Genomic DNA, 72,089 nt, shown 5'->3' on the forward strand with positions numbered 1-72,089 from the left:
CCACATGACCCATCCCAGAGGGCCAAAATACTCTGTTCCTGGACTTTCCTCTTACTTTCTGTCTGATTGCCATCAACCATGGTGAGGGCCGGACTACCCATCTGGCAATTCTGGCATATGCCAGAAGGGCCAATGGGCAGGTGCAGGGCACAGCTGTCCCGGGCCCAGCCTCTCTGACAGAGAGAGGAGGGCCTGGGATGCTCATGCAGCCACCTGCCCGCCTGCCGCCATCTCCGCCGTCCCGCGGTCGTCCCCGCTGTTCTGCCGCTGTCCTCCGACCCTCCAGCAGCTCTGTATTGAAAACTTCCCTCCCAAAATGGCCACCACCACAGAGGAGACAGTTATTCAAGATACTAGAGGAGCCCTCTAGTATCTTGAATAACTGTCATCTCTGTGGCGGCGGCCATTTTGGGAGGGACGTTTTCAATACAGCTGCAGGAGGACAGAGGAGAGCAGAAGAACAGCGGGGAAAGAGGCGGGCAGGCATCGGCATCCCGGGCCCTACGGACAGCGCACATGTATGTATGTATGCATACACACACACACACACACACACATGTTAACTGGTGCTATTCTACTGCCTATTTTGTCAGTCCCGGGTCCCGCAATTTCTGATGGCAGCCCTGGGCAGATGGGCTGGTCCCGTCCCACAGAGTGCCGGGAAGGGCGCGTGCAGTCCAGTGCAACCTCCAGCTCTCTGAATTCGCTGCCAACCCGTCCGAACCGTACGTTACATGGAAATGGGGTCATGCAGTGAGTCCACGCCCTCCTGACTCGTGGCACGCCGATGTGTGTCGTGTCTGCGCGCCCCCTACGGGGCTCCACTGTAATGTGCACATTCACAAATGCCAGGGCCAATTCGGAGCCCCAGTCCGTCCCTTCCTGTGGTGAAACACACAGTCTTATCGATTACTGTAATTAGTTCAACACAGGTGACGGCAATCATAAATTAAGAGCTAAGTCCAGAAACCGAGCACTCTGTCCCTCCTGGAGAGGTCATGTTGGGAGGTATGAGAGTGTAATTAACCCTCGCCATTGCCCATACAAGCAACGCGCACTGTCACGGGGGTCTTACATAAAATGAATGCACTCAGGAGCCTTCAATGTTCAAATCTTTATTAAAAATCAAATAAGGACACAAAATGAAAAAAAAGGTCACACAAAGTTCTAACATATCCATGTACTGTATATTAGCAAAACATAAAATCACTGACATTTGATTTGCTTTTATTTTGTACATTTTATTAAACGTCTGCGGCTTCTATGTCTCTTATTTTGTGTTAGATAATTAACCTATCAATTAATGTAAAGACAGACACAACAGCATACCATAAAGATCATCACAGGAAGTAGATGTGGTTGTATTGTAACAATGTGTTTGCGTGAGGTAAAAATCAAATGTGTCATTTGCTCCCAACTCTTTCTATGCCTTGAATGACATCAATGGCCCCACTCTGCGAAACTGCAAATAATTCCCTGTTCAGGGCTAATCAATGGCTAACACAAAGTGTAACACCAGGGTGCGTTCAATCCCAGTGATGGACGCAGCCATTTTCTTTTAGCCCTTTTACATAAAAAGAAAAATATCAAGCTGTCTAATACAAAATGACTTTAAAGTTACTGCAAATACAGCTTGTCACAGTCGATTCAAGATTTCATTATTGCACCTTTCTAAGCGAGCAAAATACATAAAATAGTAGAACACAGTTAAGTAAAACAACAAATTATTACCACAAAAGAGAGGCACAACTGCAAGTAATAAAGTGACAACCTGAGGTAAAATGCTTATATAAAAAGGAAGTAAAATGCCTGCAGTATATAAAACGTCCGCAAAGTATATAGTTTACAACTGCCAAGAATAATATACCAGCAGTTCTCATACAGAATCCCGACCTCTTCCTTCCCCTCTGACCAAATAAAGGGAGGCAAATCCTAACAGATGACAAGTTCTGGAGCCACCACAAACAATTCACTGCCCAGTGCGGGGGGACATGAGGTAGAAAAAAAAAATCTAATAAGTATATTTACTTTCTAATATAAGAAACTGGAAACCATTGGCCTGAGAAACCTATTTAAAATCAATGTGGGCGTGTACAAAAATAATGCAGCCACCACGAATACAGCTGTATAACAGAATGTACTGTACAAAACAAAATGGCCGCACCATGGGGCAATTCATATAGTAAGTAACTGTGTGCAGATTGCATGGAACATGTGTCTGTTATTGGCACAGGGGGAAGTTCAAAGGTCTGTGCAAACTATGCTGCCTACTGCTTAAGTGGCGTTATACCGCAGTTTGGCCAGGATGTATTAACATACATCGCCGCCACTCACCACGCATCGCATCGATTTTGATCGCATATGTACTAACATATGCGATTACAATCGCAATGCGGTGACGGAGGCCCCCCGCGATATCTGTGAGGTGGTGAGCGGGGGGTCTCCGTCACCTCCTAGGTGTCTCCACACTGCCCGCACGCCGGGAAGCAGCAGCAGGCTGACCCCGGCGTCTCCTCCTTCCCCCTGCAGCCGGAAGAACCTCTGGCTGCGTTGCTGGTGGGAGGAGGAGATTGCCTTCCGGGTCCAGGCTGCCTGGAGGAAGGTATGCTGGGGGGAGGGGGTTCGGCATCTGCGGCGGGGGAAAGGGGGGGCGGGTTGCTGCGGCCAGCGATAAGAAGCCCATAGGCTTCTATGGGGTATTGTCATCCATAGATGGCGATACCCAGGACGGCAAAAACACGGCGGCCGGGTCTTAGTACATTTTAAAATGCGGTAAAACCCACGAAAACAGGGGTTTTACCGCATTTTTCTCTTAGTACATCCCGCCCACCAGTAGGGACAGGCAGGATGCCTCAAACTCATCCATTAGGTCTCTGTCACTAACGCTACAATCAGGCGCAGAATGACTGAATCACTGACCCCCAGTGACTTGCACTAAGCAGTAGGTAGGTTCTTTTTTTTCCCAATCCCAACGCCACCTTGTGCCAAGTCAGTTCATTACGCCATAAAAACTATTTACTTTACACAGGAACAGAGGAGAAGCAGAAAAAAAACAACTGGGGAAGGGGAGAGGGAGGGAGAGATGTATCAAACCTTGGAGAAAGATAAAGTAATTATTCAAACATGAAAATGAGAGTTAGAGCTGATTGGTTGGTACATTAATTCTCTCCTTGTTATCTCTCTGCAAGTTTTGATACATTTCCCAGGGGGAGTTGTATCAAACTTTCAAAATAAGATAAGGAGCCTGTGCCTATGCTGTGGCAAGTGTGGTGCCTGGGACACTGCGCATGTGCGGTCCCGCTGACCGCACATACACAGCACCCTTTTCTGCGGAGGGTTCCACAATGTGTAGCCCATAAGCTGCAATGGGTTACCACCGTCTTCAGATGTCAGTAGCTGGGGGTGTCAATTTCGGGAATGCACCACATTCTAGAAATGTATAAATTAGTATTAGAGATATCTGCTGCGATCCCTCTGTCATACATTCAGGGGACACCTAATATTTGCGAGTAACCCCCAAAATGGGTGTTTGGGGGTAAATAGCTGCAAATTTTGATTGATAAATGGGCCCCTAAGTGACTGTCTAGCTGGGAGATGTTATCTGTCTCCGACACCTTAGCCATCGTTCCTCATTGTGCAATCTCCCTTGCGCTGCAGCTGACTGCCGCCTGGAATAAACTTGTGTGCTGGAACTGAGCAGAAGGCACCGTATTCATCAACCTAACACACAGTATGTAATAATGTTTCCTTATTAAACTCAAAGATCAACAAAAAGTACATAATGTCGCGTATACTCATTCTGACATCATAAGGAAGACGTAACCTGGCTGGTACACGCTGCGTTCACTAATAGTAGCAACGCTCCCGATTTAACAAAAAAAACCCTTTTCAAATAAAGAATTGTAAGTACACAAAGCAAAGCAGATAGATGGTGTCAAGGATCTCCCCGGGCTAGACATAAATGTTATTTATGTAATTGGATGAACCGTCTGGAAGTGAGAGACCCTAACACATTACTACTGAGAGCTGCCACTGATTGCTCTAAATTAAATTCTCTGTGAAAATGACATTAGCAGTTAATAAGGAGAATTCTATCAATCACACAGAAGCTAAATGCAATGCATTACTCTTATTACTATACATGAATACTCGAGACCAGACATAAGCAATGTGCAGGCACGCCAACAGTCCTGGTATGGGCACATAGGAGCAGGACCCTGCAAGTCAGGGGGGAGGTCAAGTCCTTTTGCAGAGGTCATGTAACATGTGCAGAGAGAGTTAGATTTGGGTGGATTATATTGTTTCTGTGCAGGGTAAATACTGGCTGCTTTATTTTTACACTGCAATTTAGATTTCAGTTTGAGCACACCCCACCCACATCTAACTCTCTCTGCACATGTTACATCTGCCCCACCTGCAGTGCACATGGGCCCTCATTCCGAGTTGATCGCTCGCTGCCGATTTTCGCAGCACAGCAGTCAGGTAAAAAAACGGCAAAACTGCGCATGCGTACGGGCCGCAGTGCGCATGCGCGACATACTTTCACACAAAACTATGCAGTTTTACACAAGGTCTAGCGACTTTTTTTCGTCGCTCTGTTGATCGGTGAGTGATTGACAGGAAGTGGGTGTTTATGGGTGGTAACTGACCGTTTTCCGGGAGTGTGCTAAAAAACGCAGGTGTGTCAGCTGAAAAGGCAGGCGTGCCTGGGGAAATGGGGGAGTGGCTGACCGAACGCAGGGCGTGTTTGTGACGTCAAAGCAGGAACTAAACAGACTGAAGTGATCGCAAGGAAGGAGTAGGTCTGAAGCCACTCTGAAACTGCTTGAAAAAAAATCAGCACTGTTCTGCTATCCTTTCGTTCGCACTTCTGCTAAGCTAAGATACACTCCCTGAGGGCGGCGGCTTAGCGTTTGCACTGCTGCTAAAAGCAGCTAGCGAGCGATCAACTCGGAATGAGGGCCATGGTTTTGCCCAACTGCTAACTTCTTTGGTTTGCTAACAAACCTGAATAAGGCCCAATGCTATTTTGTCCTGTAAGATCAGGGTATTTGGAGAAGGATAGATGCATGGTATCACAGGAAACAGACAAATGTAAGTGGTTATGTTTATATATGCAACCCTGGAAGTTTTAAGCATCATCTTAAATAAAATAAAATATATTACATTACAAAGTAGTGGCAGACATAGCAAATGCCCAGAAATTCCAATTGCAATGGGATTGTGCACTTGTACAATAGAATGTATCAAACAAAAGCATACTGTAAACATAATAAAAAATATTCCTGTCACCTGTACACAGCGGGCAGCCGGGCTCTGGGCTGAATCAGGACAGTGCTGCCTATAGACTTTCTCATGATGAGTAACATCCCTTAGGAATGAGGATCAGTGTGCCTCATGCCTCAGTGATGCCACTTGCACTTATTGAAGTGTTAGATTGCATCATACTTGCAATGCCACCAAGAGAAATGGTGGGCACTGGTAAGAGGGCATGGCCAAGCCACGTTTTGAAATCCTTATGAATATTGGGTCACCTTTAAAATGGCTGCTTCCACTGTGAGCTGTTGACGGAGACGCTATTGAATAATTGGTTTAAATACTACATATGCTGCACCCTATAGTAACCACTCAAGCACATTGGTATAATAGTCTTCTGTCTACTCAATTCTGATTGATTGATTGATTGATTGATTGATTGATTGATTGCTATAGACTATTTGCCATTTGCCCTACGGCCTACGCTGTTACACAGTACTACTCTTGACATCATTAGGTAAGAATAATACTTCAATGTCAAAGTAAAATGAAATACATGTTGTGTGTTGATGTTATTAATGATTATTTCTGTCTCCATATTGCATCAGACGGATGTTACTATCTCTTTCATTAATGATATTAATAAGAATAAGACAGTATGAGAACTTATTTGACTTGCTAATCACATAACTATTGATTATTTGCATTTTCGATGAAATTGATAAAATTGCTTTTCAGAGTCTATTAGCACAGATCTCATTGTAATCATTTATTCTCCAGTCTGCAACGCTACATCCCTGCATCATAGACACTTCTCTGTGCCCCCGTATAACTGTATCGCTCATCATACTCCTTGTACAACTGGGAGTTTGATTCTCATCCACATTAGTTGCGTGCTAGACGTTAGACTTGTGCTGAGGAATCCCTAGGAAACTCCAACTGGAACATAAAATGAATGCGTAGAATTCCAAACTGTGAACTCAGAATTCCATTGACTCTAAAGAGTCTATAGGACATGATAGCCCTTCTTCTTGCTCTGGATATGGTTCTAGGTCTAGAGGAATTCCTTGGTTCTTCAAGATCATATGGGCATTCATAAACTTTTGGAGGTATTTAGATGTGTAAAGCCAGTGATGTTTCAATACGTCTTCCATCTCATAGAACTTGGACTGCCTGGCATTCATCTTACGGAAACGCCTGAATAACTTGTTGCCAGATTCATTGCCCTCACTAGCCCAAGCCCCAATAGAACCATCACGTTCAATGATCTCTGGTACATGGGCTAGAGTCTTGTGGAAGTAATTGGTTATTTTGCCCTCATACTTATACTTAAACTTGGTGGAGAGCAGCTCTGCAAAGCGCTGAGAGTGGTAACTGTATTGGCACAGCAGCTCTGGGCATTCTTTGGCTGGGCAAGAAGAGCGCCACACCGGTTTCATTTTGAGATACAAGTCCATAAGCTCTTTGAGAGCCACTTTCCTTTCTTCGCAATGTATCAGTTCACAGACCGCCTCCGCTGTTTCCTTGGTCATGAGTTTCCGAGCAAAGTTTCCATTCATTCTCATAATGGGCTTAAGGTTCATTTTTTTACGTAGGTGCTTATCTAGTGTCACTTGCCATTTCTTTCTCTCTTCTTTGGTGGCATCTGGATTTTTGTAGACCTCACCAATTTCTAGCTGGAATATCCTGAAGAACTCTGCGGCATTTCCAATGTCACAGTGCAAAGCATCAATGGACGGGACAGTTTCAATGAATGCCTTTGCAGAAACTCCTTTCACTCTGTCACGAAGCTCATCAGCAGACTCATGGTAGGGATTAGCTCTCCAAGTCTCGTAGCGCTGTAAATTCTCGCTGTGGCTTCTAGTGATGGAATGGAACACCAGGTTCTGAGAAGCTTCAAGGCGGGTGGCGTCACAGAGAGTGCAGATATAGACAGAGCCTGAGGCCTCAAGACCTTCTACTTCCCGCACCAGCTTTTCATCGTACCCTGTACCACGGAATATAAATTTGAAATTTCTGAGTATTCCTCCAATCTCCAGCATGAGGTCACTGGACTTCATGGCCTCTCTTTCTGCGATCAGGGGGCTAAGGATGGCCGTCAGTGTTTCATGGTCTGATTCATCAGCGAGCATTAGGCACAGAGGTTTACAACAAAGTTCAGAGTTTGGTTTGGTCTCTTCAAAAATCCGAACAGTTCCATTGTTGTTGGGGACGCCAATAGTCATGATGGTAAATGAGAAGCGGACTGCCTTCTCAGGCACTGCTGGACCACAACCATGTTTCTCACTAACATCTCCCATTCCATCACAAGATTCTTTAACCACCACAGTAAAAGGACCAGTCAAGTATTCTTCTAAGTCTAGAGATTTCAAGCCTTCAAGGATGTTCTCTTCCATATCTTTCAAAGCTGAAACCAAAGCTGCATCATATCTAAACCTTTTGGAGATAGTATCCACAGGATATTCATCCACAGAGCGATTCAGTCCTGAAAGGCCATCAATTATCCCAACATCTGTGTTGGAAGAAACGTTCTTCAAAGGTGGTTTCCATTCAAAAGGATGATACCCTGGCAGCAGGGCTTTCTCAGCATTTCTCAGGGCATGGAGCGGCTGAAAGATCTGGCGCCTAGTTGTGGCTTTGACTGTCCTGTACATTTTGTGGTACTGGCTGCAGCTCAGAAAGGTGTTTACTCGTATCGCAAGGCAAACGGCAGATGGGAGACCTGCTCCTCTTCCTTCCATGATGGCCTCTAACTCATCTGCCTGACGGTGCTCATTTCCTGCTCTTAGAGCCAGCAGAAAGAGGGTCAAGCATACTGATTTAACATCGCCGCCTTCTTCTTTGTCACAAAAAGCTTTCACTTGCATCTTTAGATCTCTGAGCCGGTGCTTTTGGGCTCTCCTTGTCAGAGAGAGCAGATGCTGTCTGGGTCGTCCACCTTTGTTGATATGTGCATAGGCCTCTTTGCCCTTGATCTCTTTGTGTTTGGAGATATGCTGAGAGTATTTTCCTAGGGAGATTTCCTCATCACATCCAGTGACACTGCATTTTAACATTAAAGAATTAAGAATATTGAGAAAGGACTTCACAGGAGTTGTCAGATCAGTGGGAAAGCAGGTGTACCTACAGGCCGGACAGTAGCAGCCCATGACCTTTATATATTTAAGAATGCAAATCCTGCAGAATAGGTGTTTGCAAACTGTTTGCACCGGATCAGATAGTATGTGTTCGCACACCCGGCAAGTGACTGACTTGATAAAGTCAGAGGGATAGTCAACAATAAGTAGACTGGTATCTAGGTGGATTTTCTTGCAGCTAACCTTTATCTGGTTTATGGTGTTGTTCCTCTTCCAGAGAGAGGAGTTGTTTCCACTTTTGTTCTTTTTTCCATGCTCAACATTCAGTTTTCGTTTTTTGGCTTGGTGAGAGTTTTGTTGGAACGCTCCCTTCCGCTTACCCCAGTTCTTGGAGGTATTACAAATATCACACGTAGCGGAATGAGGCATCCACTCCACCGCTTTGTTGCGGGGGAAGTAAACCTCACTGGAGTTGTTGCTAAATTTCCGATGCATGATGCTCCAGCAGTTGTGGCAAAAGCGAGTTGGGTGAGTTGTGTCCAAGTCGCCCCTCACATCAATCTTAAAAACCTTTGAGATGAGGTCGGGCCAGGAGGTGGCTTTCTTCTCCTTTCGCCTCAAGACTTCTTGAGTGTCATTGTCCACAGGTCCATGGACGGGATAGCTTCTGCCCTGTTGGCCCATTTTGAAGGAGACCCCACAAATACGGCATAGGTGTTGCAAGATGGCTGTGTGGGCATCTTCTCCCATTCTTTTCAGTTCTGCCTCATTGTTGTCAATGAGGCTTGCCTCCTGACCCTGGTCCTCTGCATGTGAAGATGATGAAGACTCCGGGCTGCTGCCTTGTGGATTAACATCAAAGTATGGCGATTTCTCCTGCAAACTGGTGCATGACACCCCGCTGTCATCAGACTGCTCTTGGGATGGTGTCCTCTCCAACGATTTCACTCGGAACAGCTTAAACTTCCATTCTGAGAACTTAGCATAGGAAGGTTGTGTTTCATTTGACACCAGGTTTAGGGTTGTGTTGACCACAGGCGACTCCATGTCCAAGAACGCTAAAAGAATAGAGAACAAAAATAAATTAATATTAAATGTATCTACAGATCACGTATAAATCACAATCATTATACCATTATGGCCTGCCAGGCTTCTTTCCCAATGTAAGGGCTCATTTTTTTATATTATTGTACCTTTCTGTGGATAAATCATATCAATGATTGACAGTCTTGAAAATTGGTCTACAGGTCATTTTGAAAAGCAGACATTGTCTGTATCATTAACCAGCTGAAAAATACTTAGCTTGTGCCCACCAGTGCTACTGACTAACCTGGGAGGAGGCTGCAGAAGAATGATGGCGTTGTCGCGTCAAATACGTGATGACATCACTGAGCAGTGGCACTCTACACTAAAGAAAATAAATTGCTGTAATGCAGGGGGTGGGGGGACTGTAAGTCCCTTACCTCCCCCATACGGACACCTGCAAAACTGTAAGCACCCTTGTTGGAAAGAGCAAAGGGGGTCATTCCGAGTAGTTCGCTCGTTGCCGATTTTCGCTACGGAGCGAATAAGGCAAAAATGCGCATGCGCATGGTACGCAGTGCGCATGCGCTAAGTATTTTTGCTCAAAACTTAGTAGATTTACTCACGTCCGAACGAAGATTTTTCATCGTTGAAGTGATCGTAGTGTGATTGACAGGAAGTGGGTGTTTCTGGGCGGAAACTGGCCGTTTTCTGGGAGTGTGCGGAAAAACGCAGGCGTGTCAGGGAAAAACGCGGGAGTGTCTGGAGAAACAGGGGAGTGGTTGGCCGGACGCTGGGCGTGTGTGTGACGTCAAACCAGGAACGAAACGGCCTGAGCTGATCGCTATTTGTGAGTAGGTCTGGAGCTACTCAGAAACTGCTAAGAAATTTCTATTCGCTATTTTGCAAATCTTTCGTTCGCTATTCTGCTAAGCTAAGATTCACTCCCAGAGGGCGGCGGCTTAGCGTGTGCAATGCTGCTAAAAGCAGCTAACGAGCGAACAACTCGGAATGAGGGCCAAAGTTCCTTCTTTCAAGCTAGCTGTCCCATCCCACTGTAAGTTATTGTCTGTCAATCACATGTGATCCACAGTAAGCTTTATTATGAAAACCTGCAACTTTTTTATTTTATTTTTTTGCTATTTTGGTGGATTAATTCCCAAAGCAAGAGCTATTTTCATTGTGACGATAATAAAAAAAATAAAAAAATAAAATTTCTGGGCCCATTTGGTGTAGCTTATGTTTGCCATGACAGCAGAAAATTCTAAGTTCAAATAAAAAAAAAAGGTATAATTTTTGTAGTTAGCGCACAAACAAATTAGGGATAGTGCCTCACACACAAACCGCACGTATCAATATTTCTGTTATACTGTAGATAGTTTGAAATCATCAGTAGAAAGCAATCAATGGTTTAGCCTCTGATGATCAAGTTCTGCATATGTGCCGACTGTGGCCATTGGGCCGACGCCACCAATATTTTCCTAACATCATGTGCTAACATCGATGGTGCAGCATCAATGCTGTTATCAATGGAAAAATGTACTTGTCATAGACCATGCATGGTGTGAAGAACCATCGATGTTCGACAGACGATCCTAGTATACTGTGCATGAACTTGAACTTCAAACACTTTTTAACTATTTAAGATAATTGCACATCCCTAATCAGAGGCTCTGGAATTAGCACCGATAATTGGCACGGAGACAGGCTGGATTGATTAGTGGCTGCTCCTCCCTGCAGCGGCTGGAGGGTGGGGGGGTGTTTTTTATTTCTACTTCGGGTATCTATTATCTAGCAATAGCTATCAGTATATACAGTTCAGCTACTCTACAACCAGGGTGCTCACAGCAGAAATGCCCCATTAAACAGCGTCCTAGAGCAGTGGTTCTCAAACTGCGTGCCGCAATACCCGCGGCATCTAATGACCTAATGGCAAAATAATGACGCACAATTAAATACAATACAATAAATAAAATTCATACACTAAAATGATAATACATAATGTTCAAAGCAGCGATGCCACAATCATTTTAGCTACAGTATACGGCCCAACTGTAGTAGCGCCGGCGTTCTTCCGGCTGGTAGATTTACAACAGTAATTAGTTTTAAGGCAAAACTGGGTTGGTTTTATCTTGAAACTAATCGCCATTTTAAACCTAGCGGCTAGCGGCTATCTCGCTGAAATTGCACAAGTGCCAGCAAATAGCTAGCTGTTACGTTTTGGACCAATATTTCTAAAACCAACCTTATTCAGTTACAATATATAGTAATAATAACATCACATCAAACGCATCAGTGTTACAATCATTCATCTATTATTTATCAAACACACTAAACAGCACAACACATATAACTGTCTATGACAACAATAAAATAATAATCCATGATAATTATTAGTTTAGTAAAGCACAGAGGGAGAGTTTTAAAACCAGTAATTAATAAAAAATGCTATTTTTCTCCCGGCAAGGTCTATGTTAGTGTAATGCGATTGGGCTGGTAGAGCTAGTATTATATAAGAGAAAATCGTAGTCTTCCACGGTGTATACTGACATACGTGCTTATGCTTTTATTGTGTAAGTCAGACATGTCAAACTCGTGGCCCTCCAGCTGTTGTGAAACTACAAGTCCCAGCAGGCTTTGCCAGCATACCTTCCACTGATCAGCTGGTGAAGCATGCTGGGACTTGTAGTTTCCCTACAGCTGGATGACCATGAGTTTGACATGCCTGGTGTAAAGCATAGGTCTGCAAACTCGGTCCTCAGGACCCCACACAATGCATGTTTTGCAGGTCTCCTCACAGAATCGCAAGTGAAATAATTAGCTCCACCTGTGGACCTTTTAAAATGTGTCAGTGAGTAATGAATACACCTGTGCACTTGCTGGGTTACCTGCAAAACATGTACTGTGTGTGGTCCTGAGGACCGAGTTTGAGAACCACTGGTGTAAGGCAGAGGTTCCCAAACGCGGTCCTCGAGGCACCAACGGTCCAGGATTTAAATGTATCCATGCTTGGCCACAGGTGACTTAATTAGCACCTCAGTCAATTTGATTTAACCATCTGTGCTGAGCCCAGGATATACCTAAATCCTGGACTGTTGTGGTGCCTTGAGGACCGAGTTTGAGAACCACTGGTATAAGGGATTGGTCAGATACTATAAATCATGTTCCCCCAGCACAGGGGGTGCGGAGGTTAGGCACGTATCTGGTGATACAATAATATTGCAATGATAATGCAAACTATCAGCAGAACAGACTGATATAATCAGATCAATATGCGTGCCTTAGCCGCCAGCAGGCGCAGTGTCGCTCTGCGTCCATCTAATTCGCCAATATTACTATAGTTACATATGATATCTATAATAGCTGCACAGTATAACTGCCTAATGCATCAATACTCGGGTAATGAGGAGGAATGCGCAGGAGATGCAGCTCAGACATTAGCAATCATTAATGGGCGACCTATGTATGTAGGGGATCCATTCAATTTGCCGGCTGACAGGATCTTGGCGCTCAGAATACCGACGCCAGAATCCCAACAGCTGACAATGCCGCCAGCCGGAATCCTGGCAAAACTGGACTATGCCCACTCTAGTGTAGGAATAGATCCTGTGGCAAGCGCAGCGAGCCACTGAGCCCATAGCGTGGCGAGCCCAGCGGGCCCACAAGGGGACTCTTTGCGCTCGCCCTGCTGCCGGCATTCTGGCGGGCGGGATGCCGTTGTCGGAATATGGACAGCCGGCATCCCGCCCGCCGGTAAATCATATGTGCTCCGTAAAAAATCTGTGTTAAAATGCAGATTCTGCCTGTTACGTGGAAGCAGTAGTTTACTGCACAGGGAAAATGCTGTGTTATTGAATAGCTGTGTTATTGAATAGCTTGCAGACTCTGTGCTGGAAATTAATAAGTAACAAGCAGGTAAATCTGGGCACACATCTGAGCAACTTGACAGCCTGTTAGCCATCACGCTGCCAGAGCGGCCGATTCAGGTAAGTATACACACTTACCGATCGGTAGCGCGATGGTAGCTAGATGACGGTAGCTCGATGTCTCCTTCTAATGTTACAGCTTGGTGGTCAATTGAATTTGCGTGCCCAGCTTTAATTTCTGTCCCCATAGTAAGCGTATGACCGCCCATACTCACAGTCAACATAGTAAGTCTGTGAATGACGTCATTCGCAGACATATTATTCTCCCGAATGGCCGATATATTGCACGGCGTGTACCCAGCTTTACTTTACACCTTGGTAAAACCACGCCGCACTTCAGGTGAGGTAGATGTAACATGCAGAGAGAGTCGTGTCCAAATACTGTATAAATTGCAGTGTAATAATAAATGTGTCCGGCTTGTGCAGGCTACATGCCAAAGCAGCCAGTATTTACTCTGCATGCAAAACACATTAATGTATTTGTCCCTGTTGTATTGCATGGTTTGTTCCAGATACAAAGTTACAGTACTTGCTTTCTTTTGGTTTGCTCACAAGTCGGAATCAGCTTCTAAAGCCGCATTATACAATTATCTGCCAGATCCGGGTATTATCGGTGGATCGGGACGATAATTGAATATTTTTATGCCCGCGACAGATCAGCGATGATCAGACAGCCGGACGTGATAAATCTTTCATCATGCCCAACTGATCCGATAATAAGTCGGCCGCATCTGGCAGTGAACGGGGAACTGTCTCCTCCCCAGGGGAGGAAAGCCAATATTGCGGCCATACACGGTGATGATAAATAGGCCCCAGTGTATGGCCACGATATCTGATGGGTTCCAGCGGTCTGACACTTTATCTGACAGTGTATGGCCAGCATTAGTGTGCAGTACTGCAGAATACACTGACACTGTAGCAACGGAAAGTAATAATATTGGCATTTATTTAGTATTTATTACACACTGCCTCCAATGTAACGGGAAGTTAGATCCTCTAAATTCAGTATTGTGCGGTATTAACAGAAAACTCCCGGAAAAACAACACAAAGATTCACAACACTTTCGTACTATATCACAATAACAAGGAATCCACTATTAAGGGCTCCATACATCAATCAGGCGAATTCACAGTTCCTCAATGGCAGATCGGATTTGCCGATTGTCCATCTACGATTCTCCAATGATCTGAAATATCCAACATGTCAGACATCCCAGAATCATCGATTCCGAAAAATTTGGGGTCAGAATCAGCAAATCAAGGATTTCCAACATGTTGGTTTTTCCCGATCGTCAGACTCAGAGACTCCAGAGGGAAGGCAGCAGCGCAGTCCAAAGTTCATATAGTGGAGCATCACCTACTGGCCCCCCATATGCTGCCAAACATTCCCGGCCAGGACTCACTGGCAGCCGGTGTGGCTCCCCTCATTGAATTTGGACTCTGCCGCAGCCTCAGCTCTGGAGCCGCCACTTGACACAATCATCGGTAAATGCAGGTTTGCGGTAGATTGCTGATGTGTGGACTCCTCTAGCTACTAGTTCAGATGTCATGAGACCTGGAAATTTACGACTAAACTGTGCGATTCTGGGGGAGATGTACCAAGCCATGGCGAGAGATAAAGTAGAGGGAGATAAAGTGCCAGCCAATCAGCTCCTAAGTGCCATGTTACAGTCTGTGTTTGAAAAATGACAGTTAGGCGCTGATTGGTTGATCGTTTATCTCTCGCCACTTTATCACTCTCAAAGGCATAGTTTGTTGAAATCCCAACACCACCTAAACTTTGGGGATTTGGGTTCAGGCACAGATCACATTCGGTGATCCCCGTGCACCGAGTCCCTAGCCGGGTCTTCCGTTAAATTCGGAACTCTGATTTACAGACCGAATATTGGGCTTTGGATTACATGTACAGTAAGTCCCTGGTAAGTGCCTGCCTCATGACCTCACATGCCATGTCACTCAGGACAGGAGTGTACGATGAAGAGGCCAAAATTGACGAAATAACTGGAAATAAATGTTATTGATGTTAATAATACTATAGGAACAAAATCAGGCCCACGTTACATGGTTTTAGCTATTTTGTATGTATTGTTACCAATTTTAATATTTATTTTAAGGAGACCCAGATCTAAAAAACCAAACCCAAAACACTGGAGAGAGGTTTTGCAAAACCAAAACATGATTTACAGTAGAACCAAAACACAGCGGTCTGCGCACAACTCGAAATTCTATATATAATTGGATCAATCTGTAACGTTTGGATTTACTAAAGCAGTTCACAATTACAGTGTTGGTAGAAGAAAAAAACACATACAAAAAAAATAATAACAAAGTAACAGAAATCCTGAAAAGTGAAGCCAAGATATTGCAGCATGAAACAAAACATCGAAATATAAAAAATAAATAAATAAATAATAATAACTATTATTATAATAATCAGTTAATTAATGAGAATCTTAATCCTTTAAAAAAACACCCTGCAGTAAATCTTTATCACTGCACCAGAATATGCTGCGCTATGGGGGTCATTCCGACCCGATCGCTCGCTGCAGTTTGTCGCAGCGATCGGGTCGGAACTGCGCATGCGCCGGCGCATGGCAGCTTTCGTTACCTAGCGATCGCCTCTGAGACAGAGGCGGTCGCTGGGCGGGAGGGGGCTGAACAGTGGCGGTAAGCCGCCATTTAGGGGGAGCGGTCCGGCCAACGCAGGCGTGGCCGGACCGTTGGGGGGGGGGGCCGCGGTGGCTGTGTGACGTGTCACGCAGCCGCTGCAGCCAGCGGCAACGACAAATAACTCCCAGCCAGCCCCAGGAGCTGCGCTGGCTGGGTGTTGCTCCTCAGATACAAAGGCATCGCCACTGTGCGATGCGTTTGTATTTGTGCGGGGGAGGGGGGGGCGGACTGACATGTGGGGCGGAATAGCCCTGTGCTGGGCGTCCCCCCGCATGTCAGTGTGAATGATCGTAGCTGTGCTAAATTTAGCACAGCTACGATCAACTCGGAATGACCCCCTATATAAGAAACTGCTAATAAATAAATGATGAAATACATGAAGTGCCGGCCACATGTGACCGATACCGCTATGCCCACATAGCACCCTGTGGCAGGGGGGCCCAGCCGGACATGTCACCAGAATCACATTCTCCCATGTGACAGCAGATTACCCCTGGACAGGACTGAACATATGGCGCAGGCCCTGTGAGAGGCTAGGGAACGGGTAATGGGTCTCACAGGACACATGGAGATTATATGCCCTGGCTCAGGAGAATAAAGCTGCTGGAACACCCTGCACACACAGAGATGACTGATGCCCAGATATCTGGAGATACTCTACCTGCTGCCAGCCTGTCCCCGCTCACACACAAGTGTCACCCAGACTCCCAGCTGTGATAATGAGCGTCAGATTTCTCTGCCTGGCATGGAAAGCCGGGCATCTCTCTATATCAGTTATGCCAGTGCTCTTGTCACTTGCTCTGGGCCCGGCAGCCAATAGGAGAGGAGGCCAGCTGACCCCCTTTGCCAGCTGTAGCCAGGCCCTGCCCTCCTGGGTGCACCTGGGATCCCCTGTTTTGCAGGATCACTGTGGTGCAGCCGCAGAGCGTTACAGAGCGTGGCTTCTGCTGTGGCTGGAGAGAGGCACAGCTGTGTTATTCTGTGCCACTTCAAAGCACAACAGCGTGTTTTTTGTTTTTGTGGGTCAAACGTACTGTCAGCGGGCCCTGACTCGTCACACAAACAAGGGAAAACTTCTACACAGGAATAGTGCTTAATGTCATAATGTCAGCAGCAAATGAGCGCCCGGCCGCTACCGGTGAGTGTGGTTTAAAGGGACACGAGAAGTTTGCTTAGTTGATGGATTAAGGGGGTCATTCCGAGTTGATCGCTAGCTGCTTTCGTTCGCAGCGCAGCGTTCAGGCAAAAAATTGGCACTACTGCGCATGCGTATGCGGCGCAATGCGCACGCACGTCGTACTATTACAACGAACAATGTAGTTTCACACACGGTCTAGCGAAGCTTTTCAGTCGCACTGCTGGCCGCAGAGTGATTGACAGGGAGAGGGCGTTTCTGGGTGGCAACTGACCGTTTTCAGGGAGTGTTCGGAAAACGCAGGCGTGCCAGGAAAAAACGCAGGTGTGGCTGGGCGAACGCAGGGCGTGTTCGTGACGTCAAAACAGGAACTGAACAGTCTGAAGTGATCGCAAGCGCTGTGTAGGTCTAAAGTTACTCTGAAACTGCACACAATTATTTTGTAGCCGCTCTGCGATCCTTTCGTTCGCACATCTGCTAAGCTAAAATACACTCCCAGTGGGCGGCGGCATAGCGTTTGCACGGCTGCTAAAAACTGCTAGCGAGCGATCAACTCGGAATGACCCCCTAAGTTGCTTGTGCAGCGCGAGTAACATGCTCATCAGCATAGTGCGTTTTGTGTGAATACGCCCTGCGCATACCCAGAGCCGAGGATAGACGCCTCCTGCGTGTATTTGCGAGATCCGAGTGCTGCGACTGCGGATGTAGCCTCGGATCACCATCAGTCACCATCGCAATGTTTTTAGGCACCAGTCAGACGTCGTATACGGACACGCCTTCAAAACTGGGTCGCCCCTGCTCCACCCCCCAAACACTGCCGCGTGTCAGTCATCCTGCGGCTGAATGGGGACTGCGTGCGATATTACAAGACCCTGTCTGTACATGCGCAGACCCCATACCATTGTATTTGTAGGTTTACTAATCTGAATTAGGCCCTCAGCTCTTGAAGTTGATATGTGGAAGTAGAAAAGCATCTGACTGACTTTGACAATGGGCCAAATTGTGAAGGCTAGACAGCTGGGTCAGAGCATCTCCTGGGGGCAGCACGGACGGTGTAATGGTTAGCATTACTGCCTCACAACACTGGGGTCGTAGGTTCAATCCCCACCATGGCCTAACTGTGTGGAGTTTGTATATTCTCCCCATACTTGCGTGGGTTTCCTACGGGTGCTCCTGTTTCCTCCCACACGCTAAATATATTCTGGTAGGTAAATTGGCTCCCAACAAAAATTAACCTTCGCTGTATTCTCTATAAAGCGCTGCGGAATATGTGTGCGCTATATAAATAACTGGTAGTAAATCATCTCCATGACAGCCGGTCTTGGGGGTGTTCCGGGGAAGCAGTGGTTAGCACTAGAGATGAGCGGGTTCGGTTTCTCTGAAACCGAACCCGCACGAACTTCATGTTTTTTTCACGGGTCCGAGCAGACTCGGATCCTCCCGCCTTGCTCGGTTAACCCGAGCGCGCCCGAACGTCATCATGACGCTGTCGGATTCTCGCGAGACTCGGATTCTATATAAGGAGCCGCGCGTCGCCGCCATTTTCACACGTGCATTGAGATTGATAGGGAGAGGACGTGGCTGGCGTCCTCTCCATTAGAAATTAGATTAGAAGAGAGAGAGAGATTGTGCAGAGTCAGACAGAGTTTACCACAGTGACCAGTGCAGTTGTTGTTAGTTAACTTTTATTTATTTTAATTAATATAATATATCCGTTCTCTGCTATATCCGTTCTCTGCCTGAAAAAAAACGATACACAGCAGCAGCCAGTCACACAGTGTGACTCAGTCTGTGTGCACTCAGCTCAGCCCAGTGTGCTGCACATCAATGTATAAAAGGCAAAGCTTATAATAATTGTGGGGGAGACTGGGGAGCACTGCAGGTTGTTATAGCAGGAGCCCCCAGGAGTACATAATATTATATTAATTTAAAATTAAACAGTGCACACTTTTGCTGCAGGAGTGCCACTGCCAGTGTGACTAGTGGTGACCAGTGCCTGACCACCAGTATAGTAGTATATTGTTGTATGTATTGTATACTATCTCTTTATCAACCAGTCTATATTAGCAGCAGACACAGTACAGTGCGGTAGTTCACGGCTGTGGCTACCTCTGTGTCGGCAGTCGGAACTCGGCAGGCAGTCCGTCCATCCATAATTGTATTACAATATATACCACCTAACCGTGGTATTTTTTTTTCTTTCTTTATACCGTCGTCATAGTGTCATACTAGTTGTTACGAGTATACTACTATCTCTTTATCAACCAGTGTACAGTGCGGTAGTTCACGGCTGTGGCTACCTCTGTGTCGGCAGTCGGCAGGCAGTCCGTCCATCCATAATTGTATTATTATTATTATAATATATACCACCTAACCGTGGTTTTTTTTTCATTCTTTATACCGTCATAGTGTCATACTAGTTGTTACGAGTATACTACTATCTCTTTATCAACCAGTGTACAGTGCGGTAGTTCACGGCTGTGGCTACCTCTGTGTCGGCAGTCGGCAGGCAGTCCGTCCATCCATAATTGTATTATTATTATAATATATACCACCTAACTGTGGTATTTTTTTTTCTTTCTTTATACCGTCGTCATAGTGTCATACTAGTTGTTACGAGTATACTACTATCTCTTTATCAACCAGTGTACAGTGCGGTAGTTCACGGCTGTGGCTACCTCTGTGTCGGCAGTCGGCAGGCAGTCCGTCCATCCATAATTGTATTATTATTATAATATATACCACCTAACCGTGGTTTTTTTTTCATTCTTTATACCGTCGTCATAGTGTCATACTAGTTGTTACGAGTATACTACTATCTCTTTATCAACCAGTGTACAGTGCGGTAGTTCACGGCTGTGGCTACCTCTGTGTCGGCAGTCGGCAGGCAGTCCGTCCATCCATAATTGTATTATTATTATAATATATACCACCTAAGCGTGGTTTTTTTTTCATTCTTTATACCGTCGTCATAGTGTCATACTAGTTGTTACGAGTATACTACTATCTCTTTATCAACCAGTGTACAGTGCGGTAGTTCACGGCTGTGGCTACCTCTGTGTCGGCAGTCGGCAGGCAGTCCGTCCATCCATAATTGTATTATTATTATAATATATACCACCTAACCGTGGTTTTTTTTTTCATTCTTTATACCGTCGTCATAGTGTCATACTAGTTGTTACGAGTATACTACTATCTCTTTATCAACCAGTGTACAGTGCGGTAGTTCACGGCTGTGGCTACCTCTGTGTCGGCAGTCGGCAGGCAGTCCGTCCATCCATAATTGTATTATTATTATTATAATATATACCACCTAACCGTGGTTTTTTTTTCATTCTTTATACCGTCGTCATAGTGTCATACTAGTTGTTACGAGTATACTACTATCTCTTTATCAACCAGTGTACAGTGCGGTAGTTCACGGCTGTGGCTACCTCTGTGTCGGCAGTCGGCAGGCAGTCCGTCCATCCATAATTGTATTATTATTATAATATATACCACCTAACCGTGGTTTTTTTTTCATTCTTTATACCGTCGTCATAGTGTCATACTAGTTGTTACGAGTATACTACTATCTCTTTATCAACCAGTGTACAGTGCGGTAGTTCACGGCTGTGGCTACCTCTGTGTCGGAACTCGGCAGGCAGTCCGTCCATCCATAATTGTATTATATACCACCTAACCGTGGTTTTTTTATACCACCTAACCGTGGCAGTCCGTCCATAATTGTATACTAGTATCCAATCCATCCATCTCCATTGTTTACCTGAGGTGCCTTTTAGTTCTGCCTATAAAATATGGAGAACAAAAAAGTTGAGGTTCCAAAATTAGGGAAAGATCAAGATCCACTTCCACCTCGTGCTGAAGCTGCTGCCACTAGTCATGGCCGAGACGATGAAATGCCAGCAACGTCGTCTGCCAAGGCCGATGCCCAATGTCATAGTACAGAGCATGTCAAATCCAAAACACCAAATATCAGAAAAAAAAGGACTCCAAAACCTAAAATAAAATTGTCGGAGGAGAAGCGTAAACTTGCCAATATGCCATTTACCACACGGAGTGGCAAGGAACGGCTGAGGCCCTGGCCTATGTTCATGGCTAGTGGTTCAGCTTCACATGAGGATGGAAGCACTCAGCCTCTCGCTAGAAAAATGAAAAGACTCAAGCTGGCAAAAGCAGCACAGCAAAGAACTGTGCATTCTTCGAAATCCCAAATCCGAATTCCGAGCCCACCCGCTGGCGGTGATGCAGGGCAGTCTGGAGCGACTGCTGATGCTGACATCTGGTCCGGACTGAAGGACCTGACAACCATTACGGACATGTCGTCTACTGTCACTGCATATGATTCTCTCACCATTGATAGAATGGTGGAGGATTATATGAGTGACCGCATCCAAGTAGGCACGTCACACAGTCCGTACTTATACTGGCAGGAAAAAGAGGCAATTTGGAGGCCCTTGCACAAACTGGCTTTATTCTACCTAAGTTGCCCTCCCACAAGTGTGTACTCCGAAAGAGTGTTTAGTGCCGCCGCTCACCTTGTCAGCAATCGGCGTACGAGGTTACATCCAGAAAATGTGGAGAAGATGATGTTCATTAAAATGAATTATAATCAATTCCTCCGCGGAGACATTGACCAGCAGCAATTGCCTCCACAAAGTACACAGGGAGCTGACATGGTGGATTCCAGTGGGGACGAATTGATAATCTGTGAGGAGGGGGATGTACACGGTGATATATCGGAGGATGATGATGAGGTGGACATCTTGCCTCTGTAGAGCCAGTTTGTGCAAGGAGAGATTAATTGCTTCTTTTTTGGTGGGGGTCCAAACCAACCCGTCATTTCAGTCACAGTCGTGTGGCAGACCCTGTCACTGAAATGATGGGTTGGTTAAAGTGTGCATGTCCTGTTTTGTTTATACAACATAAGGGTGGGTGGGAAGGGCCCAAGGACAATTCCATCTTGCACCTCTTTTTTCTTTTATTTTTCTTTGCGTCATGTGCTGTTTGGGGAGGGTTTTTTGGAAGGGACATCCTGCGTGACACTGCAGTGCCACTCCTAGATGGGCCCGGTGTTTGTGTCGGCCACTAGGGTCGCTTATCTTTCTCACACAGTCAGCTACCTCATTGCGCCTCTTTTTTTCTTTGCGTCATGTGCTGTTTGGGGAGGGTTTTTTGGAAGGGACATCCTGCGTGACACTGCAGTGCCACTCCTAGATGGGCCCGGTGTTTGTGTCGGCCACTAGGGTCGCTTATCTTTCTCACACAGTCAGCTACCTCATTGCGCCTCTTTTTTTCTTTGCGTCATGTGCTGTTTGGGGAGGGTTTTTTGGAAGGGACATCCTGCGTGACACTGCAGTGCCACTCCTAGATGGGCCAGGTGTTTGTGTCGGCCACTAGGGTCGCTAATCTTACTCACACAGCTACCTCATTGCGCCTCTTTTTTTCTTTGCGTCATGTGCTGTTTGGGGAGGGTTTTTTGGAAGGGACATCCTGCGTGACACTGCAGTGCCACTCCTAGATGGGCCCGGTGTTTGTGTCGGCCACTAGGGTCGCTTATCTTTCTCACACAGTCAGCTACCTCATTGCGCCTCTTTTTTTCTTTGCGTCATGTGCTGTTTGGGGAGGGTTTTTTGGAAGGGACATCCTGCGTGACACTGCAGTGCCACTCCTAGATGGGCCCGGTGTTTGTGTCGGCCACTAGGGTCGCTAATCTTACTCACACAGCTACCTCATTGCGCCTCTTTTTTTCTTTGCGTCATGTGCTGTTTGGGGAGGGTTTTTTGGAAGGGACATCCTGCGTGACACTGCAGTGCCACTCCTAGATGGGCCCGGTGTTTGTGTCGGCCACTAGGGTCGCTTATCTTTCTCACACAGTCAGCTACCTCATTGCGCCTCTTTTTTTCTTTGCGTCATGTGCTGTTTGGGGAGGGCTTTTTGGAAGGGACATCCTGCGTGACACTGCAGTGCCACTCCTAGATGGGCCCGGTGTTTGTGTCGGCCACTAGGGTCGCTGAGCTTAGTCATCCAGCGACCTCGGTGCAAATTTTAGGACTAAAAATAATATTGTGAGGTGTAAGGTGTTCAGAATAGACTGAAAATGAGTGTTAATTATGGTTATTGAGGTTAATAATACTATGGGATCAAAATGACCCCCAAATTCAATGTTTTAAGATGTTTTTTAGGGTTTTTTGAAAAAACCACCCGAATCCAAAACACACCCGAATCCGACAAAAAAAATTCGGTGAGGTTTTGCCAAAACGCGGTCGAACCCAAAACACGGCCGCGGAACCGAACCCAAAACCAAAACACAAAACCCGAAAAATTTCAGGCGCTCATCTCTAGTTAGCACCTGCCAAAAGTGGTCCAAGGAAGGACAACCTCGGAACAAGCGACCATGTCATGGGTACCCAAGGCTCTCTGAAGTCTGCCCCATCTGGTCCTCCTATCACACAGCAGAGATACTGAAGCACAAATTGCTGAAACAGTTAATGCTATCTCTGATTGACAGCTGCGTATGGCCTTTGTAGCCGCAAACCGGTCAGAGTGCCCATGCTGACCCCTCTCCATAACCAAAAAGCACCTACAATGGTCACGTGAAAAATAGAACTGGACCATGGAGCAATGAAAGTTTGATGCTTCATTCACCAAACCAAGATGGCCACCTGTACTATTACTGCACATGTGCGGCACCAACTTGTTACTGTGTATGAGTGACACTTAGCTCCTGACACCCACGACCCCATTACCTGCAATGTCGCTGTTCCAACACCGCTACCCCCTCCCAGATACAGTCACTGGCTGGTGATCTGCTTGGACTCCATTCTGCTACAAGCTCCACTACATGCTCATCTTCTACCAGTGTCACAGTGAGTGTAACAGTGAGTACAGCTGTACTACCACTTGCACAATAAACCACACTGCCTGGTTAAGCCACACTGGACTTGTACGTCAAATAAGTCTCCACTGGTGTGTACATACATTACAACAAGAAGAGGTGGCCTGGTCCGATGAATCCCATTTTCTTTTACATCATGTGGATGACCAGATGTGCGTGGGTCATTTACCTGGGGAAGAGATGCCACCAGGATGCACTAAGGGAAGAAGGCAAGCCGGAGGAGGCAGTGTGATGCTCTAGACAATGTTCTGATCGGAAACATTGGGTCCTGTAATTCATTGAAAGAGAGGGTTAGATTCTGCACAGAACCTGTGGAATAGGATAACACTGTATATCCTAATATGTGATTTTTATACAACCAACATAGATCAATCGGCCCCTATACTACGGGTAATGCCGTACGTTGCTGGTGCTCCCAAGAGTCAATATACTAATAAACATGTTATTTCAATCATTTTTAATTATATATAAGAGTGCCCCTCCTTTCTCTTTGTAGGTTGATTTCCTGTCATTCATGTATGTTACTTTAACATGTACCATTTGCCTAAATCTTACTGATGACCAACTACACCCCTTCATGGCAATATTCCCTGATGACAGTATTCCCTGATGGCAGTATTTCCTGATGGCAGTATTCCCTGATGGCAGTATTACCTGATGGCAATATTCCCTGATGGCAGTATTCCCTGATGGCAGTATTCCCTGATGGCAGTATTTCCCGATGGCAGTATTCCCTGATGACAGTAATCCCTGATGGCAGTATTACCTGATGGCAATATTCCCTGATTGCAGTTTTCTCTGATGACAGTATTCCCTAATGACAGCATTCCCTGATGACAGTATTTCCTGATGGCAGTATTTCCTGATGGCAGTATTCCCTGATGGCAGTATTTCCTGATGGCAGTATTCCCTGATGGCAGTATTTCCTGATGGCAGTATTCCCTGATGGCAATATTCCCTGATTGCAGTTTTCTCTGATGACAGTATTCCCTAATGACAGCATTCCCTGATGACAGTATTCCCTGATGGCAGTATTCCCTGATGGCAGTATTTCCTGATGGCAGTATTCCCTGATGGCAGTATTCCCTGATGGCAATATTCCCTGATGGCAGTATTCCCTGATGGCAGTATTCCCTGATGACAGTATTCCCTAATGGCAGTATTCCCTGATGGCAGTATTCCCTGATGGCAGTATTTCCTGATGACAGTATTCCCTGATTGCAGTTTTCTCTGATGACAGTATTCCCTAATGACAGCATTCCCTGATGACAGTATTTCCTGATGGCAGTATTTCCTGATGGCAGTATTCCCTGATGACAGTGTTTCCTGATGACAGTATTCAATGATGGCAGTATTCCCTGAGAATTCCGTGATGGCGGTATTACCTGATGACAGTATTCCCTGATTGCTGTATTGCTTGATGGCAGTATTCCCTGATGGCAGTGTTCCCTGAGTATTCCCTGATGGCAGTACTACGGGTAAAGCCGTACGTTTGCTGGTGCTCCCAAGAGTCAATATACTAATAAACATGTTATTTCAATCATTTTTAATTATATATAAGAGTGCCCCTCCTTTCTCTTTGTAGGTTGATTTCCTGTCTTTCATGTATGTTACTTTAACATGTACCATTTGCCTAAACCTTACTGATGACCAACTACACCCCTTCATGGCAATATTCTCTGATGACAGTATTCCCTGATGGCAGTATTCCCTGATGGCAGTATTACCTGATGGCAGTATTCCCTGATGGCAGTATTACCTGATGGCAGTATTCCCTGATGGCAGTATTACCTGATGGCAATATTCCCTGATGGCAGTATTTCCTGATGGCAGTATTCCCTGATGGCAGTATTCCCTGATGGCAGTATTCCCTGATGGCAGTATTCCCTGATGGCAGTATTTCCTGATGGCAGTATTTCCTGATGGCAGTATTCCCTGATGGCAGTATTCCCTGATGGCAGTATTCCCTGATGGCAGTATTCCCTGATGGCAGTATTACTTGATGGCAATATTTCCTGATGGCAAAATTCCCTGATGGCAGTATTCCCTGATGAGAGTATTCCCTAATGGCAGTATTCCCTGATGGCAGTCTTCCCTGATGGCAGTATTCCCTGATGGCAGTATTTCCTGATGACAGTATTCCCTAATGGCAGTATTCACTGATGGCAGTATTTCCTGATGGCAGTATTCCCTGATTGCAGTTTTCTCTGATGACAGTATTCCCTAATGACAGCATTCCCTGATGACAGCATTCCCTGATGACAGTATTTCCTGATGGTAGTATTTCCTGATGGCAGTATTCCCTGATAACAGTGTTTCCTGATGACAGTATTCAATGATGGCAGTATTCCCTGAGAATTCCGTGATGGCGGTATTACCTGATGACAGTATTCCCTGATTGCTGTATTCCCTGATGGCAGTGTTCCCTGAGTATTCCCTGATGGCAGTACTACGGGTAATGCCGTACGTTTGCTGGTGCTCCCAAGAGTCAATATACTAATAAACATTTTATTTCAATAATTTTTAATTATATGTAAGAGTGCCCCTCCTTTCTCTTTGTAGGTTGCATTCCTGTCATTCATGTATGTTACTTTGACACGTACCATTTGCCTAAATCTTACTGATGACCAACTAGACCTCTTCTTGGAAATATTCCCTGATGACAGTATTCCCTGATGGCAGTATTCCCTGATGGCAGTATTCCCTGATGGCAGTATTACTTGATGGCAGTATTCCCTGGGCAGTATTCCCTGATGACAGTATTACTTGATGGCAATATTCCCTGATGGCAGTATTCCCTGATGGCAGTATTCCCTGATGGCAATATTTTCTGATGACAGAATTCCCTGATGGCAGTATTCCCAGATGACAGTATTCCCTAATGGCAGTATTTACTGATGACAGTATTCCTTGATGGCAGTCTTCCCTAATGGCAGTATTCCCTGATGGCAGTATTCCCTGATGGCAGTATTCCCTGATGACAGTATTACTTGAAGGCAATATTCCCTGATGGCAGTATTCCCTGATGGCAGTATTTCCTGATGGCAGTATTCCCTGATGACAGTGTTCCCTGATGGCAGTGTTCCCTGATGGCAGTGTTCCCTGATGGCAGTGTTCCCTGATGGCAGTGTTCCCTGATGGCAGTGTTCCCTGATGGCAGTGTTCCCTGATGGCAGTGTTCCCTGATGGCAGTATTCCCTGATGGCAGTATTTCCTGATGACAGTATTCCCTGATGGCAGTATTCCCTGATAGCAGTATTCCATGATGACAGTATTCCCTAATGGCAGTATTCACTGATAGCAGTATTTCTTGATGGCAGTATTCCCTGATTGCAGTATTCTCTGATGACAGTATTCCCTGATGACAGCATTCCCTGATGACAGCATTCCCTGATGACAGCATTCCCTGATGGCAGCATTCCCTGATGGCAGTATTCCCTGATGGCAGTGTTCCCTGATGACAGTGTTCCCTGATGACAGTGTTCCCTGATGACAGTGTTCCCTGATGACAGTGTTCCCTGATGACAGTATTGTCAGGCCCGGGTGTTTTTGTGAATCCGTTAACCCGGAACCAACCACAGGTGTAGGTGCTGGGCTATGAAGAAAGCAGGGAGGACGAAGAAAGTTCCGATTCATATATTTATTCAAAATAATAATTCAGTAAAGGGTTAACTGACAAGTTGTTAATCATCATATTATACTGAAGTATTGCAGGAATAATATGCAAGAGAAAACTCAAAAATAAATAAAAGAAATGTTCATGGAAACATATGCAAAACAAGCTGATGAATAAATGTTGGATTGTCCAAATATAAACAAGCTTTGATGCAGAACTGCAGAATGTGATTAACTGGATAATGCAGACATGAAGAGATAACTGTAAGGATTTGCAATGGAGTTTTGAGAGTTAACTGAGAGACTGTGAAGAATTATCCTTGTTATGACAACATAGCAAATATAAACAAACTTTGATGCTGAACTGTAGAATGTTATTAACTGGATAATGCAGACATGAAGAGATAACTGTAAGGATTTGCAATGGAGTTTTGAGAGTTAACTGAGAGACTGTGAAGAATTATCCTTGTTATGACAACATAGCAAATATAAACAAACTTTGATGCTGAACTGTAGAATGTTATTAACTGGATAATGCAGACATGAAGAGATAACTGTAAGAATTAGCAATGGAGCTTTGAGAGTTAACTGAGAGACTGTGATGAATTATCCTTGTAAAGACAACATAGCAAAAAGTACTGAATTGGGTTACTTGCGGGTTCCGGAGATCACTGTGAAACTGTAGTAGAAGACAAGGTGATGAATGGGTTAAATGCAGAGTTGAACAAACGAACAGCTGAGAGAAATGAGATCCTGCAGACTTTGTAGGATAGGCAGACTGACAAGGTAACCTCATGCAGGACACTGGGAATCCAAGTATTTCCAATAGGTGTGCAATTGACTGATAGCACAATGGAGAGCCGGTAGATCTTTGGCAGTGAAGGCTGCAAACGGACCTCTGGGAACGGAGGCGATATCTGGACCACGGGAATCACACAGGAATGCACGGAGAGAGTTCAGAGCTAGAGCACAGCTTTGATACAACAAAGCACTGGCCCAGAGTAACATAATCCCAGCCTACTTAAAGGCAGCACAAGCACGGGATTGGCTTACACCTGCCCACAGGTGTTTTCACAAGTGCTCTGTATTAGCTATTTGGTCTCCAACATGGCCACCTCCTATACAGCAGACACACCGCAGTGCCTTAGGCCATTTGGTCCCCGCACTCACAGTTCCCAGACTCTGCATCACCTGTGCCATTGATCACGCCGTGTCCCCACACGGGCGCACAGCACCGCAAGCAACCGCATTGGCAATGGATGAACCCCAGAACCCGCAGAGGTGAGAGACCGGTTCGTGACAGTACCCCCTCTTCTACGGGTGGTCTCCGAACACCTTTGAACCTTGTCAGGATTTTTGGAGAAGTATTTCTGTACCAGTCTTGGAGCATGAACATCTTCAGAGAAAACCCAGGATCTCTCCTCCGGACCGTAACCCTTCCAGTCGACCAGAAACTGTAAACGACCATATCGGGAACGTGAGTCCACAATCTCTTTAACTTCAAATTCCTCATTCTGCAAAGAGTGAACTTTAGGAGATTTGGACTGGGTAGTACGGAACTTATTGAGAATCAAAGGCTTCAGTAAAGATGTATGAAAGGCGTTAGGAATTCTCAAAGACGGTGGCAATTTGACTTTGTATGACACAAGGTTGAGTACCTTTACAATGGGAAATGGACCAATAAACCTGAGAGCAAATTTCTTAGAAGGAACTTTGAACTTGAGATTGCGCGTAGAAATCCAAACTTGGTCTCCCACTTAGTAATTCGGTACAGCTTTACGTTTTCTATCTGCAAAAGATTTATAACGAGTGGAAGTTTTGACCAAGGACTTACGTACACAACTCCAGATGCTAGATAGACGTTGAAGCTCTTGATCTGCTGCTGGAACCTCTAGGGCTGGCAAAGGATGAAACTCTGGTGGAGAACTTCTTGGACTCTTATGTTGGGCACATTTAGGACATGCTGCTATAAACTCTTGGACATCGGCTTTGAGACGTGGCCACCAATAAGACTGTTGAATAAATTCGAGAGTCTTTAGAACACCATGATGACGCATGAAGGAAGAGGAGTGAGCCCAGGTAAGCAGCCGTTTTCGGAGACTTGTGGCAACAAAGGTCTTGCCAGGCGGAGGAACTGGAGAGGTTCGAGTCATTAAAAAGGACGTAGGATTCACAATGGCTTGATTCGTGGTAGCATCATTTAATTCAGAAGAAGCAAAGGGCCGGGAAAGGGCATCTGCCTTTTTGTTCTGAGACCCTGGACGATAGGTGAGTTTGAAATCAAATCGTGAGAAGAAAAGCGCCCATCGAGCTTGTCGTGGATTCAAACACTGAGCTGACTGCAGATATAGAAGATTCTTATGATCAGTATAAACTGTAATGCGATGTTGAGCTCCTTCTAGAAGGTATCTCCACTCCTCAAATGCCAACTTGATGGCAAGTAACTCTTGGTCACCGATTGCATAATTACGTTCTGCCGGGAGGAACTTACGGGAGAAATATCCGCAGGGATGGACCTTTTCATCTTCAAAGACTTGTGACAACACAGCTCCTACTGCTTCTGTAGATGCATGCACCTCTAATAGAAAGGGACGATTCAACTCAGGCTGTCGAAGAATGGGGGCTGACACAAAGGCTTGCTTTAAATCAGAGAAGGCTTTGATTGCTTCAGAAGACCAGTTCGTAGGATTTGCTCCCTTGCGAGTTAGGGCTGTGATAGGAGCAGCTAACGTAGAATAATTCTTAATGAATCTCCTATAGAAATTAGCAAAGCCAAGAAATCGCTGAATCCCCTTGAGAGTTGTAGGGGTGGACCAATCCCGGATAGCTCGCGTCTCTGGGATGGATAGCGGATGAATTTGTCCCCTAGGAGGGGTCTTGCCCGGAACCAGGACGACTGGGCAGTCCCATTCACTATGAGGAGGTAGAGAGTCTGCTGCTTGCTTACTGGAAACATCCGCAAGGGATTGATACACCGGAGGTAGATCGGAAAGGCTAATTGACCGAAGAGGTACAATTGCAGCTACACAGTCCTTGGTACAAGATTTACCCCATGAAAGGACTTCCATGGTTTGCCAATTGAGTTGAGGATTATGTTTCTGCAGCCAAGGTAAACCAAGTATCACATCTTGAGAGGCTTTGGGAATCACGTAGAAAGAGAGGTATTCGGAATGGAGCTCACCAACTTTCATCTTGAGACATACGGTTCGATGAGTAATTATACCATCTGGAATTCGACTTCCATCCACTGCTGTAACGGCAACTGCTGCTTCCAGAGGCATGGTTCGAACTTTAGACCGCATGACAAAGGCTGAGGAGATGAAGTTCTCGGCTGCCCCGGAATCTAGGAGAGCTGAAACTTTCACTGTAGAACTTGGAACTTCTAATTGAATAGACAAGGTCGGCTCTTTCCCAGAACGTGATTCTAGAGTAACTCCTAGCTTAACCTCTCTTGAATAAGCTAGGAGGCGAGAGTTTCCCGGTCGGAGTTTGCAGAATTTAACTAAATGTTCGGAGGACCCACAGTACATGCAGAGGTTACCCTGTCGACGACGAAGTCGTTCCTCCTCTGTGAGGCGAGAGCGCCCAATCTGCATAGGTTCTTCAGTCATTACTGGAGACTGTGATGAAGAATCTTGTCGAGGTCTAGGATGATCACGTGCAGTGCCAGATTAAGATCCACATGGGCCTGGAGCTGAAATTTATAAAAGGCCTATTTTAGCCGCCGCAGGGGATGCGAAAACGCAGAGGGAGTGTGACTAGTAACGTGGGGGGTGTGGTTGATGTGAGGGTGTGGTCTGCACAGGGGATGTGTGACTAGCGCCTACATTGAAGAACCTCAACATCCCTCCCTTTTTCGCTTATATCAATAGTGTAATGTCAGAATCTACAAATGAACAAAGGGAAACATCTCTTGTTAACATGACCATAATATGAATAATGGTGCTTAGTGATGACGTAAGTATGAAATCTCTCAACGAAAGGGGTTACAGGTCGCTTAGTGATGTCATGAATGTGAAATCTTTCTATATGTAAAAAAAATAAAAAGACTTTACCTTTTTCATAATAGCTATACTGAAAAGGTATATCAGGAGTGGTGGATAGAGGGGGTGGGGTTGAAGAGAGAGTGTCGCCTGGACAGGGCAGAACAGGGGGAAGACCTAGGTGACCCAGCATATAGTAGTATGTGTGTGTATATAACACACACAGATACATACACAGACATAGGTGGTCATTCGGAGTTGATCGCTCGCTGCCGATTTTCGCAGCATAGCGATCAGGCTAAAATCCGGCTTTTCTGTGCATGCGTATGAGCCGCAGGGCGCATGCGCTAAGTACTTTCACGCAAAACTATGCAATTTTACACAGGGCCGAGCGACGTTTTTCAGTCGCACTGCTGATCGGTGAGTGATTGACAGGAAAGGGGCGTTTCTGGGAGGTAACTGAGCGTTTTCCGCGAGTGTGCTAAAAAACGCAGGCGTGCCTGGGGAAACGGGGGAGTGGCTGGCCGAACGCAGGGCGTGTTTGTGACGTCAAACCAGGAACTAAACAGTCTGCAGTGATAGCAATCTAGGAGTAGGTCTGGAGTTACTCAGAAACTGCAGGGAAAATAAGAATTTACTTACCGATAATTCTATTTCTCATAGTCCGTAGTGGATGCTGGGGACTCCGTCAGGACCATGGGGAATAGCGGGCTCCGCAGGAGACAGGGCACATCTAAAAAAGCTTTTAGGTCACATGGTGCGTACTGGCTCCTCCCCCTATGACCCTCCTCCAAGCCTCAGTTAGGTACTGTGCCCGGACGAGCGTACACAATAAGGAAGGATCTTGAATCCCGGGTAAGACTCATACCAGCCACACCAATCACACCATACAACTTGTGATCTGAACCCAGTTAACAGTATGATAACAAAACGAAGTAGCCTCTAAAAAGATGGCTCACAACAATAATAACCCGATTTTTGTAACAATAACTATGTACAAGTATTGCAGACAATCCGCACTTGGGATGGGCGCCCAGCATCCACTACGGACTATGAGAAATAGAATTATCGGTAAGTAAATTCTTATTTTCTCTAACGTCCTAGTGGATGCTGGGGACTCCGTCAGGACCATGGGGATTATACCAAAGCTCCCAAACGGGCGGGAGAGTGCGGATGACTCTGCAGCACCGAATGAGAAAACTCCAGGTCCTCTGTAGCCAGAGTATCAAATTTGTAAAATTTTACAAACGTGTTCTCCCCTGACCACGTAGCTGCTCGGCAAAGTTGTAATGCCGAGACTCCTCGGGCAGCCGCCCAAGATGAGCCCACCTTCCTTGTGGAGTGGGCCTTTACAGATTTAGGCTGTGGCACGCCTGCCAAAGAATGTGCAAGTTGGATTGTGCTACAGATCCAACGTGCAATCGTCTGTTTAGACGCAGGAGCACCCATCTTGTTGGGTGCATACAATGTAAACAACGAGTCAGTTTTTCTGACTCCAGCTGTCCTTGAAATATATATTTTTAATGCTCTGACAACGTCCAGTAACTTGGAGTCCTCCAAGTCGCTAGTAGCCGCAGGCACCACAATAGGCTGGTTTAAGTGAAATGCCGAAACCACCTTAGGGAGAAATTGAGGACGCGTCCTCAATTCTGCCCTGTCCGAATGGAATATCAGATATGGGCTCTTGTATGACAAAGCTGCCAACTCTGAAACTCTCCTGGCAGAAGCCAGGGCCAACAGCATGGTTACCTTCCATGTAAGGTATTTTAATTCTACCGATTTTAACGGCTCAAACCAATGAGATTTGAGAAAATTTAGAACCACGTTCAAATCCCACGGTGCCACTGGAGGCACTATTGGGGGTTGTATATGTAGTACACCTTTGACAAAAGTTTGTACTTCAGGCACTGACGCCAATTCCTTCTGGAAGAAAATTGATAAGGCCGAAATTTGAACTTTAATAGACCCCAATTTTAGGCCCATAGACAATCCTGCTTGCAGGAAATGTAAGAATCGACCCAATTGAAATTCTTCCGTTGGAGCCTTCTTGGCCTCACACCACGCAACATATTTTCGCCAAATGCGGTGATAATGTTGTACAGTCACTTCCTTCCTAGCCTTAATCAAGGTAGGAATAACTTCCTCTGGAATGCCCTTTTCTTTTAGAATCCGGCGTTCAACCGCCATGCCGTCAAACGCAGACGCGGTAAGTCTTGGAACATACAAGGTCCCTGCTGAAGCAGATCCCTTCTCAGAGGTAGAGGCCACGGATCCTCCGTGAGCATCTCTTGAAGTTCCGGATACCAAGTTCTCCTTGGCCAGTCCGGAGCCACCAGTATCGTTCTTACTCCTCTTTTCCGTATAATTCTCAGCACCTTTGGTATGAGACGCAGAGGAGGGAACACATACACTGATTGGTACACCCACGGTGTTACCAGAGCGTCCACAGCTATTGCCTGAGGGTCTCTTGATCTGGCGCAATACCTGTCCAATTTTTTGTTGAGGCGAGACGCCATCATGTCTACCTTTGGTTTTTCCCAACGGTTCACAATCATGTGGAAAACTTCTGGATGAAGTCCCCACTCTCCCGGGTGAAGGTCGTGTCTGCTGAGGAAATCTGCTTCCCAGTTGTCCACTCCCGGGATGAACACTGCTGACAGTGCTATGACATGATTCTCCGCCCAGCGCAGAATCCTTGCCGCTTCTGCCATTGCACTCCTGCTTCTCGTGCCGCCTTGTCGGTTTACGTGGGCGACTGCCGTGATGTTGTCGGACTGGATCAACACCGGCTGACCCTGAAGCAGCGGTTTTGCCAGACTTAGAGCATTGTAGATCGCTCTTAGCTCCAGTATATTTATGTGAAGAGACGTCTCCAGGCTTGACCACACGCCCTGGAAATTTCTTCCCTTTGTGACTGCTCCCCAACCTCGTAGGCTGGCATCCGTAGTCACCAGGACCCAGTCCTGTATGCCGAATCTGCGGCCCACTAATAGCTGGGCAGTCTGCAGCCACCACAGGAGAGACAACCTTGTTCTTGGTGACAGTGCTATCCGCTGATGCATGTGCAGATGCGATCCGGACCATTTGTCCAGCAGATCCCACTGAAATGTCCGTGCATGGAATCTGCCGAATGGAATCGCTTCGTACGAAGCCACCATCTTTCCCAGGACTCTTGTGCATTGATGTACTGACACCGTTCCTGGTTTTAGGAGGTTCCTGACAAGTTCGGATAACTCCCTTGCTTTTTCCTCCGGGAGAAACACCTTTTTCTGAACCGTGTCCAGAATCATTCCCAGGAACAGCAGACGAGTTGTCGGGGTCAATTGAGATTTTGGAAGATTCAGAATCCACCCGTGTTGCTGGAGCACTACCTGGGTTAGTGCTACACCGACTTCCAGCTGTTCTCTGGACTTTGCCCTTATCATCAGGAGATCGTCCAAGTAAGGGATAATTAATACGCCTTTTCTTCGTAGAAGAACCATCATTTCGGTCATTACCTTGGTAAAGACCCGAGGGGCCGTAGACAAACCAAACGGCATCGTTTGAAACTGATAATGACAGTCTTGTATCACGAACCTGAGATACCCTTGGTGTGAGGGGTAAATTGGGACATGCAGATAAGCATCCTTTATGTCCAGGGACACCATGAAGTCCCCGTCTTCCAGATTCGCTATCACTGCTCTGAGTGACTCCATTTTGAACTTGAATTTCTGTATGTACAGGTTCAAGGATTTCAGATTTAGAATAGGTCTTACCGAACCGTCCGGCTTCGGTACCACAAATAGTGTGGAATAATACCCCTTTCCCTGTTGTAGGAGGGGTACCTTGACTATCACCTGCTGAGAATACAGCTTGTGAATGGCTTCCAAAACCGACGTCCTTTCTGAGGGAGACGTTGGTAAAGCAGACTTTAGGAACCGGCGAGGGGGAAACCTTTCGAACTCCAGCATGTAACCCTGAGATATTATCTGCAGGACCCACGGGTCCACTTGTGAGTGAGCCCATTGATTGCTGAAAATCTTGAGTCGACCCACCACCGTTCCTGGGTCCGCTTGTAAAGCCCCAGCGTCATGCTGATGGCTTTGTAGAAGCCGGGGCGGGCTTCTGTTCCTGGGCAGGGGCTGCGTGCTGCCCTTTCTTACCCTTTCCTCTGCCTCTCGGCAGATAAGACTGTCCTTTTGGTCGCTTTTTATAGGAGCGAAAGGACTGCGGCTGAAAAGACGGTGTCTTTTTCTGTTGTGAAGGGGTCTGAGGTAAAAAGGTGGATTTGCCGGCAGTTGCCGTGGTCACCAGGTCCGAAAGACCGACCCCAAACAATTCCTCTCCTTTATATGGCAATACTTCCATATGCCTCTTGGAATCCGCATCACCTGACCACTGTCGCGTCCATAAACTTCTTCTAGCAGATATGGACATCGCGCTTACTCTTGATGCTAGAGTACAAACATCCCTCTGAGCATCTCGCATATAAAGAAAAGCATCCTTTAATTGCTCTAGAGTCAATAAAATACTGTCCCTATCCAGGGTCTCAAAATTTTCAGTCAGAGAATCCAACCACACTACCCCAGCACTGCACATCCAGGCTGAGGCTATTGCCGGTCGCAGTATAACACCCGTATGTGTGTATATACTCTTCAGTGTAGTTTCCAGCCTCCTATCTGCTGGATCCTTGAGGGCGGCCGTATCAGGAGACGGCAACGCCACTTGCTTTGATAAACGTGTGAGCGCCTTATCCACCTTAGGGGGTGATTCCCAGCGCGCCCTAACCTCTGGTGGGAAAGGGTATAATGCCAACAACTTCTTTGAAATTAGCATTTTTCTATCGGGGGTAACCCACGCTTCATCACACACATCATTCAATTCCTCTGATTCTGGGAAAAATACAGGTAGTTTTTTCACCCCCCACATAATACCCCTTTTTGAGGTACCAGTAGTATCAGAGAGCTGCAAAGCCTCCTTCATTGCCGTGATCATATAACGTGTGGCCCTATTGGAAAATACGTTTACTTCCTCACCGTCGACACTAGATTCATCTGTGTCGGTACCCGTGTCGACTGACTGAGGTAAGGGACGTTTTACAGCCCCTGACGGTGTCTGAGATGCCTGAACCGGTACTAACTGGTTTGCCGGGCGTCTCATTTCGTCAACTGACTTTTGTAATGTGCTGACATTATCACGTAATTCCATAACCAAAGCCATCCATTCCGGTGTCGACTCCCTAGGGGGTGACATTACCATCATCGGCAATTGCTCTGCCTCCACACCAACTTCGTCCTCATACATGTCGACACACACGTACCGACACACACAGCAGCCACACAGTGAATGCTCTATTGAAGACAGGACCCTCCTAGCCCTTTGGGGAGACAGAGGGAGAGTTTGCCAGCACACACCAAAAGCGCTATACAGTATATAACAACCCTAGAAGGTGTTGTTTTTATATATGCGCTCTCAATATATATTTATATCGCCAATTTATGCCCCCCCTCTCTTTGTTACCCTGTTTCTGTAGTGCAGTGCAGGGGAGAGTCGTGGGAGCCTTCCTCACCAGCGGAGCCGTGCAGGAAAATGGCGCCGAGTGCTGAGGAGAATAAGCTCCGCCCCTTTTCCGGCGGGCTTTTCTCCCGGTTTTTCTAATAAACTGGCCTGGGTTAAATACATACATATAGCCTTAATGGCTATATGTGATGTATTTATTTGCCTCTGAGGTACTCTATATTGCTGCCCAGGGCGCCCCCAGCAGCGCCCTGCACCCTCCGTGACCGAGATCCGTGAGCCGTGTAGCAACAATGGCGCACAGCTGCAGTGCTGTGCGCTACCTCTATGAAGACTGAAGTCTTCTGCCGCCTGTTTCCGGACCTCCGTTCTGCCGTTCTTCAGAGTCTGTAAGGGGGATCGGCGGCGCGGCTCCGGGACGAACCCCAGGCTGACCTGTGTTCCGACTCCCTCTGGAGCTCAGTGTCCAGTAGCCTAAGACTTCAATCCTCCTGCAGGCAGGTGAGTTGCAAGTCTCTCCCCTAAGTCCCTCGTTGCAGTGCTCCTGTCGCCAGCAGGAGACACTGATTAGAAACCTAAAAAAAACTTTTCTAACTAGCTCTTTAAGAGAGCCACCTAGATTGCACCCTCTCGGACGGGCACAAAAACCTAACTGAGGCTTGGAGGAGGGTCATAGGGGGAGGAGCCAGTACGCACCATGTGACCTAAAAGCTTTTTTAGATGTGCCCTGTCTCCTGCGGAGCCCGCTATTCCCCATGGTCCTGACGGAGTCCCCAGCATCCACTAGGACGTTAGAGAAATATTTAATAGCAGAACTGCTAATCTTTCGTTCGCAATTCTGCTAAGTGAAGATACACTCCCAGAGGGCGGCGGCCTAGCGTGTGCATTGCTGCTAAAATCAGCTAGCGAGCGAACAACTCGTTATGAGGGCCCTAGATAGATAGATAGATAGATAGATAGATAGATAGATAGGAGATACAAACCCAAATTGCTCATCTCTAATACATAGCTAAGGTAAAATGTATTGGGGGTTCCTGGGCAGTGACTGGGGGATTCACCCTCTTATGGAGATGTTATAGGAATGTCACTGAAGTGGTAGCAGAATCAGATGATTAATTGCTAATATTGGAGGCCGTAGTCTGATAGAGGTCTGCACCTAGCATGGGGCAGGTGCAGGTTTTGAAAGATGCACCAAGAGGAATTACAATGTCTAAAGAAGCTGAAAGTGGACATGTCACAGCTTGCGTATTTACACGCATGGCTTTACACCAGGGAAGGGCTTGTACCAATATTAGCATAAAGTCGCACACGCTACAGCAGCAAAAGATGCACACACGGCCGTACCCGAGTCCAACTTGGAAGCGCTTTGGCTTTTATTGAGGGGGGTTGGCAATACACAAAAAAGGGCCCACAAACAGTATATAAAATACGACAGGCAGCACACTCTGTTTGCTCCCTTTTCCCCCCAAACAAACAGTATTTACTATACACAAGTATTTTCTATATCCAGCCCTTACATGTACTGTGGGGTAGTAAGATCCCGGCAGCCATCCGCTGCCATTGGCTTAAGGTGGATGCCTTTTCTCCTACTCCTTGCGCTGGTGATGCTATGGCTGTGCCGAACTCTCGCACAGATGACACCTGACGCCTCTGCAGCTGCTGACTTACTGCCAGCTACTGGGGGGTGGGGTGGAGACGTGGCAGAAACCTATTAGCAGTAGCGCAGAGCAGCATTTTAGGATAAGCTGCAGTGCGTCATGGGGTGATAGAGGCTGGCCACAGTCACAGCCAGGCAGTGATTACCTGTACGTAGAGCGCAACTCCCGAGACCCACTTGTTTTATAAAATCGAGTTCTCGATCCTAATTTCAGGGTAAAATACACTCTTAAATAAATACATCTATATGTATGAAAAGTTATTTAAAGCAATATGCACTCCTCCCACAGTCTCATCAGTGGGGTGCTACCTATAATGTCAGAAACGGGGGAGGTATTCATGTGACTGGCGGTCAGCAGACCGACGGTCACATGACCTCCACCAAAATCCCACCCCCCTCACTATCCCAATGGTCGGCATGCCGACCAACAGGTGCTTTTTCTACTCGTGGGTGTCCACGACACCCATAGAGTGGGAATAGAACCCGTGGCGACCACCGAGCCCGCAGCGCGGCGAGCCCGTAAAGGGGCTTGCTGCACTCGCCCCTCCCTACCGGGATCCCGGAGTCGGTATGCTGCCGGGATCCCGGCATCAGTATGCTGACCTGCGGGCAGGAGACCATCAGTCAGCCATACCACACAACACAAATGGTATAACCACGTTTTAACACCATGAGAAATCTCCAGTTATGAGAAAACAGCGGACTTTCATATTTATACCACTGAGCTGGTTGTCAATCTCAAGACACATTGGCATCCAACAGGAATATACAAACAAAAACATTGGTCTCAAAGGGTGAAATAAAACACGCTAGACCCCAAAAGGAGAGGGGGAAGGGGGGACTTAATGGCCTCAATAGGAAAACACATTGGCCCCGTACTCACTCCCACCGCGGCCTGTGCTCTATCACACTGACGCACTCCCTGTCCCCGCTGTCTGCCCTCTATCACACTGACACACTCCCCCCCCCCCCCCCCCCGCAGCCTACACTATCACACTGACACACTGCCTCCAACCGCGGCCTGTGCACTATCACACTGACACACTCCCTGCCCCTGCTGCCTGCGCTCTATTACACTCACACACTCCGCCCTTACCGTAGCCTGCACTATATCACACTCATACACTACCTGCCCCCGCTGCCTGCAATCTATCACACTGACACACTGCCTGAGCTCTATCACACTCACACACTCCCTCCCCCCGTGCCCTATCACACTGACACACTCCCTGCCTCCACTGCCCACACAGAGCGTCACACTGACACACTCCATCCCACCTCGGACCGCTCTCTATCACACTGACACACTCCCTCCCCCGCGCGGCCCGCGCTCTATCACACTGACACACTCCCTCCCACGCGGCCCGCTCTCTCACACTGACACACTCTCTGCCCCTGCTGCCTGTGCTCTATTACACTCACACACTCCGCCGTTAACGTGGCCTGCACTTTATCACACTCATACACTACCTGCCCCCCGCTGCCTGCACTCTATCACACTAACACACTGTCTGAGCTCTGTCACACTCACACACTCCCACCCCCTGTGCTCTATCACACTCACACAATCCCTCCCCTCGTGATCTATCACACTGACACACTCCCTCCCACCGCGGCCCACTTTCTATCACACTCCCTCCCACCGCGGCCCGCACTCCATCACACTGACACACTCCCTGCCTCCACTGCCCACACAGAGCGTCACACTGACACACTCCCTCCCACCGCGGCCCGCTTTCTATCACACTCCCTCCCACCATGGCCCGCTCTCCATCACACTGACACACTCCCTGCCTCCACTGCCCACACAGAGCGTCACACTGACACACTCCCTCCCACCGCGGACCGCTCTCTATCACACTGGCACACTCCCTCCCCCCCGCAGCCCGCGCTTTATCACACTGACACACTCCCTCCCACGCGGCCAGCTCTCTCACACTGACACACTCCCTGACCCTGCTGCCTGTGCTCTATTACACTCACACACTCCGCCCTTACCGTGGCCTGCACTATATCACACTCATACACTACGTGCCCCCCGCTGCCTGCACTCTATCACACTAACACACTGCCTGAGCTCTATCACACTCACACACTCCCTCCCCCCGTGCTCTATCACACTCACACACTCCCTGCCTCCACTGCCCACACAGAGCGCCACACTGACACACTCCCTCCCACCGCGGCCCGCTCTCTATCACACTGACACACTCCCTCCCACCGCGGCCTGCTCTCAATCACACTGACACACTCCCGCCCCCCCCCCCCACGGCCTGCGCTCTATCACACTGACACAATCCCACCCACCGTGGCCCACTCTCAATCACACTCCCTCCCCCCTGCGGCCTGCGCTCTATTACACTGACACACTCCCTGCCCACTATCTCACACACTGCCCCCTACCGCGGCCAGCACTCTATCACACTCATACACTCCCTCCCCCAGCAGCACGCTCTTTATCACACTCACACTCTTCTTGCCCCAGCGGCCAGCGCTCTATCACACTCAAACACTCCCTGCCACCATGCAGTGTCACACTCACATACTTTCTCACCCTTGCTCTATATTAAACTCTACCCCCTGCAGACGCTCACACTCACTCACAATCCCCTCTACTCACTCGGTCTTCGGTGCAGTCACTGTCTCACTGGCTGGGCCGGACATGGATGTGCAGCAGCTTCTCTCCCTCTCAACAGCAGCAGCAACAGCGGCAGCCATGTTAGCAGCAGGCAGCCTGGGTCCCGTGTAGCTCCGCCCCCTGGGTCCCGTGTAGCCCCGCCCCCTGCTGAGTTCCTGCATCAATGGATCCCCTGCCCAAGCGGCTTCCTACTAATATGTTGAGCGCTCGGTGAGAAATGGACCAATAGAGGTCCATCTGTACTATTTTTACGTCTACACTGCGGGCAGGAGGGAGCAGTGCTTCAGACTGTCACTGGCATGCTGCTGCTGTAGCAGGAAAAAATAATTCCTGGCTGCAGCAGCAAATCAGATGCTGTGGGCCTAGTTTGATGGGAGGGCCTGGAGCTGCAGCTCCACCCGCCCCATTGTTAATCCGGCCCTGATCACGTGGACTGGATCGCTCTGCCCTGGATTTCTCTAAACATCGCTCCCTGTGACGTAGGTCAAATTTGTTACAGAGAGAAATCAATTCATCCAGTTTAATTGGCACATCCCGGATAGTTAAATCATCCTTGATTCTCTCTGAAAGTCCATTCCAAAACGCGGCGATCAGGGCCTCCTCATTCCAGTTTAACTCTGAAGACAACGTGCGAAACTGAATAATATATTGACTGACAGGACGTAAACCTTGACGTAGACGGAGAATCTCCAAGGATGCTGAGGTGGTCCTGCCTGGTTCGTCAAAGATTCTCCGGAAGGAAGATACGAACTCTTTGTAATTAGAGAGGATAGGATCACCTCTCTCCCATAATGGTGATGCCCACTCCAGAGCCTGACCGGAGAGGAGGGCAATAATATATGCAACTTTAGAACGAGCTGATGGGAAACTGGAGGACAACAGTTCGAACTGGATCTCGCATTGATTCAGGAATCCTCTGCAAAGTTTTGGGGTTCCGTCAAACTTACTCGGAGAGGGTAACTGCAAGCGGGACGTAGGTAGCGTCACAGGAGAAGCTGTAGTGGTAACTGGGACATCCAGGGTTGGAATCTGGACTTGGAACGTTTTAATAGCCGTATGAAGAGTCTCTAAACGGTCTGCCATAGTTTGCATAAACTGCACTATTTGTGTCTGTATAGACTCCTGGTTTTCCAGACGGGAAAGGATATCTGACGTAGCACCGCCTCCTGCGAATTGGTCACTTGACGGATCCATGTGGCCAGTGCTTACTGTCAGGCCCGGGTGTTTTTGTGAATCCGTTAACCCGGAACCAACCACAGGTGTAGGTGCTGGGCTATGAAGAAAGCAGGGAGGACGAAGAAAGTTCCGATTCATATATTTATTCAAAATAATAATTCAGTAAAGGGTTAACTGACAAGTTGTTAATCATCATATTATACTGAAGTATTGCAGGAATAATATGCAAGAGAAAACTCAAAAATAAATAAAAGAAATGTTCATGGAAACATATGCAAAACAAGCTGATGAATAAATGTTGGATTGTCCAAATATAAACAAGCTTTGATGCAGAACTGCAGAATGTGATTAACTGGATAATGCAGACATGAAGAGATAACTGTAAGATTTGCAATGGAGTTTTGAGAGTTAACTGAGAGACTGTGAAGAATTATCCTTGTTATGACAACATAGCAAATATAAACAAACTTTGATGCTGAACTGTAGAATGTTATTAACTGGATAATGCAGACATGAAGAGATAACTGTAAGGATTTGCAATGGAGTTTTGAGAGTTAACTGAGAGACTGTGAAGAATTATCCTTGTTATGACAACATAGCAAATATAAACAAACTTTGATGCTGAACTGTAGAATGTTATTAACTGGATAATGCAGACATGAAGAGATAACTGTAAGAATTAGCAATGGAGCTTTGAGAGTTAACTGAGAGACTGTGATGAATTATCCTTGTAAAGACAACATAGCAAAAAGTACTGAATTGGGTTACTTGCGGGTTCCGGAGATCACTGTGAAACTGTAGTAGAAGACAAGGTGATGAATGGGTTAAATGCAGAGTTGAACAAACGAACAGCTGAGAGAAATGAGATCCTGCAGACTTTGTAGGATAGGCAGACTGACAAGGTAACCTCATGCAGGACACTGGGAATCCAAGTATTTCCAATAGGTGTGCAATTGACTGATAGCACAATGGAGAGCCGGTAGATCTTTGGCAGTGAAGGCTGCAAACGGACCTCTGGGAACGGAGGCGATATCTGGACCACGGGAATCACACAGGAATGCACGGAGAGAGTTCAGAGCTAGAGCACAGCTTTGATACAACAAAGCACTGGCCCAGAGTAACATAATCCCAGCCTACTTAAAGGCAGCACAAGCACGGGATTGGCTTACACCTGCCCACAGGTGTTTTCACAAGTGCTCTGTATTAGCTATTTGGTCTCCAACATGGCCACCTCCTATACAGCAGACACACCGCAGTGCCTTAGGCCATTTGGTCCCCGCACTCACAGTTCCCAGACTCTGCATCACCTGTGCCATTGATCACGCCGTGTCCCCACACGGGCGCACAGCACCGCAAGCAACCGCATTGGCAATGGATGAACCCCAGAACCCGCAGAGGTGAGAGACCGGTTCGTGACAAGTATTCAATGATGGCAGTATTCCCTGAGAATTCCGTGATGGCGGTATTCCCTGATGACAGTATTCCCTGATTGCTGTATTCCTTGATGGCAGTGTTCCCTGAGTATTCCCTGATGGCAGTACTACTGGTAATGCCGTACGTTGCTGGTGCTCCCAAGAGTCAATATACTAATAAACATGTTATTTCAATCATTTTTAATTATATATAAGAGTGCCCCTCCTTTCTCTTTGTAGGTTGATTTCCTGTCATTCATGTATGTTACTTTAACATGTACCATTTGCCTAAACCTTACTGATGACCAACTACACCCCTTCATGGCAATATTCCCTGATGACAGTATTCCCTGATGGCAGTATTTCCTGATGGCAGTATTCCCTGATGGCAGTAATCCCTGATGACAGTATAACTTGATGGCAGTATTCCCTGATGGCAGTGTTCCCTGATGACAGTATTTCCTGATGGCAGTATTCCCTGATGGCAGTATTCCCTGATGGCAGTATTCCCTGATGACAGTATTACTTGATGGCAATATTCCCTGATGGCAGTATTCCCTGATGGCAGTATTTCCTGATGGCAGTATTCCCTGATGGCAGTATTCCCTGATGACAGTATTCCCTAATGGCAGTATTCCCTAATGGCAGTCTTCCCTGATGGCAGTATTCCCTGATGGCAGTATTTCCTGATGACAGTATTCCCTAATGGCAGTGTTCACTGATGACAGTATTTCCTGATAACAGTATTCCCTGATTGCAGTTTTCTCTGATGACAGTATTCCCTGATGACAGCATTCCCTGATGACAGTATTTCCTGATGGCAGTATTTCCTGATGGCAGTATTCCCTGATGACAGTGTTCCCTGATGACACGACAAAAGATTGGTGAAAACAATATATGGCGCTCCTCTAAGATGAATATTATAAACAGATATCACAAATTCATATGAAGAGAGTGCAGCTCAACTGTATACATTCCTGTAAGTCACTTGTATCGTCAGCACGTAGAAAAATCCCCCACACTTCCTCAGGTATTCTCACTCTTGATTGATTCTCCCTCAGGGTTTGGCATGCAATAGAGGAGATACGAACAGGATAGTGCAACAACGTTTAATGTGACAACACAGTATACATAAAACATAAAATCCACAATAAAATCCAATTACATTAAAATTGAGACACACAGGTGACAGAGGAAAAGGCCCAATGGGCAAATGGGGTATGCAATTACCGAATCCTCTGAAAACAATGAGCTCTCAGAGTTCCTTAGATGTACAAGAATACCAGGTGACCTCCCGGGTTTGCAGTCTCCTGGTTCCGATAAGCGCCTCCACCAGATGCCGATAGGTGATTTCCCCGCACCTCACCAACGCGTTTCAGGTCCTAAGCTGGACCCTTTTTCAAGGTAGTGTGCCTCCTCTGTCCAAATCACACTATTTATTATGCAGTCTACCAATGAAATGTCCCATCTTTAGTGTTTGCACCTGTGTGCAGATGATCGCCTCCATGTTGTTGTCCTCGGTTGTCATGGTAGCACGTCCCGTTCCCGTGTCATGTGACCTTAACCCCGGAGTCCATATACATCCTATCGCGGTATTTCATACGATTCCCCGTCAAGTTAATATTTCCCGGTTGCCATAGCAACAGTTCCGTTCGCATGTCATGTGGCGTGAGTCGAGAATGCACACACATCTCGCGTTGTTTACATGGACTTTTTATCTTGTCACTTCCGCCCTCATTTGTTCAGTACGGGGCCTTCACTTCCGCCCTTCTCTCTCATATTTATGTTATCAGGCAACCGTATATTTCTCAAGGAGACTCAAACTGTAATAGTCATTTTTATGAAATCCCAGTGTGTTTACACATATGCATCCTTAATTTGCACAGGTGATGTCACTGCCAAAAAGGAAGAACACACTTGCTCTATTATCTCTTTTAAAAACATTCAAAGAAATACTGATGACAGTATTCAATGATGGCAGTATTCCCTGAGAATTCCGTGATGGCGGTATCCCCTTATGACAGTATTCCCTGATTGCTGTATTGCTTGATGGCAGTATTCCCTGATGGCAGTGTTCCCTGAGTATTCCCTGATGGCAGTACTACGGGTAATGCCGTACGTTTGCTGGTGCTCCCAAGAGTCAATATACTAATAAACATTTTATTTCAATAATTTTTAATTATATGTAAGAGTGCCCCTCCTTTCTCTTTGTAGGTTGCATTCCTGTCATTCATGTATGTTACTTTGACACGTACCATTTGCCTAAATCTTACTGATGACCAACTACACCTCTTCTTGGAAATATTCCCTGATGACAGTATTCCCTGATGGCAGTATTCCCTGATGGCAGTATTCCCTGATGACAGTATCACTTGATGGCAATATTCCCTGATGGCAGTATTCCCTGATGGCAGTATTTCCTGATGGCAGTATTCCCTGATGGCAGTATTCCCTAATGGCAGTATTCCCTGATGGCATTCTTCCCTGATGGCAGTATTCCCTGATGACAGTATTCCCTGATGGCAGTATTTCCTGATGGCAGTATTCCCTGATGGCAGTAATCCCTGATGACAGTATTACTTGATGGCAGTATTCCCTGATGGCAGTATTCCCTGATGGCAGTATTACCTGATGCCAATATTTTCTGATGGCAGTATTCCCTGATGGCAGTATTCCCAGATGACAGTATTACCTAATGGCAGTATTCACTGACGACAGTATTCCCTGATGGCAGTGTTCCCTGATGGCAGTATTCCCTGATCGCAGTATTCCCTGATGGCACTATTTCCTGATGACAGTATTACCTGATGGCAGTATTTCCTGATGGCAGTATTCCCTGATGACAGTATTCCCTAATGGCAGTATTCACTGATGGCAGTATTTCCTGATGACAGTATTCCCTGATTGCAGTATTCTCTGATGACAGTATTCCCTCATGACAGCATTCCCTGATGACAGTATTTCCTGATGGCAGTATTTCCTGATGGCAGTATTCCCTGATGACAGTGTTTCCTGATGGCAGTATTCCCTGATGACAGTGTTCCCTGATGACAGTATTCAATGATGGCAGTATTCCCTGAGAATTCCGTGATGGCAGTATTCCCTGATGACAGTATTCCCTGATTGCTGTATTCCTTGATGGCAGTATTCCCTGATGGCAGTGTTCCCTGAGTATTCCCTGATGGCAGTACTATGGGTAATGCCGTACGTTTTCTGGTGCTCCCAAGAGTCAATATACTAATAAACATTTTATTTCAATAATTTTTAATTATATGTAAGAGTGCCCCTCCTTTCTCTTTGTAGGTTGATTTCCTGTCATTCATGTATGTTACTTTGACACGTACCATTTGCCTAAATCTTACTGATGACCAACTACACCCCTTCTTGGAAATATTCCCTGATGACAGAATTCCCTGATGGCAGTATTTCCAGATGGCAATATTCCCTGATGAAAGTATTCCCTAATGGCAGTATTCCCTGATGGCAGTATTTCCTCGCCAGGGCATGTTGGCATTTGGAGAACCACAATGAAATAAAAACACCCTCACATAACCCTCATTCATCATTTGTTACTCATTTATTCTCAATTTCCATGTACAATCCATGATCCTGAGACTTGAAAAAAAAAAAACATTCAGGCCAGGGTTTCCCATCCTCGGTCCTCAAGGCACACTAACAGTCCAAGTTTTAGTGATATTCATGTTTGAGCACAGGTGGTTATATCAATATAACTGAGGTAATAATTAAGTCAGGGCTCAAGTATGGCTATCCTTAAAACCTGGATTGTTAATGTGCCTTAAGGACATTGGTTGGGAACACTTTATTATTATTATTATTATTATTATCCTTTATATATATGGCGCCACAAGAGTTCCGCAGCGCACAATTACAGAGTACATAAACAAATAATAAATAGGAAACAGCAACTTGCAGTTGATGACAGTATAGGACAAGTACAGGGTAAATACACATAGTTACATCAGCAGATGACACTGGAATAAGTATCAGGTGGCAGAAGACTGCTGGATTTGGTGCATTTGAAGATTATTAAAGTAAGAAAGGATAAGCACATGAGGGAAGAGGGCCCTGCTTGTGAGAGCTTACTTCTAAAGGGGAGGGGTAGACAGACAGGGGTGACACAGATGGTGTACATAGAGAGCGTGGAACAGAGTGTTAGGATGAGATTTGGCTGGGTTTGGTGAAGAAGTGGGTCTTGAGACCCCGTTTGAAGTTTTGTAGAGAGATGGAGAGTCTGAGGGGGAGAGGTAGGGAATTCCAGAGAAGTGGTGCAGCACGTGAGAAATCTTGGAGGTAGGAGTGGGAGGAAGTAATCCGTAGGCAGGAGAGTCGGCGTGCAATAGCAGAGCGAAGAGGACGGGTGGGAGTGTAAAGGGAGATAAGGTCAGAGATGTAGATGGGAGAGGAGTGGGTGAGGGCTTTGTAAGTGATTGTGAGAGGCTTGAAATGGATTCTGAAAGGGAAGGGAAGACAGTGAAGGCCTTGTAAGAGAGGAGAGGTGGACGTAGTGTGTTTGGTGAGGAAAATGAGCCGGGCAGCAGCACTGAGGATAGATTGGAGTGAAGAGAGGTATTTGTCAGGAATGACTAGTGAGTGGATAAGAGTCTTAGTAGTATCCTGGGTATCCTGGGTAGAGAAAGGGTCTGATCCTGGAAATATTTTTTAGATGAAAACGGCAGGTTTGGGAGAGGTGCGGAAATGTATGGTTTGAAGGATAGGGAGGAGTCAAGGATTACTCCAAGACAGCGCACTTGGGGGCTAGAGGAGATAGTCATGCCATCAATAGATAATGAGATTGTAGGAGGTGAGGTTATGCGGGAGGGAGGGAAGATGATCAGCTCAGTCTTAGACATGTTGCGTTTAAGAAAGCGCTGGGACATCCAGGAAGAGGTAGCAGAGAGACAGTTGGAGATACGAGAGAGGAGAGCAGAGGAGAGGTCTGGAGAGGAAAGATAGATTTGGGTGTCATCAGCATAGAGATGATATTGGAAACCAAAAGAACTAATGAGCTTACCTAGTGAGGACGTATAGAGAGAAAAAAGAAGAGGATCAAGGACAGAACCTTGGGGTACACCTACAGTTAGTGGAAGTGAGGGGGAGGTGGAGTCATGAGAGGAGACAGAGAATAAACGGTCGGAGACACTTGACTTTGGACCATATTCAGGTTGGATCACAGTGTACCGAAAATCGCAAATGAGTGATTTTCGGTATACTGCGCATGCGTTGCGGCCAACACAGTCACAGTATGATTAGACCATTTTCAGGGTGGCTGCGTGACGTCACACGCAGCTGCTCTGTTTAAAAATATGGCAGCGGTGCAGGGGGCATCCACAATTGCTGCAACCGCAATGTAAATTGCGGTCACAGCCACTGGGCGGTGTTTAGCTTGCTGGGCGGACATACCCTGTGCTGGGTAGCCCCCAGCATGCGAGTAACAGCAGTTGCAGATTCTGCAGAACAGTAGCAGTTGACAAGGAAAGCTCACAGCAGCGCTGAGCTACAGGTGCTCTGGAACAGTAGCAGGCAACAAGGAAAGCTCACTGCAGTGCTAAGCTACAGGTGCTCTGGAACAGTAGCAGGCAACAAGGAAAGCTCACTGCAGTGCTGAGCTACAGGTGCTCTGGAACAGTAGCAGGTGACAAGGAAAGCTCACAGCAGCGCTGAGCTACAGGTGCTCTGGAACAGTAGCAGGTGTCAAGGAAAGCTCACAGCAGCGCTGAGCTACAGGTGCTCTGGAACAGTAGCAGGTGACAAGGAAAGCTCACTGCAGTGCTGATCTACAGGTGCTCTGGAACAGCAGCAGGCGACAATGAAAGCTCACTGCAGTGCTGATCTACAGGTGCTCTGGAACAGTAGCAGGGGACAGGGAAAGCTCACTGCGGTGCTGATCTACAGGTGCTCTGGAACAGTAGCAGGGGACAGGGAAAGCTCACTGCAGTGCTGAGCTAGTAGCAGGTGACAAGGAAAGCTCACAGCAGCGCTGAGCTACAGGTGCTCTGGAACAGTAGCAGGTGACAAGGAAAGCTCACTGCAGTGCTGATCTACAGGTGCTCTGGAACAGTAGCAGGCAACAAGGAAAGCTCACTGCAGTGCTGATCTACAGGTGCTCTGGAACAGTAGCAGGTGACAAGGAAAGCTCACTGCAGTGCAGATCTACAGGTGCTCTGGAACAGTAGCAGGGGACAGGGAAAGCTCACAGCAGTGCTGATCTACAGGTGCTCTGGAACAGTAGCAGGCAACAAGGAAAGCTCACAGCAGTGCTGATCTACAGGTGCTCTGGAACAGCAGCAGGCGACAATGAAAGCTCACTGCAGTGCTGAGCTACAAGTGCTCTGGAACAGTAGGAGGTGACAGGGAAAGCTCACAGCAGTGCTGATCTACAGGTGCTCTGGAACAGTAGCAGGGGACAAGGAAAGCTCACTGCAGTGCTGATCTACAGGTGCTCTAGAACAGTAGCAGGTGACAAGGAAAGCTCACTGCAGTGCTGATCTACAGGTGCTCTGGAACAGTAGCAGGCAACAAGGAAAGCTCACTGCAGTGCTGAGCTACAGGTGCTCTGGAACAGTAGCAGGTGACAAGGAAAGCTCACAGCAGCGCTGAGCTACAGGTGCTCTGGAACAGTAGCAGGTGTCAAGGAAAGCTCACAGCAGCGCTGAGCTACAGGTGCTCTGGAACAGTAGCAGGTGACAAGGAAAGCTCACTGCAGTGCTGATCTACAGGTGCTCTGGAACAGCAGCAGGCGACAATGAAAGCTCACTGCAGTGCTGATCTACAGGTGCTCTGGAACAGTAGCAGGGGACAGGGAAAGCTCACTGCGGTGCTGATCTACAGGTGCTCTGGAACAGTAGCAGGGGACAGGGAAAGCTCACTGCAGTGCTGAGCTAGTAGCAGGTGACAAGGAAAGCTCACAGCAGCGCTGAGCTACAGGTGCTCTGGAACAGTAGCAGGTGACAAGGAAAGCTCACTGCAGTGCTGATCTACAGGTGCTCTGGAACAGTAGCAGGCAACAAGGAAAGCTCACTGCAGTGCTGATCTACAGGTGCTCTGGAACAGTAGCAGGTGACAAGGAAAGCTCACTGCAGTGCAGATCTACAGGTGCTCTGGAACAGTAGCAGGGGACAGGGAAAGCTCACAGCAGTGCTGATCTACAGGTGCTCTGGAACAGTAGCAGGCAACAAGGAAAGCTCACAGCAGTGCTGATCTACAGGTGCTCTGGAACAGCAGCAGGCGACAATGAAAGCTCACTGCAGTGCTGAGCTACAAGTGCTCTGGAACAGTAGGAGGTGACAGGGAAAGCTCACAGCAGTGCTGATCTACAGGTGCTCTGGAACAGTAGCAGGGGACAAGGAAAGCTCACTGCAGTGCTGATCTACAGGTGCTCTAGAACAGTAGCAGGTGACAAGGAAAGCTCACTGCAGTGCTGATCTACAGGTGCTCTGGAACAGTAGCAGGCAACAAGGAAAGCTCACTGCGGTGCTGATCAACAGGTGCTCTGGAACAGTAGCAGGGGACAAGGAAAGCTCACTGCAGTGCTGAGCTACAGGTGCTCTGGAACAGTAGCAGGGGACAAGGAAAGCTCACAGCAGCGCTGAGCTACAGGTGCTCTGGAACAGTAGCAGGTGACAAGGAAAGCTCACTGCAGTGCTGATCTACAGGTGCTCTGGAACAGTAGCAGGCAACAAGGAAAGCTCACTGCAGTGCTGATCTACAGGTGCTCCGGAACAGTAGCAGGTGACAAGGAAAGCTCACTGCAGTGCAGATCTACAGGTGCTCTGGAACAGTAGCAGGGGACAGGGAAAGCTCACAGCAGTGCTGATCTACAGGTGTTCTGGAACAGTAGCAGGCAACAAGGAAAGCTCACAGCAGTGCTGATCTACAGGTGCTCTGGAACAGCAGCAGGCGACAATGAAAGCTCACTGCAGTGCTGAGCTACAAGTGCTCTGGAACAGTAGGAGGTGACAGGGAAAGTTCACAGCAGTGCTGATCTACAGGTGCTCTGGAACAGTAGCAGGGGACAAGGAAAGCTCACTGCAGTGCTGATCTACAGGTGCTCTAGAACAGTAGCAGGTGACAAGGAAAGCTCACTGCAGTGCTGATCTACAGGTGCTCTGGAACAGTAGCAGGGGACAGGGAAAGCTCACTGCAGTGCTGAGCTAGTAGCAGGTGACAAGGAAAGCTCACAGCAGCGCTGAGCTACAGGTGCTCTGGAACAGTAGCAGGTGACAAGGAAAGCTCACTGCAGTGCTGATCTACAGGTGCTCTGGAACAGTAGCAGGCAACAAGGAAAGCTCACTGCAGTGCTGATCTACAGGTGCTCTGGAACAGTAGCAGGTGACAAGGAAAGCTCACTGCAGTGCAGATCTACAGGTGCTCTGGAACAGTAGCAGGGGACAGGGAAAGCTCACAGCAGTGCTGATCTACAGGTGCTCTGGAACAGTAGCAGGCAACAAGGAAAGCTCACAGCAGTGCTGATCTACAGGTGCTCTGGAACAGCAGCAGGCGACAATGAAAGCTCACTGCAGTGCTGAGCTACAAGTGCTCTGGAACAGTAGGAGGTGACAGGGAAAGCTCACAGCAGTGCTGATCTACAGGTGCTCTGGAACAGTAGCAGGGGACAAGGAAAGCTCACTGCAGTGCTGATCTACAGGTGCTCTAGAACAGTAGCAGGTGACAAGGAAAGCTCACTGCAGTGCTGATCTACAGGTGCTCTGGAACAGTAGCAGGCAACAAGGAAAGCTCACTGCGGTGCTGATCTACAGGTGCTCTGGAACAGTAGCAGGGGACAAGGAAAGCTCACTGCAGTGCTGAGCTACAGGTGCTCTGGAACAGTAGCAGGGGACAAGGAAAGCTCACAGCAGCGCTGAGCTACAGGTGCTCTGGAACAGTAGCAGGTGACAAGGAAAGCTCACTGCAGTGCTGATCTACAGGTGCTCTGGAACAGTAGCAGGCAACAAGGAAAGCTCACTGCAGTGCTGATCTACAGGTGCTCTGGAACAGTAGCAGGTGACAAGGAAAGCTCACTGCAGTGCAGATCTACAGGTGCTCTGGAACAGTAGCAGGGGACAGGGAAAGCTCACAGCAGTGCTGATCTACAGGTGCTCTGGAACAGTAGCAGGCAACAAGGAAAGCTCACAGCAGTGCTGATCTACAGGTGCTCTGGAACAGCAGCAGGCGACAATGAAAGCTCACTGCAGTGCTGAGCTACAAGTGCTCTGGAACAGTAGGAGGTGACAGGGAAAGTTCACAGCAGTGCTGATCTACAGGTGCTCTGGAACAGTAGCAGGGGACAAGGAAAGCTCACTGCAGTGCTGATCTACAGGTGCTCTAGAACAGTAGCAGGTGACAAGGAAAGCTCACTGCAGTGCTGATCTACAGGTGCTCTGGAACAGTAGCAGGCAACAAGGAAAGCTCACTGCGGTGCTGATCTACAGGTGCTCTGGAACAGTAGCAGGTGACAAGGAAAGCTCACTGCAGTGCTGAGCTACAGGTGCTCTGGAACAGTAGCAGGGGACAAGGAAAGCTCACTGCAGTGCTGAGCTACAGGTGCTCTGGAACAGTAGGAGGTGACAGGGAAAGCTCACAGCAGTGCTGATCTACAGGTGCTCTGGAACAGTAGCAGGGGACAAGGAAAGCTCACTGCAGTGCTGAGCTACAGGTGCTCTGGAACAGTAGCAGGGGACAGGGAAAGCTCACAGCAGTGCTGATCTACAGGTGCTCTGGAACAGTAGCAGGGGACAAGGAAAGCTCACTGCAGTGCTGATCTACAGGTGCTCTGGAACAGTAGCAGGTGACAGGGAAAGCTCACAGCAGTGCTGATCTACAGGTGCTCTGGAACAGTAGCAGGGGACAAGGAAAGCTCACTGCAGTGCTGATCTACAGGTGCTCTGGAACAGTAGCAGGTGACAGGGAAAGCTCACTGCAGTGCTGTTCTACAGGTGCTCTGGAACAGTAGCAGGCGACAAGGAAAGCTCACAGCAGCGCTGAGCTACAGGTGCTCTGGAACAGTAGCAGATGACAGGGAAAGCTCACAGCAGTGCTGATCTACAGGTGCTCTGGAACAGTAGCAGGGGACAGGGAAAGCTCACAGCAGTGCTGATCTACAGGTGCTCTGGAACAGTAGTAGGGGACAGGGAAAGCTCACAGCAGTGCTAATCTACAGGTGCTCTGGAACAGTAGCAGGCAACAAGGAAAGCTCACTGCAGTGCTGATCTACAGGTGCTCTGGAACAGTAGCAGGGGACAGGGAAAGCTCACAGCAGTGCTGATCTACAGGTGCTCTGGAACAGTAGCAGGCAACAAGGAAAGCTCACAGCAGTGCTGATCTACAGGTGCTCTGGAACAGCAGCAGGCGACAATGAAAGCTCACTGCAGTGCTGAGCTACAAGTGCTCTGGAACAGTAGGAGGTGACAGGGAAAGCTCACAGCAGTGCTGATCTACAGGTGCTCTGGAACAGTAGCAGGGGACAAGGAAAGCTCACTGCAGTGCTGATCTACAGGTGCTCTAGAACAGTAGCAGGTGACAAGGAAAGCTCACTGCAGTGCTGATCTACAGGTGCTCTGGAACAGTAGCAGGCAACAAGGAAAGCTCACTGCAGTGCTGAGCTACAGGTGCTCTGGAACAGTAGCAGGTGACAAGGAAAGCTCACAGCAGCGCTGAGCTACAGGTGCTCTGGAACAGTAGCAGGTGTCAAGGAAAGCTCACAGCAGCGCTGAGCTACAGGTGCTCTGGAACAGTAGCAGGTGACAAGGAAAGCTCACTGCAGTGCTGATCTACAGGTGCTCTGGAACAGCAGCAGGCGACAATGAAAGCTCACTGCAGTGCTGATCTACAGGTGCTCTGGAACAGTAGCAGGGGACAGGGAAAGCTCACTGCGGTGCTGATCTACAGGTGCTCTGGAACAGTAGCAGGGGACAGGGAAAGCTCACTGCAGTGCTGAGCTAGTAGCAGGTGACAAGGAAAGCTCACAGCAGCGCTGAGCTACAGGTGCTCTGGAACAGTAGCAGGTGACAAGGAAAGCTCACTGCAGTGCTGATCTACAGGTGCTCTGGAACAGTAGCAGGCAACAAGGAAAGCTCACTGCAGTGCTGATCTACAGGTGCTCTGGAACAGTAGCAGGTGACAAGGAAAGCTCACTGCAGTGCAGATCTACAGGTGCTCTGGAACAGTAGCAGGGGACAGGGAAAGCTCACAGCAGTGCTGATCTACAGGTGCTCTGGAACAGTAGCAGGCAACAAGGAAAGCTCACAGCAGTGCTGATCTACAGGTGCTCTGGAACAGCAGCAGGCGACAATGAAAGCTCACTGCAGTGCTGAGCTACAAGTGCTCTGGAACAGTAGGAGGTGACAGGGAAAGCTCACAGCAGTGCTGATCTACAGGTGCTCTGGAACAGTAGCAGGGGACAAGGAAAGCTCACTGCAGTGCTGATCTACAGGTGCTCTAGAACAGTAGCAGGTGACAAGGAAAGCTCACTGCAGTGCTGATCTACAGGTGCTCTGGAACAGTAGCAGGCAACAAGGAAAGCTCACTGCGGTGCTGATCTACAGGTGCTCTGGAACAGTAGCAGGGGACAAGGAAAGCTCACTGCAGTGCTGAGCTACAGGTGCTCTGGAACAGTAGCAGGGGACAAGGAAAGCTCACAGCAGCGCTGAGCTACAGGTGCTCTGGAACAGTAGCAGGTGACAAGGAAAGCTCACTGCAGTGCTGATCTACAGGTGCTCTGGAACAGTAGCAGGCAACAAGGAAAGCTCACTGCAGTGCTGATCTACAGGTGCTCTGGAACAGTAGCAGGTGACAAGGAAAGCTCACTGCAGTGCAGATCTACAGGTGCTCTGGAACAGTAGCAGGGGACAGGGAAAGCTCACAGCAGTGCTGATCTACAGGTGCTCTGGAACAGTAGCAGGCAACAAGGAAAGCTCACAGCAGTGCTGATCTACAGGTGCTCTGGAACAGCAGCAGGCGACAATGAAAGCTCACTGCAGTGCTGAGCTACAAGTGCTCTGGAACAGTAGGAGGTGACAGGGAAAGTTCACAGCAGTGCTGATCTACAGGTGCTCTGGAACAGTAGCAGGGGACAAGGAAAGCTCACTGCAGTGCTGATCTACAGGTGCTCTAGAACAGTAGCAGGTGACAAGGAAAGCTCACTGCAGTGCTGATCTACAGGTGCTCTGGAACAGTAGCAGGCAACAAGGAAAGCTCACTGCGGTGCTGATCTACAGGTGCTCTGGAACAGTAGCAGGTGACAAGGAAAGCTCACTGCAGTGCTGAGCTACAGGTGCTCTGGAACAGTAGCAGGGGACAAGGAAAGCTCACTGCAGTGCTGAGCTACAGGTGCTCTGGAACAGTAGGAGGTGACAGGGAAAGCTCACAGCAGTGCTGATCTACAGGTGCTCTGGAACAGTAGCAGGGGACAAGGAAAGCTCACTGCAGTGCTGATCTACAGGTGCTCTGGAACAGTAGGAGGTGACAGGGAAAGCTCACAGCAGTGCTGATCTACAGGTGCTCTGGAACAGTAGCAGGGGACAAGGAAAGCTCACTGCAGTGCTGATCTACAGGTGCTCTGGAACAGTAGCAGGGGACAGGGAAAGCACACTGCGGTGCTGATCTACAGGTGCTCTGGAACAGTAGCAGGGGACAGGGAAAGCTCACTGCAGTGCTGAGCTAGTAGCAGGTGACAAGGAAAGCTCACAGCAGCGCTGAGCTACAGGTGCTCTGGAACAGTAGCAGGTGACAAGGAAAGCTCACTGCAGTGCTGATCTACAGGTGCTCTGGAACAGTAGCAGGCAACAAGGAAAGCTCACTGCAGTGCTGATCTACAGGTGCTCTGGAACAGTAGCAGGTGACAAGGAAAGCTCACTGCAGTGCAGATCTACAGGTGCTCTGGAACAGTAGCAGGGGACAGGGAAAGCTCACAGCAGTGCTGATCTACAGGTGCTCTGGAACAGTAGCAGGCAACAAGGAAAGCTCACAGCAGTGCTGATCTACAGGTGCTCTGGAACAGCAGCAGGCGACAATGAAAGCTCACTGCAGTGCTGAGCTACAAGTGCTCTGGAACAGTAGGAGGTGACAGGGAAAGCTCACAGCAGTGCTGATCTACAGGTGCTCTGGAACAGTAGCAGGGGACAAGGAAAGCTCACTGCAGTGCTGATGTACAGGTGCTCTAGAACAGTAGCAGGTGACAAGGAAAGCTCACTGCAGTGCTGATCTACAGGTGCTCTGGAACAGTAGCAGGCAACAAGGAAAGCTCACTGCAGTGCTGAGCTACAGGTGCTCTGGAACAGTAGCAGGTGACAAGGAAAGCTCACAGCAGCGCTGAGCTACAGGTGCTCTGGAACAGTAGCAGGTGTCAAGGAAAGCTCACAGCAGCGCTGAGCTACAGGTGCTCTGGAACAGTAGCAGGTGACAAGGAAAGCTCACTGCAGTGCTGATCTACAGGTGCTCTGGAACAGCAGCAGGCGACAATGAAAGCTCACTGCAGTGCTGATCTACAGGTGCTCTGGAACAGTAGCAGGGGACAGGGAAAGCTCACTGCGGTGCTGATCTACAGGTGCTCTGGAACAGTAGCAGGGGACAGGGAAAGCTCACTGCAGTGCTGAGCTAGTAGCAGGTGACAAGGAAAGCTCACAGCAGCGCTGAGCTACAGGTGCTCTGGAACAGTAGCAGGTGACAAGGAAAGCTCACTGCAGTGCTGATCTACAGGTGCTCTGGAACAGTAGCAGGCAACAAGGAAAGCTCACTGCAGTGCTGATCTACAGGTGCTCTGGAACAGTAGCAGGTGACAAGGAAAGCTCACTGCAGTGCAGATCTACAGGTGCTCTGGAACAGTAGCAGGGGACAGGGAAAGCTCACAGCAGTGCTGATCTACAGGTGCTCTGGAACAGTAGCAGGCAACAAGGAAAGCTCACAGCAGTGCTGATCTACAGGTGCTCTGGAACAGCAGCAGGCGACAATGAAAGCTCACTGCAGTGCTGAGCTACAAGTGCTCTGGAACAGTAGGAGGTGACAGGGAAAGCTCACAGCAGTGCTGATCTACAGGTGCTCTGGAACAGTAGCAGGGGACAAGGAAAGCTCACTGCAGTGCTGATCTACAGGTGCTCTAGAACAGTAGCAGGTGACAAGGAAAGCTCACTGCAGTGCTGATCTACAGGTGCTCTGGAACAGTAGCAGGCAACAAGGAAAGCTCACTGCGGTGCTGATCAACAGGTGCTCTGGAACAGTAGCAGGGGACAAGGAAAGCTCACTGCAGTGCTGAGCTACAGGTGCTCTGGAACAGTAGCAGGGGACAAGGAAAGCTCACAGCAGCGCTGAGCTACAGGTGCTCTGGAACAGTAGCAGGTGACAAGGAAAGCTCACTGCAGTGCTGATCTACAGGTGCTCTGGAACAGTAGCAGGCAACAAGGAAAGCTCACTGCAGTGCTGATCTACAGGTGCTCTGGAACAGTAGCAGGTGACAAGGAAAGCTCACTGCAGTGCAGATCTACAGGTGCTCTGGAACAGTAGCAGGGGACAGGGAAAGCTCACAGCAGTGCTGATCTACAGGTGCTCTGGAACAGTAGCAGGCAACAAGGAAAGCTCACAGCAGTGCTGATCTACAGGTGCTCTGGAACAGCAGCAGGCGACAATGAAAGCTCACTGCAGTGCTGAGCTACAAGTGCTCTGGAACAGTAGGAGGTGACAGGGAAAGTTCACAGCAGTGCTGATCTACAGGTGCTCTGGAACAGTAGCAGGGGACAAGGAAAGCTCACTGCAGTGCTGATCTACAGGTGCTCTAGAACAGTAGCAGGTGACAAGGAAAGCTCACTGCAGTGCTGATCTACAGGTGCTCTGGAACAGTAGCAGGGGACAGGGAAAGCTCACTGCAGTGCTGAGCTAGTAGCAGGTGACAAGGAAAGCTCACAGCAGCGCTGAGCTACAGGTGCTCTGGAACAGTAGCAGGTGACAAGGAAAGCTCACTGCAGTGCTGATCTACAGGTGCTCTGGAACAGTAGCAGGCAACAAGGAAAGCTCACTGCAGTGCTGATCTACAGGTGCTCTGGAACAGTAGCAGGTGACAAGGAAAGCTCACTGCAGTGCAGATCTACAGGTGCTCTGGAACAGTAGCAGGGGACAGGGAAAGCTCACAGCAGTGCTGATCTACAGGTGCTCTGGAACAGTAGCAGGCAACAAGGAAAGCTCACAGCAGTGCTGATCTACAGGTGTTCTGGAACAGCAGCAGGCGACAATGAAAGCTCACTGCAGTGCTGAGCTACAAGTGCTCTGGAACAGTAGGAGGTGACAGGGAAAGCTCACAGCAGTGCTGATCTACAGGTGCTCTGGAACAGTAGCAGGGGACAAGGAAAGCTCACTGCAGTGCTGATCTACAGGTGCTCTAGAACAGTAGCAGGTGACAAGGAAAGCTCACTGCAGTGCTGATCTACAGGTGCTCTGGAACAGTAGCAGGCAACAAGGAAAGCTCACTGCGGTGCTGATCTACAGGTGCTCTGGAACAGTAGCAGGGGACAAGGAAAGCTCACTGCAGTGCTGAGCTACAGGTGCTCTGGAACAGTAGCAGGGGACAAGGAAAGCTCACAGCAGCGCTGAGCTACAGGTGCTCTGGAACAGTAGCAGGTGACAAGGAAAGCTCACTGCAGTGCTGATCTACAGGTGCTCTGGAACAGTAGCAGGCAACAAGGAAAGCTCACTGCAGTGCTGATCTACAGGTGCTCTGGAACAGTAGCAGGTGACAAGGAAAGCTCACTGCAGTGCAGATCTACAGGTGCTCTGGAACAGTAGCAGGGGACAGGGAAAGCTCACAGCAGTGCTGATCTACAGGTGCTCTGGAACAGTAGCAGGCAACAAGGAAAGCTCACAGCAGTGCTGATCTACAGGTGCTCTGGAACAGCAGCAGGCGACAATGAAAGCTCACTGCAGTGCTGAGCTACAAGTGCTCTGGAACAGTAGGAGGTGACAGGGAAAGTTCACAGCAGTGCTGATCTACAGGTGCTCTGGAACAGTAGCAGGGGACAAGGAAAGCTCACTGCAGTGCTGATCTACAGGTGCTCTAGAACAGTAGCAGGTGACAAGGAAAGCTCACTGCAGTGCTGATCTACAGGTGCTCTGGAACAGTAGCAGGCAACAAGGAAAGCTCACTGCGGTGCTGATCTACAGGTGCTCTGGAACAGTAGCAGGTGACAAGGAAAGCTCACTGCAGTGCTGAGCTACAGGTGCTCTGGAACAGTAGCAGGGGACAAGGAAAGCTCACTGCAGTGCTGAGCTACAGGTGCTCTGGAACAGTAGGAGGTGACAGGGAAAGCTCACAGCAGTGCTGATCTACAGGTGCTCTGGAACAGTAGCAGGGGACAAGGAAAGCTCACTGCAGTGCTGAGCTACAGGTGCTCTGGAACAGTAGCAGGGGACAGGGAAAGCTCACAGCAGTGCTGATCTACAGGTGCTCTGGAACAGTAGCAGGGGACAAGGAAAGCTCACTGCAGTGCTGATCTACAGGTGCTCTGGAACAGTAGCAGGTGACAGGGAAAGCTCACAGCAGTGCTGATCTACAGGTGCTCTGGAACAGTAGCAGGGGACAAGGAAAGCTCACTGCAGTGCTGATCTACAGGTGCTCTGGAACAGTAGCAGGTGACAGGGAAAGCTCACTGCAGTGCTGTTCTACAGGTGCTCTGGAACAGTAGCAGGCGACAAGGAAAGCTCACAGCAGCGCTGAGCTACAGGTGCTCTGGAACAGTAGCAGATGACAGGGAAAGCTCACAGCAGTGCTGATCTACAGGTGCTCTGGAACAGTAGCAGGGGACAGGGAAAGCTCACAGCAGTGCTGATCTACAGGTGCTCTGGAACAGTAGTAGGGGACAGGGAAAGCTCACAGCAGTGCTAATCTACAGGTGCTCTGGAACAGTAGCAGGCAACAAGGAAAGCTCACTGCAGTGCTGATCTACAGGTGCTCTGGAACAGTAGCAGGGGACAGGGAAAGCTCACAGCAGTGCTGATCTACAGGTGCTCTGGAACAGTAGCAGGCAACAAGGAAAGCTCACAGCAGTGCTGATCTACAGGTGCTCTGGAACAGCAGCAGGCGACAATGAAAGCTCACTGCAGTGCTGAGCTACAAGTGCTCTGGAACAGTAGGAGGTGACAGGGAAAGCTCACAGCAGTGCTGATCTACAGGTGCTCTGGAACAGTAGCAGGGGACAAGGAAAGCTCACTGCAGTGCTGATCTACAGGTGCTCTAGAACAGTAGCAGGTGACAAGGAAAGCTCACTGCAGTGCTGATCTACAGGTGCTCTGGAACAGTAGCAGGCAACAAGGAAAGCTCACTGCAGTGCTGAGCTACAGGTGCTCTGGAACAGTAGCAGGTGACAAGGAAAGCTCACAGCAGCGCTGAGCTACAGGTGCTCTGGAACAGTAGCAGGTGTCAAGGAAAGCTCACAGCAGCGCTGAGCTACAGGTGCTCTGGAACAGTAGCAGGTGACAAGGAAAGCTCACTGCAGTGCTGATCTACAGGTGCTCTGGAACAGCAGCAGGCGACAATGAAAGCTCACTGCAGTGCTGATCTACAGGTGCTCTGGAACAGTAGCAGGGGACAGGGAAAGCTCACTGCGGTGCTGATCTACAGGTGCTCTGGAACAGTAGCAGGGGACAGGGAAAGCTCACTGCAGTGCTGAGCTAGTAGCAGGTGACAAGGAAAGCTCACAGCAGCGCTGAGCTACAGGTGCTCTGGAACAGTAGCAGGTGACAAGGAAAGCTCACTGCAGTGCTGATCTACAGGTGCTCTGGAACAGTAGCAGGCAACAAGGAAAGCTCACTGCAGTGCTGATCTACAGGTGCTCTGGAACAGTAGCAGGTGACAAGGAAAGCTCACTGCAGTGCAGATCTACAGGTGCTCTGGAACAGTAGCAGGGGACAGGGAAAGCTCACAGCAGTGCTGATCTACAGGTGCTCTGGAACAGTAGCAGGCAACAAGGAAAGCTCACAGCAGTGCTGATCTACAGGTGCTCTGGAACAGCAGCAGGCGACAATGAAAGCTCACTGCAGTGCTGAGCTACAAGTGCTCTGGAACAGTAGGAGGTGACAGGGAAAGCTCACAGCAGTGCTGATCTACAGGTGCTCTGGAACAGTAGCAGGGGACAAGGAAAGCTCACTGCAGTGCTGATCTACAGGTGCTCTAGAACAGTAGCAGGTGACAAGGAAAGCTCACTGCAGTGCTGATCTACAGGTGCTCTGGAACAGTAGCAGGCAACAAGGAAAGCTCACTGCGGTGCTGATCTACAGGTGCTCTGGAACAGTAGCAGGGGACAAGGAAAGCTCACTGCAGTGCTGAGCTACAGGTGCTCTGGAACAGTAGCAGGGGACAAGGAAAGCTCACAGCAGCGCTGAGCTACAGGTGCTCTGGAACAGTAGCAGGTGACAAGGAAAGCTCACTGCAGTGCTGATCTACAGGTGCTCTGGAACAGTAGCAGGCAACAAGGAAAGCTCACTGCAGTGCTGATCTACAGGTGCTCTGGAACAGTAGCAGGTGACAAAGAAAGCTCACTGCAGTGCAGATCTACAGGTGCTCTGGAACAGTAGCAGGGGACAGGGAAAGCTCACAGCAGTGCTGATCTACAGGTGCTCTGGAACAGTAGCAGGCAACAAGGAAAGCTCACAGCAGTGCTGATCTACAGGTGCTCTGGAACAGCAGCAGGCGACAATGAAAGCTCACTGCAGTGCTGAGCTACAAGTGCTCTGGAACAGTAGGAGGTGACAGGGAAAGTTCACAGCAGTGCTGATCTACAGGTGCTCTGGAACAGTAGCAGGGGACAAGGAAAGCTCACTGCAGTGCTGATCTACAGGTGCTCTAGAACAGTAGCAGGTGACAAGGAAAGCTCACTGCAGTGCTGATCTACAGGTGCTCTGGAACAGTAGCAGGCAACAAGGAAAGCTCACTGCGGTGCTGATCTACAGGTGCTCTGGAACAGTAGCAGGTGACAAGGAAAGCTCACTGCAGTGCTGAGCTACAGGTGCTCTGGAACAGTAGCAGGGGACAAGGAAAGCTCACTGCAGTGCTGAGCTACAGGTGCTCTGGAACAGTAGGAGGTGACAGGGAAAGCTCACAGCAGTGCTGATCTACAGGTGCTCTGGAACAGTAGCAGGGGACAAGGAAAGCTCACTGCAGTGCTGAGCTACAGGTGCTCTGGAACAGTAGCAGGGGACAGGGAAAGCTCACAGCAGTGCTGATCTACAGGTGCTCTGGAACAGTAGCAGGGGACAAGGAAAGCTCACTGCAGTGCTGATCTACAGGTGCTCTGGAACAGTAGCAGGTGACAGGGAAAGCTCACAGCAGTGCTGATCTACAGGTGCTCTGGAACAGTAGCAGGGGACAAGGAAAGCTCACTGCAGTGCTGATCTACAGGTGCTCTGGAACAGTAGCAGGTGACAGGGAAAGCTCACTGCAGTGCTGTTCTACAGGTGCTCTGGAACAGTAGCAGGCGACAAGGAAAGCTCACAGCAGCGCTGAGCTACAGGTGCTCTGGAACAGTAGCAGATGACAGGGAAAGCTCACAGCAGTGCTGATCTACAGGTGCTCTGGAACAGTAGCAGGGGACAGGGAAAGCTCACAGCAGTGCTGATCTACAGGTGCTCTGGAACAGTAGTAGGGGACAGGGAAAGCTCACAGCAGTGCTAATCTACAGGTGCTCTGGAACAGTAGCAGGCAACAAGGAAAGCTCACTGCAGTGCTGATCTACAGGTGCTCTGGAACAGTAGCAGGGGACAAGGAAAGCTCACTGCAGTGCTGATTTACAGGTGCTCTGGAACAGTAGCAGGTGACAGGGAAAGCTCACTGCAGTACTGATCTACAGGTGCTCTGGAACAGTAGCAGGGGACAAGGAAAGCTCACTGCAGTGCTGATCTACAGGTGCTCTGGAACAGTAGCAGGGGACAAGGAAAGCTCACTGCAGTGCTGAGCTACAGGTGTTCTGGAACAGTAGGAGGTGACAGGGAAAGCTCACAGCAGTGCTGATCTACAGGTGCTCTGGAACAGTAGCAGGGGACAAGGAAAGCTCACTGCAGTGCTGATCTACAGGTGCTCTGGAACAGTAGCAGGTGACAGGGAAAGCTCACAGCAGTGCTGATCTACAGGTGCTCTGGAACAGTAGCAGGGGACAAGGAAAGCTCACTGCAGTGCGGAGCTACAGGTGCTCTGGAACAGTAGCAGGGGACAGGGAAAGCTCACAGCAGTGCTGATCTACAGGTGCTCTGGAACAGTAGCAGGCAACAAGGAAAGCTCACAGCAGTGCTGATCTACAGGTGCTCTGGAACAGCAGCAGGCGACAATGAAAGCTCACTGCAGTGCTGAGCTACAAGTGCTCTGGAACAGTAGGAGGTGACAGGGAAAGCTCACAGCAGTGCTGATCTACAGGTGCTCTGGAACAGTAGCAGGGGACAAGGAAAGCTCACTGCAGTGCTGATCTACAGGTGCTCTAGAACAGTAGCAGGTGACAAGGAAAGCTCACTGCAGTGCTGATCTACAGGTGCTCTGGAACAGTAGCAGGCAACAAGGAAAGCTCACTGCGGTGCTGATCTACAGGTGCTCTGGAACAGTAGCAGGGGACAAGGAAAGCTCACTGCAGTGCTGAGCTACAGGTGCTCTGGAACAGTAGCAGGGGACAAGGAAAGCTCACAGCAGCGCTGAGCTACAGGTGCTCTGGAACAGTAGCAGGTGACAAGGAAAGCTCACTGCAGTGCTGATCTACAGGTGCTCTGGAACAGTAGCAGGCAACAAGGAAAGCTCACTGCAGTGCTGATCTACAGGTGCTCTGGAACAGTAGCAGGTGACAAGGAAAGCTCACTGCAGTGCAGATCTACAGGTGCTCTGGAACAGTAGCAGGGGACAGGGAAAGCTCACAGCAGTGCTGATCTACAGGTGCTCTGGAACAGTAGCAGGCAACAAGGAAAGCTCACAGCAGTGCTGATCTACAGGTGCTCTGGAACAGCAGCAGGCGACAATGAAAGCTCACTGCAGTGCTGAGCTACAAGTGCTCTGGAACAGTAGGAGGTGACAGGGAAAGTTCACAGCAGTGCTGATCTACAGGTGCTCTGGAACAGTAGCAGGGGACAAGGAAAGCTCACTGCAGTGCTGATCTACAGGTGCTCTAGAACAGTAGCAGGTGACAAGGAAAGCTCACTGCAGTGCTGATCTACAGGTGCTCTGGAACAGTAGCAGGCAACAAGGAAAGCTCACTGCGGTGCTGATCTACAGGTGCTCTGGAACAGTAGCAGGTGACAAGGAAAGCTCACTGCAGTGCTGAGCTACAGGTGCTCTGGAACAGTAGCAGGGGACAAGGAAAGCTCACTGCAGTGCTGAGCTACAGGTGCTCTGGAACAGTAGGAGGTGACAGGGAAAGCTCACAGCAGTGCTGATCTACAGGTGCTCTGGAACAGTAGCAGGGGACAAGGAAAGCTCACTGCAGTGCTGAGCTACAGGTGCTCTGGAACAGTAGCAGGGGACAGGGAAAGCTCACAGCAGTGCTGATCTACAGGTGCTCTGGAACAGTAGCAGGGGACAAGGAAAGCTCACTGCAGTGCTGATCTACAGGTGCTCTGGAACAGTAGCAGGTGACAGGGAAAGCTCACAGCAGTGCTGATCTACAGGTGCTCTGGAACAGTAGCAGGGGACAAGGAAAGCTCACTGCAGTGCTGATCTACAGGTGCTCTGGAACAGTAGCAGGTGACAGGGAAAGCTCACTGCAGTGCTGTTCTACAGGTGCTCTGGAACAGTAGCAGGCGACAAGGAAAGCTCACAGCAGCGCTGAGCTACAGGTGCTCTGGAACAGTAGCAGATGACAGGGAAAGCTCACAGCAGTGCTGATCTACAGGTGCTCTGGAACAGTAGCAGGGGACAGGGAAAGCTCACAGCAGTGCTGATCTACAGGTGCTCTGGAACAGTAGTAGGGGACAGGGAAAGCTCACAGCAGTGCTAATCTACAGGTGCTCTGGAACAGTAGCAGGCAACAAGGAAAGCTCACTGCAGTGCTGATCTACAGGTGCTCTGGAACAGTAGCAGGGGACAAGGAAAGCTCACTGCAGTGCTGATTTACAGGTGCTCTGGAACAGTAGCAGGTGACAGGGAAAGCTCACTGCAGTACTGATCTACAGGTGCTCTGGAACAGTAGCAGGGGACAAGGAAAGCTCACTGCAGTGCTGATCTACAGGTGCTCTGGAACAGTAGCAGGGGACAAGGAAAGCTCACTGCAGTGCTGAGCTACAGGTGTTCTGGAACAGTAGGAGGTGACAGGGAAAGCTCACAGCAGTGCTGATCTACAGGTGCTCTGGAACAGTAGCAGGGGACAAGGAAAGCTCACTGCAGTGCTGATCTACAGGTGCTCTGGAACAGTAGCAGGTGACAGGGAAAGCTCACAGCAGTGCTGATCTACAGGTGCTCTGGAACAGTAGCAGGGGACAAGGAAAGCTCACTGCAGTGCTGATCTACAGGTGCTCTGGAACAGTAGCAGGTGACAGGGAAAGCTCACTGCAGTGCTGATCTACAGGTGCTCTGGAACAGTAGCAGGCGACAAGGAAAGCTCACTGCAGTGCTGAGCTACAGGTGCTCTGGAACAGTAGCAGGTGACAGGGAAAGCTCACTGCAGTGCTGATCTACAGGTGCTCTGGAACAGTAGCAGGTGACAGGGAAAGCTCACTGCAGTGCTGATCTACAGGTGCTTTGGAACAGTAGCAGGTGACAAGGAAAGCTCACTGCAGCGCTGAGCTACAGGTGCTCTGGAACAGTAGCAGAAGACAGGGAAAGCTCACTGCAGTGCTGATCTACAGGTGCTTTGGAACAGTTTGTTGATAACTGAAAACAGGAGCTAGGACTGTGAAAATTATTTGATCTGGCAATATGCTGATGGGAGTACAGGGTTTAATTATGCTGTCTTGGGAATGTAGTGATCATGTGGAAAAATACAGGAACTATATATGAGTAGAAGCAGTAACATGATGAGAATCAAGATGGCTGCACCCATGAACCATATTGTGACACCAAGGTATGGCCACTAGCATATTTAATAAGCCTCCTTTGCCGTCACTGTTGCACTCACAGTGGACATATGCAGGAGCGGATTGGGAACAAAAAGCGGCCCTGGAAAAATTTGTACTAGTGGCCCCACATGGGCAGCACCAGAGGTGTAAGGTCTAGCCATGGGCCATGGCAGCAGCACCCTCCCCCCAAGACTTTCCAGATAGTGGTCATGTCTAGCATCAAGGGGGAAGTTAAAAAGAAATAAAATTAAATATTATGAGCACATTATATGATACACCTTCAGAATTTAGGAAATGATATCATTCTTTAGAAATATATATTTTCTTGCTTATTACACCAACCGTGTCCCAATCACTATTCACTCAATCTTATATGTCAGCCAAGCAGGCAGACAGAGCATACACTAGATCATCTGCAATCACAGGCTAAGTGGCAAAGTCATTTTCATATATGCAAATTATTTTACATCTTATTCATTATGTCTATAAAAAGGACCACATGTCCTCAAACAAAACAAGCCCCACCGGTGCGTCGGCCCACCGGGAATCTTCCCTGTAAACCCTATGGCCAATCCGCCTCTGGACATATGTAATATCTGGGCCCTATATCTCATTAGTGAGCACATGTAGCTGTCCTCGTCTTCAAATAACAAAATGGATGGATAAGTCACTGCTGAACCCCTTAGATCAGGGTCCCCACCCGATAACCAGACAAAGAATGAATCGAAAAAGAAAATAGGTGCTCTGTGGCTTTAGAATATAAAATATAAATTTCTAAAGAGACATATGCACAATACAAGCAAACAGTACTTCAATTCAGACTCTCTGCATTTCTCTGCTTCTTTCACCGGTCTCCCAATTTATGGAGTAAGTTATGTACTCGTAATATATGGAGACAAAAGCATAAATAGAATATAGTGCAAAAAAGTAAAAGAATTTATTTTACATATAAGAAAAGTTACTTAATGCCAAAACAAATGCCAAACGCAATAACGCAATTGGAGGGTTACAAGATTGTTCATGAACACTGGGCCCATCAGATGTGAATATAGGAGATCCTGGCCCTGGAACCAGTCTCAGGGCTTCTCCTTTTCACTGGAATCAGGGTCAGCTCCTCTCTACGTATACAGGTAGCACTCCTGTCCCTGCTGCAACGCGTTTCGGGAGTGACTGCCATTCTTCAAATCAGTGACACTGCCTTGAAGAAGGGAAGTCATTCCCGAAACGCGTTGCAGCAGATGTGACTGCAGCAACTCAGCACAGGCCCATAGAGCGAGAGGTATCGTGTACTGCAATGTGACTGGGATGCCTCGCACCCCTATTTACAGGCATACCGATGTGTTGTATTGCCAGTATGCATGAACACTGGGACAGCTCTTACAATACAGAGCTGTCCCAGACTCCAGTGAATAAGTAGCTTCCAAATTTATGACCCAGGAGTCCTATTGCACATGCATAGTCATCAGCCAGCGTAAGCCGTGAGAACTGGAGAGGGATCTTTGGCGGAAAGTAGCCCATAGGCTTCTGTAGGCAATGCCATATATAGATGGTGGGTGGTATTCATGTGACCGGCGGTCTGCTGACCGACAGTCACATGGCCTCCTCCACCATCCCGACGGCTCAGTATCCCGATGGTCGGCATGCTGACCAACAGGGACTATTTCCACTTGTGGGTGTCCACGACACCCATAGAGTGGGAATAGAACCCGTGGCGACCACAGGTCGCCACCGAGCCCGCAGTGTGGCCAGCGCAGCGAGCCCGCAAGGGGCTTGCTGCACTCGCCCCTCCCCGCTGGGATCCCGGCGTCGGTATGCTGCCATGATCCCGGCGTCGGTAAGCTGACCCCGCCGGTCAGCCATACTACACCCATAGATAGTGTTGCCTATCAGGAACACAATCTGTATGGTTATGCTTTCTGGAGCTTGAGGCATATGACCAATTTGCAGCCCCATAGAACTTACCACAAAGTCTAAGGTGTGATCTCACAGGAACTGATGGCGTTACAGAAGGTGCCTGACAAAAGCAGGTATACATCGTAGCCAGTCAGTTATTCGGCACTAGTGTGTCAGCCTAGATGTCTGTATACACGTTCATACATATACAGTAAAATACACTGGCACCTGCTTACAGGTATTGCTTTGTGATACTACACATGCATCACATGCAACACTGCCACTGACGGAGCCATCTATTACCTGGGGAGAGCAGGTGTACAAACTGGCCAGCCGGTGCATAGGCGGAACACGGCATTCGGTAGCCTGCTGCCTATATTCTGCATTTGGTAACAAAGGGGGTAATTCAGAACTGATCGCAGCAGCAAATTTGTTAGCTAATCGGCAAAACCATGTATACCGCAGGTGGGGCAGATGTAACATGTGCAGAGAGAGTTGGATTTGGGTGGGTTATTTTGTTTCTGTGCAGGGTACATACTGGCTGCTTTATTTTTACACTGCAATTTAGATTTCAGTTTGAACACACACCACCAAAATCTAACTCTCTCTGCACATGTTACATCTGCCCCACCTGCAGTGCACATGGGGGTCATTCCAACCTGATCGCATGCTGTTTTTTTGCTGAGGTGCGATCTGGTCAAAACTGCGCATGCGTATGCACCGCAATGTGCAGGCGCGTCGCACGGGTACAAAACATTGCTGAGCGATGGATTTTACGAAGAATCCATTCGCACAGCCGATCGCAAGGAGATTGACAGGAAGAAGGCATTTGTGGGTGGCAACTGACCGTTTTCTGGGAGTGTTTGGAAAAGCGCTTGCAGAGCGGGTGTCTGTTGTCAATTCTGGGACTTTACAGGCTGAAGTGATCGCAGCGGCTGAGTAATTTCTGGGCTACTCAGAAACTGCGCAAAACTTTTTTGTACCGCTCGGCTGCACAAGCGTTCGCACACTTGCAAAGTGAAAATACACTCCTCTATAGGCGGCGACTATCTGATCGCAGCGCTGCAAAAAGTAGCTAGCGAGCGATCAACTCGGAATGACCCCCATGGTTTTGCCCATTAGGGAACAAATTTGCTGCTGCGATCAGGTCTGAATTAGGCCTTTTGAGCACATCTGCTCCTTCTGACTCACTCTTCCCATCTTCAATACTGTACACGCACAGCGCCAATTTCTATTAATATAGCTCGCAATGTGTCACAGAGACATCTATAGGCAAACAGTAACAATCCTCACGCAATCACTCTAGATGAAGCACGAAGATCTTAACAATGAAGTCTCAGATGAATCTGCTGGCAAATTAAATATTAAACGTCCCTGATACTCCACCAGACGAACTCTCCAACCGCAGAGACTGTGAGTCATTTACATGGTGTATACGGAGCCAGAAACGTACACGGGGAAGTTCAAATACAGTTCATGACATAGGAAGCGCAGTCCCTAAAGAGCGTACCATCCGGACGGGCACAGAGTGACATGCAGACATTTTATAAAAGTGAGTCATGTACCGTACTCTGAACAAATAGCGCTGTGACCATGTAACTTTGTGGTTTATTTAACAGAATGTAACAATAGGAGAGATTTCTCTATTGCTACAAATGTCACAGTGATAGGAAGTCTCCTATCACTGCTATTTATCATTGAAATGTCGCAACTGAATTAAAAGCGCAACTTATCACCCCAGCGATGCCGGCAGAGCGAGGTAAGCATAGACTTACCTGTCCACCGTCCACTCGGAGCACTTTCCGAGCACCCCTCAGATGGGTCTTAGGCTTTAACCACTTAACTGGCTAATAGTTTTTCCCCAAAATTGTCTTTTTTTTAAATTAGGGTAAGAAGATATATACAGTACACACACACACACACACACACACACACACGCACGCACACACACACACACACACACACATATTTACAGTATATACATATATATATATATATATATATATATACACAGTATATATTGAGTTCATATTAAAGCTTGACTGCTTCTTTTTGCATGGCTATAAAGACTCTGAGTGCCGCTTCCTTCTGATTGCTGCATACGTGGGGGCGCTGACACCAGAGCAAGTATACTGCCTTACCCTTGGCGTGCCGGATCCTCTATATGGATATATATATATATATATACAGATCCACAACAAACGGCATTGGAGGCTTGTATATAGCAAAAAGAAGGTGTATTGATAAGCAGACGTTTCGGAGCTCACGCCCCGTCCTCAGTACCAAATACAGTAACATTGCACAATGACAAAACAAACATTTAAATACCTGCACCAGTTCGCGCCGTCCTCGCTGCCGCGTGCCGAGTCCGCACTTCCGGCCATCGCCTCCCATCTCCCCCTGCTCCTTAGACGTCACAGTTGCCATAGACACGCACAGCGTGCGTGTCATTGGCTCCACCGTCCGGAAGACACAGGGGATTGGATCCGTGGTTCCTAGAAGGGGCATCCCACTGTGGTTGCTAAGCAGGACGGGCGAGCTATAAACAAAAACACAAAATACAATGATAAACATACATATAACAGTGACATATGTAAATATTCAGTGAAGATACTCTATCTATTCATATGGATATCTACAAGCTTAATCACATCAATGTTACCCCAGCCTGCAATATTAAAAATATGCAGACTGTCCCATAACATTCAATGCACAACACTATTATAGCTGCTTGAAGATAGAATAATTCAAATATATTAAAAGGTTACCACTAGGATTGGATATAAACTATCAAGGTCATCACCTGCCACACTAAACATACGGAAAAATATCCATATAACCCAATTAGATGTAGTCTATACGCACGGTACCCTTCCTATATGTCAAAGTATACCAATTCCACTAAATTTAAGGGATTATAATAATGGTATCCGGACTCCAGTCGACAGCACAAAGGTCGACACACCTTAGGTCGACGCCAATTTGTCGACACACCTTAGGTCGACATGGACAAAAGGTCGACAGGAACAAGGTCGACATGGAAAATGTCAACATGAGTTTTTCACGATTTTTTTCTTTTTTTGAACCTTTTCATACTTAACGATCCACATGGACTACGATTGGAACGGTAAAGTGTGCCGAGCGAAGCGGTAGCGGAGCGAAGGCACCATGCCCGAAGCATGGCGAGCGAAGCGAGCCATGCGAGGGGACGCGGT

At 48.1% G+C, this 72,089-nt stretch overlaps 1 protein-coding gene across 2 annotated transcripts; it reads right to left on the reverse strand.

Moving 5' to 3' along the window:
• Positions 1–1,142: 1,142 nt before the first annotated feature.
• RAG1 (recombination activating 1) lies at positions 1,143–41,491 on the reverse strand. 2 transcript variants are annotated; one of them, XM_063946284.1, is made up of 2 exons: positions 41,357–41,491; positions 1,143–9,391 (listed from the first exon to the last, which is right to left on the reverse strand). In XM_063946284.1, the coding sequence occupies exon 2, from the start codon at positions 9,378–9,380 to the stop codon at positions 6,237–6,239; it is 3,144 nt and encodes a 1,047-aa protein (XP_063802354.1). In that variant the 5' UTR covers positions 9,381–9,391; positions 41,357–41,491; the 3' UTR covers positions 1,143–6,236. The 2 variants fall into 2 exon arrangements, with proteins under 2 accessions (XP_063802354.1, XP_063802355.1); XM_063946285.1 differs by lacking the exon at positions 41,357–41,491 and adding an exon at positions 16,614–16,678.
• Between the last annotated feature and the right edge of the window lie 30,598 nt (positions 41,492–72,089).

Source organism: Pseudophryne corroboree, chromosome 11 (assembly GCF_028390025.1).
Source record: "Pseudophryne corroboree isolate aPseCor3 chromosome 11, aPseCor3.hap2, whole genome shotgun sequence".
Lineage (NCBI taxonomy): Eukaryota > Metazoa > Chordata > Amphibia > Anura > Myobatrachidae > Pseudophryne > Pseudophryne corroboree.

Excerpts from the sequence above, each read along its gene's own strand:
- RAG1 (XM_063946284.1), bottom strand. The coding sequence starts at position 9,380 with ATGGAGTCGCCTGTGGTCAACACAACCCTAAACCTGGTGTCAAATGAA.